Raw genomic sequence first — 72,089 nt, forward strand, 5'->3', positions numbered from 1 at the left:
TTCTATTGATTTGGCTGAAAAGTAATTCCCTCTTATGGTCCAATTGAGAAGTTCAAGCAATCTTCTATTACTGAAATGGGCATTTGGAAATTCTCCAATGTTCAGGTCACTTTGATGAATTACTAATGCTGGAAGATGGATGAGCACCAAGGAGCATACTGTACCCCAATTCTTAGGCAATTTATGTAGGCCCTTAGAGCCACATGCCCAATATCGATCCATAAGGACCGCTGCCCCTTCTCCTATCCTAGAAATGTCAACTGTAGTTCTGAATTCCTTGTTATCTCCCACATGTTTCTTTCTGTTTCTTCGGAAGCACAATGTTGCATTAGCCAATGGGATTTCAACCATTGGACCTGATTCATCTTCTACCCATGTCAGTAGTTTGGCATGTTTAGCCCACGACTTCAAACATCCATTGTTCACCCTTTGCACCTCCTGTACATATTCTGGCTTCAGTAGATGAGCTTCACAGTACATCATTCCTTCTTCCCATCCCTTCTTGGACTTCGCTCATCCATAGACCAAGAATTGAGTTCACTCCCAACATCCAGGTGATTCAGCTATTTCTGTCACATCAGGGCTGTTAATGTTCTTCATCTCTTCAATGATCGCCTCATCCTGTCCTGCTGCAAGATACACACACATCTTGCTGTTCCAGCCAGGTTCCTTTTCCATCTGTGTGTTCTTGATATAGTCATCCTGGTATGGAAATGACCATTTCGATCTCCATCGTAAAGTGGCCCAACTTCCCTGAAATTGTCCTCTAGTCATACATGCTGCAGGATGACTGAGGCACCTTGCATTGCGTTCTGGGAATTCTCTGACAATGAAAATGTGCACTGTATTCATGGCATAGGGGATGAGAGAGCAGATATAACAACTCTCCTTAGAGGTTTTCTCCCCCACTTTTCTCATGTTTCTTGTACAAAATGTTATACCCCAAGTGTTCTGCGTTATCTAGATAGGTATTTATCCCCACATCTCTCTTGTGTCATTTAGAGGCCATGTACCATTCATAAAGTATATCAAAAGAAGTTCCCATAGTAGGGAGAACCATGAGGACCTCTTCCACAGTGGGACTGCTAACATGATAAAAAATGTAAAAGATGAGGAGCAGAAAGGCAAAGATAACAATCATGCAAGCATATATTATGCATGAGAACATAGGTATCCATCTCTCGCACCATCCTGCTACTCGTTGCACTTGTTCTTCACCTAGAACCATGACATTTTCTTCTTTAATCATTTTTAATACAATCATCCAATTTCTTTATACTTGCAACTGTAAAATCTGCTGGATTATAACAAGAAGAAGCCTTCTTATCACTGGGGCATTTTTAGGATCCTGTAAGAAAGTGTGAATATCAATGTCTCTTCTCACAAGGGCAGGGTAAGTTTGAAGTATAAACACATAGACAGCAAGCACAAGTCGGTGAACATCACCATCGTTAAGTACCATATGTTTAACTGCTTAGAACAGGTATTCTCCAAAAAATGAATCTGGATACTGATCTTGTTTCCAATTTCTAATCATGAACTGACGTTTAAGCATAACTCTGATGTGTCAATGTATTTCTAAAAGTTCATTTAAAAAATCCTGGAATTCTCTGCAAGTCTTTGCACTCTCTGCTAAAATATGTATAAGGAGTGTCCACTGAATTCCAGTCCAATACAAAATCTGTATTAACAACCTGGTTGCTTTATCGTCCTTCTTCTTCGTCATTGATCGAGTCCGCATATTCTGAAATTCTTCTTCTTGTCTTGCTTATTGATAAGCAACGGTGGGAAGATGGGTCTCACCTTCATAGACCTTTACATCACTCAGGTGAAGCCAAGCTCGTCTCCCTTGGACCTTTACAGGTGAAGGGGTTATATTCTCAACACAAAAACGACCATTAAAACGTGGGTCACGCCAGCTTCTAGTAAAGTTCTTAATGAGAACTAGGTCTCCAACACATAACTTAGGTGCCAGTAATAATTCAACTGAGTTGGTTGTTGAATTGTCTTCTTCTGTGTTCTGGGACCAAACCCCTTGCACTTGAGTTGATCTGAAATGAAAGTAATGCTAGAGGTCATACATGTCAATTAGTCATGCATTTCATCACCTAAAGTTTTAGCTAAACTCTGGGCATCAATTCTACATCTAGATGGAGGTGTAAGGGGCATTCTCATTCGATGAGCCATCACTAGCTCATGTGGGGTGAAGTGGTGGTCTGTTTGTGGCTTATTCCAAAGGGCATATAATGCTAGGGGTAGGCAATATAGCCATCCCTTCTTCAAAGTTAATCTAATTTCGGCAATCCTTTCCTTAAGGAGGACCTTGAGTCTCTCACATATCCCCTTCGCTTGTGGGTGATAAACAGATGCAAATGTATGCTTAATATTCAATAGAAGCAGTATCTGTTCAAATAGCTCATTCACAAAATAGGGCCCATTATCGGATCTCAGCACTTCACACGCACCCCACCTCTGGAAACCTTTGCAAACTAAAAACATTGCTGCACAAGTTCAATCAGGGTGTGTACATGGACCAGCCTTGATCCACCTAGAGAAGGGACACCACTAATAGATACCTATAGCCATTATATACTTGCAGCATATCGACATGTAAATGCTGAAACAGACCATTTGGTTGAGGTATTACCCCTCTGATCATTCTTAGTGTATGTTCAGCAATAAACTGTTGACACACAATGCAGTTTACCATAAATAGTGCAACCTGCTCCAACAAATTAGGAATGAACCAGTCTTCCGCAATCGTAGTAGCAAGACTCTCCCTAGTTACATGCACGGGGTAATACAGCCGTTCAAGTGCAACCTTTAATAATGATACTGGAATCACTGGCTTTCCAGTGCTGTCTTGTTGCCATAATGCTTCTTTGGGGGATAAAGAACACCGCCTTCATTTCCAAAATTCCTGCTCTTCCTGTGGTGCACTCCCTTGTATCTCCATTAGTTGGGTTATCGACAATGTATTAAACCCTTCTTGCACTAACATGGTTGTGACTACTTTTTCTTTAATACTCTCAGTGTCAAAACTGAAAATGTCTGGGGAATATGCAACCCTTTTGGCTTCTTCGTCTGCTGCTTCGTTCCCGCAAGAAACAAAATCTGTTTGTTTAGTATGTGCTGCGCATTTAATGACCGCTATGGCCACTGGGAGTCGTAGTGCCTTAAGAATCCTATCCAGTAAGGATTCATGTTTCACTGGAGTGCCGTCTGCACAGGTGTGGCCCCTCCTCTTCCAACATGCTAACCCTGCATGTACGGTTGACGTCACGTAGGCGGAGTCAATGTACTCTGTCACTTCTTGTCCTTCATGTTTCTTGAGCGTCACAATGAGCGCTACTAATTCTGCCACTTGCACTGAAAAGTGAGACGGTAGCCTTGCACGTGATACAACTTCAAATTCTCCATTTAATATATGCTTCACTTCTGTGGCACCTAAATGCCTTTCCCACTAGCATGATACATTTTTGAAGAACTGCCGATAAAGATACTTTCCCCTCCTGCTAAAGTATTTTCCTTCAAACGGGGTATATCATCCTAAAATTCAACATAATTAACACAGTCATACACATGATCGCCTTTTTTCTATTGGCTCAGCTATGGATGTGGAATGATTCACTATTTTACATCTTACAATGTTAATCATTGGGTTAGAAATCATTATCTCATAAGCCAAAGCTCTTCGGCATGTCATTGTGTCCTTGGGTTTCTCTAAAATAGCAAATAGAGCATGTTCGACAAAGAGGGCCAGGGGGATTGATCGCAAGGGAAGTGTCCTCTCATAACTGGGTCTAAAATCCAACTGTAATACGCTAAAGGTTTGTACCCCAAGGCAGTTCTCTGTGTAAACCTTGCTCTCATGACTGTTCCATTTGTGTGCAAAAACAAATAAAATTCCTCAGCATAATTGGGAATTCCTAATACAGGGGCTGTGCAAATGGCTCTTTTCAGCACCTCAAACCCATTCTCCATCTCTTGAGTCTATTCTATTTTAATTTCCCCACCTGTGCTTGCTTTAAAACTTGCAGAAGTGGTCTTGTGTATGTACTATAATCGAACACCATGGCTCTAACATAGTTGCATAAAACCAACAACTGTTGCATCTGTTTCACTGTATTTGGTTTTGAGGTTTTCATAATCACCTCATCTCTTTCAGATGTCACTTTCTTTCCTTCATGTGAAATCAACTGACCTATGTATAACACCTCTTCTTGACAATATTGTAACTTCTTCTTGTCTACCTCATATTCCTTGTCTTCTAGAATGGTCACCAACTGAACAGAATCTTGTCTGCACTCATCTCCTGCAAATTAAAATTATGTCTACGTACTGCATCACCGCACTCTTGAGATTGCCTAAATCCATCTGTAAAACTCTATTAAATATTGATGGGGACTTACAGTACCCTTGGGGAAGCCTAGTATGTTTCAGTCGAGTTTGGCGGAACATAATAGAAGTCAAGTCTTGTGAGTCCTTGTGCAACGGGATCGAGAAAAATGATTCTTCAAATGGATCACTGTGAATTATCGAGCTTCTACGGGGATACTGCACAGTATTGTTCCCAGACTAGTAACTAAAGGAAACTCTGCATCTACAATCTGGTTAATCAGTCTCATATTGTGTATACATTTCCACGATCCTCCTTTAGATTTTTTAATAGGATACACTGTGGTATTACACAATGATTCTGATGGCAACAAAATCGCTTGTGTAGAGGAGGTCCCAAATAAAGCCTGCACTCCAATCGTCCATTTTGAAGTACCAGGAACGTTCACACCGAAATATGTGACGTATAATGAACAAATAAACGAACAGAGAGCCACAGTAGGGCTCTGTCTAGTACCTATCAGAGGAACTGCACCTATTGAAGTACCAATACCCAGAAAACCATGGACAGTAAATATCCATTAAGAAAACCCTATCAACAAATTAAACAAAATGAAGATCACCTAAGTACAGTCCCTGAAGAAACAAAAAAGGCCTTAATTGAAGTTGAATGGTGACGTCACGAGAGCCGTATTGACCCACACACACAGATAGAAGAAATAACGACCAAAGAATGACGCAAAGAGATGAAAACGACATGAACAATGATATCATGAACCTAGAGTGAAAGGACGATGTGAAATGCTAAAACTAAACCCATGAGTATAATAAAGATAGACGACCAGCTTACACTTGTAAATATGCTTGGAACCGCAAGAAAGCTAAGAAAACAGTGCGGCTTGCTATGCTTAGTAGAAAAATAGTGTGGCAAGCGCCACTATACATAATCTACCTCAAACGAAGCACCTTATTATAATTATATTTCTACCTTGCACAAGAAGCAGAATCAACCCAGGTTACTAAAGGCAACATAAGAAAAGATTAATATTTAGCAAAAACGAAGAGACAGCTGAAACGAAACTCAGCAGAGGCAACTCGTGCCAGGAGAGCCAAGGTCATACCAATAAAAGAAACAAACAGTAGCTACATCTAATTGAAAATAGGAACAGAATTTCCTGCCTCTGAAAGCTCGAGATCAGAAGACGAAGGCTGATGGCGGGTGAAACGAGAATCAAATACACAAATTGGTGGAAAAGAGACAAATTCACGGTCTCTGAACCACGTGACCAGCTGAGCCGGACTGAAGCGAGAGCTCATTGCACAAAGCCAGGCGAAGATATCAGAGCTTTTCCAGACAGAAGATGCAGTTTCGAGGCCAACCACAGTGAAATAATTGACACATGGCTACTAAAGTGATGATTGATCGTAATCATAATCGGAGGAAGGCCGGGTAACTAAGGGGCACCCCGCACCTGGCCGACCATTCTGCGTGCTGCTAAGCAAAGTAGAAAAGTATGCATGGGGTCCTATAGTTAGTGGAACCAATAGGACGTTGTACATTTAGTATAAATCTGCACCCCCATTCATCTCACGGGTGCTGCTATCTTGTCTTAAAGTGCTTCTGAGCAAACTCCGACTCTATGGGGCGGTCAGGGGTCTCGGGGCACACTTGTTTCATCAGTGCTGATATAGTCAGAAATATACCTTCATCAGCTTCTCGAGACAAGGGGTAGTTTTTTGCCGAGGTAAAATCGCTCCTGGCTTAAGCTTTATTTTAAGCTCCCCTATACCTTTTAATAAACCTATGTCATAAGGGCTGGTGGTCCAAAGGACGCTTGGCACCTTTACCAAGTCTTGCTGAAAAAATGCTGGACGTTGCCGCATTATCACCATTTGCTGTGGCACTTCCCTCTTTTCTATCCTTATCCAGTATGTGATGCTCATAAGAACACCACTTCATCATCTATTTGGTCTTCTCTGAACATGTCGTCATCAGTTATGTCAGTCAATTTTTGCCCTTCCTTGAGAGCTTTTACTGTTCTCAATGGTCTACCCTTGTCATCTACTGTTATGAGCATTGACATTTACCTTCGTACTATGGCTTCTTCCAATTCCATGGCGATAGTCTGTCCCCCCTCTCCGTCCATAGGTATTCGCGGTCTAAACAAAAACTCATCATGTGTCCTCACAATTTTTCACACCAAGCCAGGTAGTCATGTTAGTAAAATGCTCACTCCATATAGAAACATTTCTGGATCTTCTGGAACGCCTCGCAGAGCCACTTGCCCTGTGAACGCCTGTATAAACTCTCCCACATTTAAATAGTGTATTCCTGAAGTAGAGCACACTATTCCTTGATCAGTAAATGAAATTGTCATGCTTAGTTTTGTCATTAAATCTGTTCCCAAAATGTTAACCGGTGTCTTTCGTGAATATAACAAAGGAACAGACATGTCACATTCAACTATAGAGACTGGTAATTCATTGGTAAAAGGAACTCGACTCGTAGCTCCAGAGAACCCTTGAGTATTCATGGCAATTCCTGACATTGGATCTTTTCCTTCGCATATACATGAACGAGTTGCTCCAGTGTCTAGAAGAAAAAAAAAGATTTGCCTCCTTTAGTCACATCGATCCTTGGTTCCTCTTGGGGGTCTGGTGTGACAGATATTACTGAACAGATCAAGTCACACTGTGAACTGTCCATTTGTGGGTACAGGCTCATCCCCGTCCCGGTAAAAGGATTTCCTCCTACCACAGTGAAACCTCCTATTCTGGGTGTCAGTACTTGTCCTGTGTTTGCATACTGCTGTGTCTGCATAGGGGCTTGTTGCGATTACCCTTGTGGTGGATTCATTTGCACTTGTTCTTGTTGCTGTACCTGCTGCACTTGGAGCACTTGTGTCTGATAAAATGTGTGATCCTGGGTAAAGCCCTCTCTAGTCTGTGTGCTATATGGTGGAGGATAAGCTGTCCCCCTCTTGAAAACTGACCATTTTGTACATTCCCTTGGTTTCCACATACTCGTGCAATATACCCTATCATCCCACAAGTACAACATACTGGGGGTGCCCGTCTGACAAGCCCTCCTTGGTTATATCCTCTGTGAGTACTCTGGTTCTCATTCTACGTACCTTGAAACCCACCTTGATTATTTTGGAATCCACCTCCTCTTCCTCTATAGCATGTAACTCTGCCTTGTGGCACAAACCCATATCCACCTTTATCCATCAGGTGCAGATTACTCACCTGTGATGCACCCATTGCTTCCAGCATTCTCAATCCTTTTCCGGTTGTCAATATCGCCCCTTCTAAGGCAAATTTTGAAAGAAATTTTGGAACTAACTTGGCTTCCTCTATTTACCTATTCTATCTTCTTATGTTTCTCTTGTAATAACCGACAATGATGTACTATCGTCAGCTGTATTTCAGCCCATGGCTTTGCTTCTGTCCCTACTTCTTTTTCCATCTGCCTCTGTACTGGCTCAGGCAACCCCTCACATAAAATGTGGTAAAATAATGTCACTGTCTTTTCCCCAGACTCGCACGTTTTAAGCTGCTATTTCTCCTGAATATCCTTAATGTAAGCAATATGATGTTCATCTTCCTTCATCTTTCGTGTCACAATTGCACCCATATCTGATGTATCCGGGTACTGTTGTCCCGATTGGGGCGTTCTCGCCCCCCTTCCTCCCCGCTCTCCTCACCTGACGAGATGATCTCTAGGTCCTCCGGGACAAAGTTCCTCCAGGTGCAGTAATCTCTCTCCTTCTTTAGCGGTAAAGACCTGCCGCGAAGGGAAGCCACAGTGACCGCTAGATGTACATAGTAGTCCTGGGACCCCGCTTCCGCAGACAAGCGGTTAAGAAAGGGAAAAAGCCGGAAGGTGTAAAAAACCCTTTCGTCTGGATCGAAGCCTCGTAGAGGATGTTGTGGAGGTTCCGAGGGCAGGTGTGGTCCGGAGAAGAAAACTACCGACAGCCAGGCGGGCGGAGATTCCGAGAGGGGGGATGATAGAAGTCAATGCTGGGGATTCCACAAAGAGAAAGGGGCGAAGGAAGGGTAGGAATATGCTGGAGCAGGATCCCGGCCAGAGAGAGAGAGAGAAGAGACTACTCGGAAACGGTAGGCAGCGAAGGAAAAAGTACGAGAGAAAGAGCGAGGGAGCCAACCCAGCAGGGCGAGAAAAGAGTAGAGGCAGAGAGCGGCACAGAAAAAAGGCCGAAGAGGAAAAAAACGTAGCGTCTTACCCAAAGGAAAGCAAGGCAATCAAAGGGGGTTGCAACGCAACGGCACGCCGGAAGTACACGGCATATATACTTCCGGGTAGCCGTTGAAAGCAACAACTAGACCTGTAAGCGGAGCTAAAGCCGCATCCTACCATGGCGCAGACGCCAATGCGGAAGTAAGCCCCATCCGACGCGGCAGATGACAGTATGCCCCCCTCCAGTGCGAAGGCAACCAGGTTTACCAGGGTGAAGCCTATGAAAACGACTCACCAAGCGGGGTGCATGGACATGAAAGGCAGGTTCCCAAGAGTCCTCCGACTCGGAGTACCCTTTCCATGAAACCAAATACTCCAAACGTCCCCGGTAATACCGGGAATCTCGGATGTGTGAAAACTCATATTCGTCCTGTCTGCGAGTCTGAGTGGGGGATTGATTGGGAATCCTCCTTCGGAGGTCATCAGGGACATAAGGCTTGAGAAGAGAAGAGTGGAAGACCGAGTGAATGCGTTGGAGGTAAGGAGGAAGGTCAAGCCTGTAAGCAACAGGATTGATCTTAGAGCGAATGGTAAAAGGACCCAAGAAACGAGGTGACAGTTTAGAAGGATGAACCCATCTGGGCAGATATTTGGTAGAAAGCCACACTTTATCGCCTCGCCCCCAAATAGGACAGTCATTGCGGTGCCTGTCTGCTTGGTTCTTGTTTTGTCTTCTACTTTCCTCCAGGCATATTCTAGCAGAACGATGAGTCTCGCGAAGAGATTGAAGAATAGCTTCGGCTGTGGGAGAATTGGTAGGCCCAGGAAGAGAAGGAAGAAAATATCTGGGGTGAAACACGTAGGTACAAAAGAATGGAGAGTAACCTGTGGCAGAGTGCCTAGAATTGTTATAAGTGAATTCGGCAGTAGGTAGTAACGAGACCCAGTTGTCTTGGTATTTGTTGCTGTAGCATCGTAGATACTGTTCTAAAGTGGCGTTTAGCCATTCAGTCTGGCCGTTTGACTGAGGGTGAAACCCCGAGGATAGTGCTCTTTCGATACCTAACCGAAGACAAAGGGCTTTCCAAAATTTAGAGATGTATTGACTTCCTCTATCCGAGATGATCTTCTCAGGAAGACCGTGGAGTCGAAATATATCCTTGGCAAAGGTCTCAACCATCTCGGTAGCAGTGGGAAGTCCGGGTAAGGGGGAGAAATGAGCCATCTTGGTGAAAGTATCGACTGTAACCATGATACAGGTGCAACCATTGGACACCGGTAAATCGGCTATAAAGTCCGTCGATATGATGCTCCATGGACGAGTGGGTATCTCACTTTGGGTGAGTAGTCCTAATGGTTTACCTGAGGGGTATTTGGCAGTGGCACAAATTGGACAGGCTTTGAGATACTCCTTGACATCTTTTCTGAGACCAGGCCAAAAGAATGATCTAGAAACAAGATCAGTAGTGTTCTGTTCTCCTCTGTGTCCTGCAGTTGGCAGATCGTAACACCAACTGATAACCCTACGCCGCCATACTCTGGAGGGAATGTACAATCGAGCTCTGTGAAAAAACAGACCCTCCTTCTCGGTGTAGGCACCGTCTTTTTGCCTTAACAATCGAGGTCTTTCGATAGCGAGAGCAGTCCTTATTTCCTGAAAAAATGTTGCAGTAACCCCCAATATCCTGTTTCTTTGAAATATAGGCTCCCGATGGGAAGTCTCTTCTTCTTTAACCGTCATCTTTCTGGACAAAGCATTGGCAACTTTACTGTTAGCACCAGGGAGGTAGGTAATGAGAAAGTTGTATTGAGCGACGATGTACGCCCATCGTGCTTGTCTTGAGTTAACACACTCCATATTTTGTAGAACTCGTAAATTCTTATGATCAGTGCGTATGAGAAACTGGTGGCAGGCACCCAGAAGCAGATGTCTCCAGTCTTTGCATGCCTGTTTGATGGCAAGTAACTCTTTTTCTAACACTGAATAATTAAGTTGACGGGGTGACAGTGTTTTGGAAAGGTAAGCTACAGGATGTTCCAAACCATCGTTCTCTTGAAGCAAAACAGCTCCTATGGCTGAGGCAGATGCATCAGTCTCAACTATAAACTGTAGCTCCTGATCAGGATGTCGAAGAATGGGAGCCGAACAAAACATCTGTTTGAGCAAATTGAAACTGCATTCTGCCTCCGGTGACCAACAAAAGGCTTCTGCACTCTTCTTTAGAAGACTTGTGATGGGTAATACAATCTCAGAGAAATTTTGAATGAATCTCCTGTAGTAATTTGCTAATCCCAGAAACCTTTGAACCTCCTTTATGTTTGTGGGTGAGGCCCATTCTATGATTGCTGATACCTTGCCTGGATCCATGGAGATACCATCCTTGGAGAGGATGCAACCCAAATAGGGTACTGAAGACACAGCAAACCTGCATTTTTCAGGTTTGACAAGGAGCTGGTAGTGACGTAGACGTTCCAGGACTTGCTGAACATGGTGGGTGTGGTCCGCTATGTCAGATGAGAACACCAAAATGTCATCAAGGTATACGATAATGGAAACTGAAAGCAGATCCGAAAAAACCCGGTCCATGAACCGCTGAAAAACCGCTGGAGCGTTGACTAGCCCAAAGGGCATGACTCGATACTCGTACAACCCGAATGGGGTACGGAAAGCTGTCTTCCATTCATCGCCCTTGGCGATGCGTAGCAAGTGATAGGCGTTCCGGAGATCGAGCTTGGTGAACACCTGGGCGCCTTGCACCGCTCCGATAATTTCAGTAATCAAAGGCATGGGATAGCGGTCACGTATGGTGACCTTATTGAGGCCCCTATAGTCGATGCAGGGCCGTAGTTCATTGGAATCCCTTTATTTGATGAAAAATAAGGATGCACCTGCCGGGGATTTCGAAGGTCTGATGAGACCGTTATGTATGTTCCTTTCCAAGTAGTCTTTAAGAACCTGCTTCTCTGCTTGTGTTAATGAAAACATGCGCCCAAAGGGAACCAAAGCGTTTGGCTCTAAATCAATAGTGCAGTCTTCTGGCCTATGAGGAGGCAAAGTAGCAGGAATCTTCTCCAGGAACACTTCTTGATAGGGAGCGCAGAACTGCGGCAAGGCATGTATGCCTACAAGATCGCTGGGGATAGTCTCAATACTAAGGTTGTCTTCTTTAGCTGTGGCAGGGAAACAATGCAGTCTGCAGTAGGGAGAGCTGAAACTGAGCTGATTGTTCGTCCAGTCTATCTGAGGATTATGTCTTCTAAGCCAGGTGACTCCAAGGATGATGGGGAAATGTGCAGCTCGGATTATGTCGAACTTGATGGACTCTGAATGTTGGAAAATGGTGATCGTGAGTACTTCTGTAGTATGTGTGATGAGTCCCGACGAGAGGGGGGAGCCGTCCACTCCTTCCACCTTTTGGTTTTGATTGCGGGCCATTCGGTGAAGACCTATCTCCTCTACCCACAAAGTGTCCACAAAGTTTCCTGCTGCACCACAGTCCAGGAGGGCTAAGGATTCTATGGATCTAGCGGGTAGCTTGATGAGCACCGGAACAACCATCAATCTGGAGTCTTCTTTTGTGTTAGGAGCTGTAACTGAGAGTGAAACATGGGGACTAAGTGAGTCACAAGGTGTACCCCGGTACCAAGTCCCTACTGGTACCGAGGATGACTGTTTTCCTGCCGCTTAGTTGGGTCTTCCTGACAGTCCTTGATGAGATGCTGCTCCGATCCACAGTATGCGCACAGTCCCTTTTCCCTCCTTCGTCTCCTCTCAGCTGCCGACAATGGACCTCTGGCGGAACCGATTTGCATTGGTTCGTCGTTGGAGTGGGAAGAAGAGGGTGTTGACGTAGGTGCAGCCCTGGACTCGGGAACATTGGTAACGATACGGTGTCTGCGACGTTCCATACGCCGCTCTTGTAACCGGTATTCTATTTGTAGAACTGAGGAAAGCAAATCAGGGAAAGTGGGAGGTCTCGCAGATCTGGCAAGCTCGTCTTTAATCTCTTCCCGCAGACCTCTTCTGAATATGGCATATTGGGCCTGCTCTGGCCAGCCAGCGCCTGCAGCCAAAGTCTTGAAGTGTGTTATGTATGATAGAACGTCAGCAGCCTCTTGCCGTACATCCAGTAGATTTTCACAGGCGATAAACGTTAATTCTGGCCGCTCAAACGTTTGTTTCAACAATGTCTGAAACCCCGTGAAGTCAAGCACGATAGGATTACCATTGGTGACCAGAGGTGTAGCCCATGACAGCGCGTTACCTGTCATATTAGAAATCAAAAACCCCACCTTGGATTGGTCCGTGGCAAACGACCGGGGTCTAAAGGTAAAGTACACAATGCACGCTTCCAAAAACTCCTTAACTTTTTTGCGTGAACCAACGAATTTCCCAGAGGGAAGAGGCATAGCCGGTAATTCCGCCGGATGACCCTCTCGTGCAGTAGCCATCTGTTTAAGGATGGCGTTTTCGGCTTTGACAGTCTGTATTTCTTGTGATAGGCCTTGCACAGCCTTCCACAATTCTTGAATCTGTTCTTCTGCAGACATCTTGTATGGGCGTTGCAATCTGTCCCGATTGGAGCGTTCTCGCCCCCCTTCCTCCCCGCTCTCCTCACCTGACGAGATGATCTCTAGGTCCTCCGGGACAAAGTTCCTCCGGGTGCGGTAATCTCTCTCCTTCTTTAGCGGTAAAGACCTGCCGCGAAGGGAAGCCACAGTGACCGCTAGATGTACATAGCAGTCCTGGGACCCCGCTTTCGCAGACAAGCGGTTAAGAAAGGGAAAAAGCCAGAAGGCGTAAAAAACCCTTTCGTCTGCATCGAAGCCTCGTAGAGGATGTTGTGGAGGTTCCGAGGGCAGGTGTGGTCCGGAGAAGAAAACTTCCGACAGCCAGGCGGGCGGAGATTCCGAGAGGGAGGATGACAGAAGTCAATGCAGGGGATTCCACAAAGAGAAAGGGGCGAGGAAGGGTAGGAATATGTTGGAGCAGGATCCCGGCCAGAGAGAGAGAGAGAAGAGACTACTCGGAAACGGTAGGCAGCGAAGGAAAAAGTACGAGAGAAAGAGCGAGGCAGCCAACCCAGCAGGGCGAGAAAAGAGTAGAGGCAGAGAGCGGCACAGAAAAAAGGCCGAAGTGGAAAAAAACGTAGCGTCTTACCCAAAGGAAAGCAAGGCAATCAAAGGGGGTTGCAACGCAACGGCACGCCGGAAGTACGCGGCATATATACTTCCGGGTAGCCGTTGGAAGCAACAACTAGACCTGTAAGCGGAGCTAAAGCCGCATCCTACCATGGCGCAGACGCCAATGCGGAAGTAAACCCCATCCGACGCGGCGGATGACAACTGTACCCCGAGAGCCCTCCAATCCTCTGCTCTACAATTATTAAATGGTGCTCCATCATGTGCTGTATTCTGTGCTGTCACACTTGAATATCCCACTCTTCTCCATATGTCATCAGCCATTTCCCCAGGAATGGCTGCCTATGACCTTCTATGTCCCCTATGGCCAACGTGTTTCCTTCTGTCATTTTTTCTAATTCGTATATCCATTTCCAAGCGCCCGAAGTCAAACTCAGGAGCTTACACCTTAAATGATCCCTGTCCATCTGTGGCCATGGTGTATACTGTGGTATTGCTACCCTTTTTTCCAATAAAGGAAACTGAGTGAACCCCCTCCCAGAGTCAGATCCCATCATTGGTCTATCCTTGGCAGGGACAATCGTCCCTGTATGTCTCCTCATGTGTAATGACCTTATCTTGCTCACATATGGATGGCAGCGACTCTCCCTTCTCACTATACGATTGTTCCAGATCCTACCATCTGACTTCTTTATCCATTTGCAGACTTCCTTCAGGGGCGCAAACGCACCCTCTTTCTGCACCAAGACTGGACTCTCTTTCCTCATCCGACATGTCTATTCCCCAACTAGTATGACTATCATCCCCTTCACCCTTATCCAGATTCAGTCTAATTAAAGGCAATGCTCTACACCAATGACTAAACAGATTTTCTTTTTTGCTTTGTAATTGAAATGCTAGGGATTGATCACTCTTCCCTTGAATCCCATACTTGCTACTTTCCTTTAACTGTTGATAGACCTTGTAGATCCTTTCTCCCATGATTGCTGCATCAAATCTTTCTTCTTCCAATACTACTCTAGATGCCGCTGGTGTTGCTTCCTTTATCGGAAGGAACTCTTCTATTCTATCCCATCGCATGTCTGGGCTTGACCCTACTGGTTCCTTACGAATGAAACTGTTATTAAGACTTCATTTTCTCCCTTTTCATTCCATTTCGTCATCTGTTTCTCTTTGTTTTCTCGCATCCCATCTAATGTTTTCTTCCTCTTGCCTTCATTCTTCTCCTTTGCTTATTCCTTCCCTCCTTTCCTCTTCTACCCTCCGTCTCTGTAATCGTTTGTCCCTTAATCTTTGCGCCTCCTCCTCTACTCTCTTCCTTTCCCTTCTATCCCTATCTTCTATCGCTCTCTGACTATTGTCATACTTTCTTCTGCCTGTTCTTTTTCTTCTTTTGTTCCTCCTGATATATCTGTTCTCATCGCTCCCTGCTCTTCCTTTTATTCTCATCTTGTTTCAATCTCTTCTCTTGTTTCTTGTCTTTTCTTTCTTGTTCGTCCTTATCTTTTCTTTGCCTAACTTCCTCAATACTTTTCCAATATATTTTAAGTAATATCTGTCCTCCCATCCATTTGTTCTGCACGAGGGCTAGCTCATCAGCTTTATCATTCTCTCCTTTCCATCTCTTATTCTGCCTGTATATTTCTGTCGACAGATTCGACAGCTCACTCCTTTCTTCTTTGTCTTGTATGATCTTTTAGATCTCTTTTTTTCTCTTATTCTCCTCTGGGTTATCGTCACTACTCTAAGCAAGGGGTTTGTATATTGGATTACTATACCCCGTCGCCTATTTCAACTCCTTTAAAGGATATAAGCCTATTTCTTCCGTACTTGCACCTTTTGCTTCGGGTGAGGTAAGGGGAGCTAAGCATCCACTCTCCAGGTGGCAGGTCTTCTCTTTCTTCTTGGTACATCTTCCAGAGCTCTAAAATTTCTAATCTTTTCTCTAATTTCTTCCTTACATACGCAGCGTGCAAGTATGTGGTCATGTGTTGCAATGCCACTTTTGACAATGATCCCCCTTGTGGCCACAGCATGAATATTTTATCTGCTGTGCCTTTCACCCATTCCGCACTATATTTTTTGAGCTTGGGCATTTACTTTGGAAGTGTTTTGCATAAGTGCATCAGAGGAGTGTCTCCCATAATGACAAGTCTCACTTGACAATCAATACTTACCAGACTGTTAAATAACCTTTATACATTTGCTTAAATCACCACTTTTCAAAGTTTTAAAACAACAAATATGAGCACGCACCATCAATCGCTGCTCAAGCCTCTAATTTCAACAGTTTATTATTTGAAATATCTGTTTCCTTGATTGGCGCCAATCACTTTGCTACACTCAATCACTGTTGCTCCTCAACTTTTTCAATTTTTTCACAACTTCTTTCGCTGTTTGATATTTTAACGCAACAAACAACATTCAGACTAATCGACATTACACATTTACAAACACTGTGATCACCTTATCTCTCTCGCCTTTATTTTATACTTTATATAGGGTTTGAGACGTCACCTTACTTAATCCTGATTACGTGTTATATGTTTCTGCTCTACTCCATTGGGATTTCAGACATCTCCTTCTGAAACTCTTTTGAGTCAGGACTCCAGGGGCAACCTTTTCTCTTCACAATATTTCCTGTTACGGAAAAAATGATCACAATCCCGTCACCCTTTATTTGCCATTCCCCTTTGTCTACTCAACATTTGTTAATCGACTCAAGGCTTTAAGTATGGACTCCTCCTGCAATCGGACCACTTTGCCTTCCATCCGCAGAGCGCCCGTGGAACCCAGGCAGGGATTTTGTCAGAGAGGGACCTGCCCACCGTCTCGGTTCTTCTTGCAAGTTTATTTCTATTGGCCGCTCTCCACAAGAAACCTTGTGATCTTTAGGCTAATGGCAGAGGATGCCCGATCATCAAAAACACTGGAGACAATCTAGTTTGGACCTTTTTCAACCACCTGCACTGCTACCATGTGAGTTTATGTCCGTTTAGTAACGTGCATTCAATGGATGGGATCGCAGAGTAATTCTGCATCCAAATAATGGAACCAACTGAAGAAGATGGCAAAGATACTGTTTTATTAACAATTATCTAAAACAGGGAGGTTACAACAGACATCAACGAACGTTCGCTCAGGCTCTCAATGACTTTCTCATAAAAACATCCTTATATGAAAAAAGACATCAGACGTGACGTCATACTATGTGGTCAATAATAGAAAACCTATCAAGGGTTGGGATTGTCTAAATATACTTTCTTTAGGGACTAGGATTGTGTTGGCTGCCCACTGTCAGTTAGACAACTTGCGCCTACCTGTAAAACATTTAAGCTTTAATGCCATTAACTACACAGTTTATCATTGGTCTTCATACTATAAGGCCCTTTGTTATATGGCCCTCTACAATTGGTTGGCATGCTCGTGCCATGTCTGGAACCTTCAGTTCACTTAGCAGCACATAAACTCAGACCCAGGTGCCAGGAGGTGGATTTGAGTTTACCTCTCCACACAATTAGCCCAACATCTCTCATCACGCATGCCTTCTGCCATGAAGATTGTCTTTGGACTTGGCATTGCAAAGTATCCTTTTCTGTGGGAATATATGGGAGTGCAGGCTCTCACTATCGTTGTTCTAGGACTCCGAGCTCAACTCTATTTCCACTGTTGGCTCTCGAGACAGGAGACCATGATTTGGTCCATTTTGCAGCATTTAAATTTCTTAAATTAATAAAAAATTGCCACTCTTGGTGTTCTTTCTTTGCACCTTAACAAGGGATGATTCATCCTTTGCACGCTCACTGCTTTCAAGAAAAGATTTACCGACCTTGGCTGCTTCAGTTTTACTACCAGGCCAGACAGCCTCGCCAGGCGCTTCCACGATCTCAGCTTATTCTTGCTGCGACACAATTCTTGGCCTTTCCTCTCCATGGGTTCGGGCATACTACATTCATGACACCGATGTTCAGCTCCTATACAATGGTGGCTTCGCCTGCAGCCTGTTCACTACATATAACCAGCTTCTATGATGACTTAATCTACTTGCGTTTCAGCATCTGTACACTTATTGAACGATTGATTTTCTGCAGCACTTTGTACACATGAAATCTTATTTTCGCATATGAAAGTTTACTTGATTCTTAACTTTGTCATCAGTTTCTGTAAGATCCATGCATTCTCTTCAGACAGTATTCTTGGGGTGTCATGCATGTTTCTTGTGATGTCACTAGCTTCTCTCTTCGCTCCTTTTTTATATTCCTTCAGGGAGTTCCTCCCTCAGATTGCCATCTCTTCGGGAATACATTTGATAGGGTTTTCTCAGTAGGTACCTTCTTTCCAATATCCGCGGCTGTTTTTGCACAACTGCTGGTGTCAAACATGGTATGATGTCAGGCCTTCAACATATAGGAGGTAGGGGGGTGGGATTTCCTGCAGAGGCATGTAACTGCTCCTCTACACATGTATGCCTTTTGGAATTTCCCAGGGGGAACAAGTGGTGCCCCTCTTGGTACCACTGGTACAGTTCTTGCGGCTGCCGGCTCAGCGACCACATGGATAGTTCTGTGAAACAACAGAAAACTGGGTTCTGATGAGACGTTGGTTTACTTTTGGTAGCTCACACCCTTTGTCCCCTCTAGTCCCTCAGCAGACTCCTATTGATTTGTGAGGGAGGTCAAGTAGGTAGGAATTCCTCTTCCCATTAGATCAGTAGCACAGTGCTGAAATGGTGCTTGTGCAAAGTGGGGATGTCATAAAAGGCTGGAGAAGCATGGGTTCTTCAGTCCAGATGGCCAAGCTACACCCTGTCCTCAAAGACGGTAGACAAAAATATGGGGCATGTTGATGTAAGTTCAGGTCTGTTTGTTGGAGTGTGAACTGACCGGAAGTGGTGGGTGTGTGGGGTTAGGGGTGCAGAGAGTGCATGAACATGGAAGGCGGCAGAAATCATAAGGTAATGTTGCATATGAGGCATAAATTAGCATAAAATACAATTTCTGAACTATTTGATTCTGCTATTAGCATTTAATGGAAATGTGAGGCTGAACCCTATAAGTGCTTATTATAACACGCCTATGAATCGCTACTTGCATTGGATAGCATTACTGGGGCATTTGAAACTTCACATGTTATATGATAGCAGCTCTTCCACATGTGAGGCTGTTTTTTCTAGGAGATTTGTGGCTGCACTTGTCACATGATGGCAGCACAATATGGTGAGTCTACCAGCCAGGTGATGCATTTACTGGCATTGGATTGCATTTCTGGGACAACTGAGACTGCACTTGGCATACAATGAAAATGCCTGGGCATGTGAAGCTGCACCTTAGATATGTTATGTTTTTTTTATTTTATTATTTTATTTTAATTGTTCATTTATAACGCGCTTAATACCAGCTAGTGGTTGCTATGCACGGGATCGGGATTCGAACCTGCGTTGTCTTGCTTCCAAGACAAACGCGCTGCCCCAGAGCTATCCTTCAGATGTTGTTAGTCTTATCTGCTGAGCAAATGACCACCTTAGTGATATGCTATGATATGGCATTTATAACGCACCTATACACAAGTGGTGTTAAAGGGGGTGCTACTAACAAAATAACTGTATTGACATCTCTCCCGCTGATAGCTGGAGGGGGTCCCTGTAAAGAAGAGTCCGTTGGCAGTGGTGTCGGAGACAGAAATTGGCAGTGTGCAGAAAAAGGGACCCAAAAGGAGAGTTTGACAAAGGATCAGCCCTGCCCCAAGCTATACCAGATTGGACTCTGGTGTAGAAGAGAGAACAAGTGGTGCCATTGCATATAGTGAATTGCTAAATAAGCCACTGAAATGCAGTAAGAGGGAATACAATAATAGGTTTGGTTGTAAAATAATGCATGGCAGGCTAGCCAGGTCAATAGAGATATTCATATTGCAGAGACTACTCTAGGAGGGCAACATCCCATTATTAGGCCTGTATGAAGCAGCTGTTTGGCACCTTCTCCACAGACTCTGAGTTCTTCCTGCATTGCCTACATGTGTTTAAGTATCCCCCAATGGAGCAGGAGAATACAAGCACTTCTGCTTACTTATTTCCTAGGCCGCGAATAGCCATGAACTGTGGTGACAATATAAGGGATATGAGACATTAATTGGTATTAACTGGCATTTCTGAGTAGCTGGAAGATACAATTGGCACCTGCAGCTGTGCGTTTGCACCCTGCATACTGTGACTTTTATTCAGGCATATGAGGCATAATGGGAAAGTATTGGGGCACTTTTGGCAGTACTTGACGTTTGGTGGCAGCACCTGGTCGTGTGACACTGTACTTTACATATTGTGGCTATTCCAGGCATGTTAACCTATAACAGGCATAGGTAGGAGAGATATAGTCAAGTCAATATGGAGGCTATGCGCACAATAGCATTTTGAGTTACCACCTGCAAATGTGGGCCTGTATTTAGAATATAATTACTATCCCTGGGCTGTGAGGCTATACATGGATTAGCATGGCAGTAACTAGCCTTGCGGTGAAGTGGTCTACTGGCACGTGAAAACACTGATCCGGCCCTATGTCGTATTGTGCTGGCTGTACCCCAGCCATATCATGAACCCACTGATGGCATTTCTAGGCAGTGCCTTCATTAAAGTAAGGGTTGTAACTAAAATAGGCCGTTGCCTTCTTTGGTAACTGTTTACGTTATTAATCATTTGTTTATGTAAGTTTTCTTTTTATTATTTCAACGCGGGTGGTGGGGATCCAATGTTTATGTGATTACAATCTCTGTGATGTAATCTGGGTCAAAAGTCATTTGATGGCACTTCCTGTGTTGTCATTGGTCACGTGATGTAACTTCCTCTATCCCGGTGGCCTTTTGACGCATTGCCACCCCTTGCACCATCTTCATCATTTTTCATGCGTGAAATAGTTCTCTCAAAACCAATTCTGCATGGGCATGATGGAGGCTAGAAGTAGTACTTCTGAAGCCCTCCATTAGCCTGGCATTGCACACAGAGTGCACCGGGCTCCCACAACGTCCCATGTGACAAAGAACCTGCTAACAGTTCATAGCAGGTTTGGGGCATGGATGTGCCGGCAGGTTGCTTATGGGGTCTGCTGCTAGAGCAACTCGTGTTCAGATTCCCTGAGACGGTGTGCTGGGAAGCGCTGGGAAGCGCTGGGAATCGCTGGGAAGCGCTGGGAATCGCTGGGAAGCGCTGGGAATGTTGCTTTCTGGCATCTTTGTGGAAGTACAATATGTCTTTTCTGGTTTCGGTTACTCCTTTTTTTGATCTTGCCTCGTTCCTTTAATAGATCTGAGCCAGAAGGAAATGGCATCCAGATGTTCCGGAGGATGCACCTCTGGACCCATGCAGGGAGCCTGACACCCTTTCTGTTGCTGCCAACGCGGGCCAAGATAAATTCATGCATGCCTTCCTCATTACTGTGACCTCGCTCATGAATCGCTTCGGCCGCCCTATTCCTAGTATCGTTTATCTCCTTTTCTTCTTATTTTCTTATCTCGCTCCCTAATTTCTGGAAAACACATGCCTACGTGGACATCAAACTCCTTGGGTTTCATGCCAAACAGTTCAAACAACTCGGACATGTGTTGATTTAAGAGACAGTGAGACCCCTCTCTTATTTATGGATGGATCGAAGAAAAGCCGCTTTTTGTAGGATGATTTGTCCATCTACATTAGAGGGTCCATGTTTCATTTTTAGATTGTTTGGCTGCATTTATTGCTTAATAGTATTGTTTTAAAAGGTAAACCCCACTTTGGTTGCATAAGCAAAGGAGACCATCCCTGTGAATTGTGTGGGTGATAGACTGCCACGGTACACTAAGGTGGGCATAGGTTGGGATGATCACAGGCAGGACATATCACATTCCCTGCACTGGGGCACTGTAAGTAATGGATTTCGCATCCCAATATCTCTGGCCATTCCTCCCTTGCTACCACAGAGGAGTAGTGGGTTTACAATTTGAGAGTAATGGAATTTCTCACCTAGAGAAACTAAAGCAAGTTACAATGAACTACAGTTTGCATAGCAAACCTCTTAAATTAAACCTTTGATGAAAGACAAGAATTGCTAGTGTATCCCTATTGTGCATTCGATGAGGGTAAAGTAGGATTAAGCCTCTTTGGCTCTTTTCTGCGCTATGACCAGGTTTGTGGGACATTGGTATCGGCCTACCCTTTGCTATAACATAAGATATAACCCACCCTGCAAATGGGCTTAGGTTTTATGGAATTTCCACCACCGGAAGGCAGAAACGACCCTTAGCTGAATTAGGGGCCTCTGAATTATTGGAATGTTGCAGAGGCTGCAACGTAGTACATTAGGCTTGTTGGCCTTCCTTAATCTGCAATTGCAGAATGGCTTCCAATAGGCATTGCCCTGCTCCTTTGTGGCTCCGGTGCCGATGCAGCGATAGAACAGGAATACTTAAACTGAATGTCTTTACTATTCAATGAAGTCTATCTACTCCCCATAGCTATGGTAGGTCAGTGCTCATTTTATAGATCCTCATAATTTGATGACAGAGACCCAGTACGTTTGCACTCAGGTGTAGCCAGATGCCACATTTTCGTCAATGCACAGCAGAGTGCAAAGGGGGAGGGCAAAAGTCAGCGTTCAAGAGGGCACACTGCCTTCTGTCTCCCCCTTTTGCACTCTGCCGTGCAAAGAAAGTAAACACTGCCTGCCATGTTTGCATGGCAGGCTCCTTTTACAATGGATGCCTATGGGGTGCGCCTGCTTTTTGCTAGCACATAAATCCGGCGGACTACATAGGGATCCCCTGCATTTGTGCTGGCTTTCAAATGTGTGCCGCTGCAAATGCTGGAGCATTTGTATGGTGGAGAGGAAGGGAGGCGGAAGAAAAACACAAGTTCCATTTTGTCCCTACTCTCTGCCATACCAACGTATGAAAATGAGCCGTGGCGTAAATAACGTGTGTAAAATGCTTCCGCAAGGCTTTTGCACATTTTTCTTACATTACAGCTCATTGATAATGAGCCCCTATGGGTTTTGGGAATCACATTTCTTGACAGTAAGTGGTTGAGTAAAGGCACTTGCACGGGCCATACTCAGGGGTTGTGGGGAGAGGTTGGGAAGGGTTGAATGTCCCCTCACTAAAAATGAGAAAACAATAAATTCAAAAAATAATTCGAAGTAATGACAACACAATAAATTACCACAAAGTAATTTTATTCATTGTAATAACCTATAACCTTTCTATGAACCTGTAATATAAATGGAAGACATAAAGGCTTTTACGCCTTCCATTCACATCATAGCTAATTTTCCTTAATTTGTATTATGGCGAGGAGGGACGGAATGTAACTTACGTTTCGACTGCTCCCTTCCTCTCTGCCATACAAATCAAACTGCATTTATACCAGCAAACATTTTCATGCTGGCCCAAATGCTATGAATTCCTATGGAGCCTGACTTCTTTTTGCATGACCAAAAAGCCGCTGGTCACAGTAGGAATCCATTGTAAACGCTACCTGCCATGCATACATGGCCCGGGGCATTTATTTCATTTGCACAGCAGAGTTGCTGTTTCGCAGTCTACCATATAAATGAGGAAAATAAGGTGGCAGACCTGTGTACCTGAAAGCGTACACATAACAGGTCCCTGCTATTGCCTTTTCACAGGGACTTCAAAAAATTAGCACTAGGTTTTCTGAGTTAGCCTCTTTTTTAAATGTTCTCAACTGTTGCATTCTAAGGCGACACATGACACAAAAGGCTGCTTTATTGTAACACCGTTGGAAATTGTAGGTGCCACAGGAGAAGGGAAGATATGGGTGAAACAAAGGAAGTGGGACAGCTAAACAAGATGGTGCTATCCTATTTCCAGGAGAAGGAAGGGAGTTATATAGCTCTTCCGGTTCAGGGTGATGGTAATGATGGTGCGCCTGTGGCATACATTTACCCACCCAGCAGAATTCCCCTCCATCACCAATCTGCATTTCAGCAGTTACCAGCAAAATGGCTGCACTGGCACTGTTGAGCACCATCGCCTTGCTTAAAACTGCATTTGGCAGTCACCAAAATAATGGCTGTGCTGTCTTTGCTAAGCACATATGGGGTAAGACAACCAGGAGCACATGAAGAAAGGCTGCAAGTGTGTTTCCTGATGTGCACCAAAGAAGAGAGTTGAAAAGAAGCGCTGCTTTGCTGCTAGCTCAGAATTTCCCATTGAAAAAGGAAATATTTTACATTTAAAATGATGCCGCCCTGATTCCCTTTTTCATCAGTCCAACAATACACAGTCCTGATCCAGTGAGAGCCAGCTATGCCCAGCCATATTCAGGTTGTGCCCCAATGTGTCATTCTCACTGAATGACAGGCTGTGGCAGAACAAATCTGTGAAATCAAAAACAACTTTTCTCCCAGCCGTATGGAAAAATGCTTGACTTTTTTGCTACAAAATATCCCAGATAAACTCTTCAAAAGAAACCCTAGCTCTATGTGCATATGTCAGTTTTAAGGGATCTCCATGTTGACAGATGCTTGTGCATTGGAAACATGACTGGGGCTTTGGAAAGATTACGAAAACGGATGTAAGAAGGCCGCATTTGAAAGTGACATCCCAGCAGAATTAACCATGTGTAAAAATGGTTGATTTTTGCAACCAAGAAAAATGTCTGTTTAAAAGTGTAATGTTGAATAAGGCCTTGCCTTGAAATGTAAGGGGGGTGGTTGTTTGAAATTTAATATAATGTTTTATTCTAACAGCCTTGTTTCTGGCTGAGGAAAAAATTAATAACAAAATAAATAAATGCATTAGCTGTACTGGGGAACCAGTAAAACAGGTTTTGCACCAACTTTGCACTGAAAAAATACACTTTGCACAGTTCCATGAATCAGGGTTTGGGTCGGCAGTGCAAAGTCTCTTTTCAGCAGTTCAAAGTCACTTTGAACTGTTCCATGAATCAGCCCTATATGATATTGGTTGCTTTGTTTCCTTAGAGATGACAGCTCCTCCTGCATAAATTGCAGCTCTGGATGCGCTGTCTCTTCAGATGTTGTTTCATGTTGATATTGATGTGCCCATCATTTGGGCATCCACGCTGGATGAAGGCCTTTGGGCTTAAATATAGTCTTGCCGGTATCCTTGCAGTAAACCTTCCAGGATACCGGCAAAGACTGTTACCATTTCCAACATTGTGGGATGTATTGACCCACTCTGCTATACTATGTGGCCTCACTCTGCTATCTATGGTGCGAGAAACATCAAAGCCCTTGTGCGCTCCAAAACCTCAAAACCCGTGTTTTTCAACACACACAAAGATGGCTGCACAACCTGCCATCCATGGTGCATGTGTGGTGGAACAGAGCACACACTGCAGAAAAAGTGCCAGTGGGCCCCATGACAAGTAAACATAGAGTGCAGAGGGAGAATCAGCGCTTTGCAAGTGGAACTCCAAAATTTCCCTGTAAATGACATTTACTTTGCTGCTGAAACTTAAAAATGCCTGTACATAACAATTTCCAACACTCAAAATCTTGCTTGGTGCTAAAATTCATTTAATCTAATGAAGCACTGTGAATTTATAATGTCCTGAAATGTTAAAAGCAAAACACCTTCTCAGCAAAACTGGATTGCCTGTGAATGACAACGCCTGTCCAATGGGCTCTCCTGATTAAACTTTAAGGTTGTCTAAACTAAAGGTCTGCCGTATTAGCACATACAAAAGGACTGTTGCTGAAAGGAACACAGATCTCAGTTGTTGATCCCACAGGTTTAAACAAGAATGTAAATTATATATGTTATTTGATGCAAAAAGTTTGTTTTATGCTGGATTTCAGGTCAAGAAATTAAGAATTATCCTAGGCTGGCTGGGCCTGCAAGGGCTTGAAAAACAGGTTTCCACCCAAAGGGATGGCATTGCTCTCAGCAGATGCTCACTGACACATGATAATTGTGGGGTATGCCAGACTTGTGTCTGCTGCCAGGGTCTGAACAATGGCAGATTCTCCAGGCCAGGAAATGGACATGTGAAGAGGTCATAAACTAGGCTTGCAGAAGGAAATCCCAAAGGTAGGGGCTGCTCCTTGCCTCCAGAGACAGGCAAAAGGCTGACCATTTGCTGCTAAAGAATATGTAATGAACATTTTTTAGAGATTTATAACTCGCTATCAGAAGTGGTGAAAAATATAAAACAGGCAGATTTGTTAATCACATTTTTGGCCCTACATTTGAAAAGTTGGTGGAACTGTGTAGCATATTCTGAACAGGAATGGCAATATATGTGGTTTTATGGGAACTGTATTTATGCTAGAATTGTTAAACTTTGCACACACATTCCTATGGTAACGCGCATATTTGTAGAAATTTGGAGACATTTTGGAAAATGTTTTCATGGTGAAATGGACAAAATGCTGCAGAAAGGCAAAACAAGGTCTCACGGCTGTGGGATTTTGATGAACAGATACTCCATAACATATATAATCCTTGTATTTGTTAAAAAAAATTCCTTGTATGTGATTTTTGTAGAGGTTACAAATGTATAAATATGTATTTAGGACAAAATTTGATTGTGATACTAGTGGCTAGGGGAGGTTTCTAAGTATTTGTCATGATCTCTGCTTCCAAAAGGTCAGGGTTTTCCCAACTCCCTTGGAAGCAGATCCATAACCCAGGTTCCGAGTGCCAACCAGTCTCCCAATTGGGACCTTTTGGACCCAGTCCTGGTGCCAGTGGCACCAGGCTCATAAATATGCCCAGTCCCAGCGCTGGAAGCGCCGGGCTCATAATGCTTGGGTGGACTTACCTGCAGCAGACCATGCTGCTTACTTGCCTGCCAGTTGAGCCTCTGATCCTCTTCTGTTTGGAACTACTTTTCCTGTTGGGTGGGGCAGGAGCCACTCCCTAGATTCAGAACACTGGAACTCTTCTGGAAAGCAGGAACTCTTTTCTTACTTAGGCGTGGCTGTGGAAGGAGACACCTAAGCACTACTGGAGGCTATTTAAACCACACCCGATGGATGAATCTTGCTTTGCGTTATTCTGCATCCTCTGCAGCAGAACGCTCATCGTGTCTTCTGCATCTGATCCTGGGCCTAAGGAAAAAGGCTTACCATTCTGAATCCAGTCTTCAGCAACACCTATAAAGAGAGGAAAGAACAGGTTAGCATTACGGTCTTCAGTGACAGCTCTTCACTTACCTGGTCCATCGGCTGTCACCAACGCCTCGCGCTGCATTCCGGCATCTGAAAGACAAAGGCTTACCTACTCTTCGGCGCTGCATCCCGCATTTGAAAGACAAAACAAGGTGCGTTTAAAGACATTGGGGAACTTTAATACTCACGTGCCATTACTCCTTTCCACATCTAACCCAGTGGGTATTCCGGCACCCTGCAGCCGCTCCGAACTTGTACCTGCAAAATAAAAAGACAGTTAGAGCGCATCGTGAAGCAGGCAACAAGCGCTTACTTACGTGCTTCCAGGCGCTTCTATTCATCACACAGGCTCCATCTTCAACTCACTTCAGCCCGTCATCCGCCATCGCCGGAACCCTGCAAAACAAGAAACATCATTACTAAAGACTTTAAAGACATTAGAATTACTCGAAACTTACCGTTCGTGCAGTAAACGACGGACAGCAGTCCTCTGAAGTCAAGAGGCCTGCTCCCCTTATCCAGTGAAGAAACTGGTTACAGCACCCTGCCCCGAGGCAGATGGAGAGCACGGCGTTCACTTACCTAAGGTGAGAGCGTTAACCTTTGGGGTTCTACAGGAGAAGAGAAAGGGAAGAAGAGAGAGACATTCAATAACCCAGTTCCTTAATCCCATATTTTCTATCTGTAGACATTTTACCCTTCAAGTCAGACATACAGTGCACAGAGGTCCAGCCCAAAGAGCCAGCCGTGTGTTACACATCACCTTTGCAGATACGGTATACGCCCAGTCAAGACCGGCGCCTCTACGGGAATCAGGTGAGCGTTACAGAACGCAAAGCCTACCACAAAACTCCCGTCCAGGCGCTATGGAAACCTTGGATACCGACCAGCTAGCCCAGTTACTTGGGGAACTAAGGGCAGAAGTGCATGCAGCCCGTCAGGAAACGAACGCTCTAAGAAGGGAACTGATTATTTCCAAGGAGCGAACAGATGATCTCGCTAGACAATTGCTACAGTCACAAGCCGGACAGACCCCGTTACCCGCATCTGGGGGAAATCTTCCTTCTACATCCTCTATGAATCCAGTGCAGATCAACCTACCTGGGAATGTACCTCTGGCTCCGCCCGAACGATTTTCTGGTGACCCAAAGAGGTTTGCAGTATTTATCAATCAGTGCCGGTTGCATTTCTTATGCCGGCCAGCAGCCTTTCCAACTGATCAAGCTAAAGTAGCTTTCGTGCTTTCGTACCTTAGTGGCAATGCGGCAGACTGGTCGATCCCTCTAGTAAATCAAGATGATCTGGTCCTCCATGATTTTCAAGCTTTTCAGCTCAGTATGGAAAAACTGTTCGCAAGACATTCACAGGGGCAGGCCTTGGACAATGAGCTTCTTTCGTTGCTACAAGGTAATCAAGACCTTTTGGCTTATATTGCGTCTTTCAACAGACTGATAGTGGAAACTAAATGGCCTGAGGACAAAAGGATTACGCTGTTTTATAGAGGTCTACGTGGAGAGCTCAAAGATGTGTTAGCCCAAGTAGTGAATCCCCCACAAGATTGTTCGGACTATATAGACTTAGTCGTTCAAATAGATCACAGACTGCAGAACAGGAAGGCCGATCGTTCCAAGTTTGATGCTCGAGTATTTTTCCAAACCGCCAACTCCTTCCAAAGGAGTAGACTCCGGGGAACCCATGCAAATAGGGGGTCTGAAAGGTCCTCTAACACAAAAGGAGCGGGAAAGGAGAAAACAGTTGCAATTATGCCTCTATTGCGGAAACTCAGGGCACTTTCTTCGAGACTGTCCGGTGAAACCTGCCAAGAAGGCAGTAGGAGCTGCAGTTACCAAAGTTACAAACTCTGAGCAGGGAAACGACCTCGCCCGACAAGAATAGAGGTCCTCTTGCCGAGCGTGAAAACCAGTTCCGTGACCTCGCATTTCGTGATACCTATGGTCCTCATTAGCCCTGATAATCCGGATCGATTACATGCAATTGAAGCTTACGTCGACAGCGGTGCCATCGGCAATTATGTGGATCATGAAATGATTTTGAGGATGAATCTAACTCTTTGTCCCAAGGCTGTAAAGGACGTCATTACTACGGTGGATGGTACGGAGATAGCCTCCGGGCCAGTAACACATACCACTCAAGAGGTGACGCTAGTAAGTCAAGATGGACACCATGAGAAGATTGTGTTCGATGTGATCAAGGCCCCTCAGTTTCAGATTATTCTAGGAATACCTTGGTTAGAGAAACACAATCCTCTGATCGATTGGCGAGCAAGAACGGTCCAGTTTCCAGAATGTGTCTCTACTTGTCACCCTCCAACTGGTGTTGCACTGGCAGCAATTTCTTCAGAGACTCCCCAGTTACCTCCCGAATACCTAGAATACCAAGATGTTTTCCGGAAGGATCAGGCTAACTCTCTACCTCCTCATAGGTCTTATGACTGCCAGATAGACCTGATACCTGGATCTACTCCTCCTTGTAGTAGAATGTATGCCCTCACCGAGCCTGAGAACCTTCACCTTCGACAATACCTGGATCAATACCTGGCAAATGGGTTTATTCGTCCTTCCAAGTCCCCTGCTTCTTCAGCTTTGTTCTTCGTTCCAAAAAAGGAAGGAGACCTTAGAACTTGTATAGATTATCGCTCCCTGAACCAGATCACCGTTAAGAATAGATATCCGTTACCTTTGATCCTTGAACTCCTGGACCAAGTCAGAAAAGCATGCATATATACAAAGCTGGATCTTAGAGGAGCTTACCACTTGGTACGAGTAAAAGAGGGCGATGAATGGAAGACGGCCTTCCGCACCAAGTATGGACTATTTGAATATCAGGTCATGCCATTCGGACTTTGCAATGCCCCGGCCGCCTTTCAATATTTTATGAACGATGTCCTCAGAGAGCTCATAGATGTGTGTGTTGTTGTTTACATTGACGACATCCTCGTTTATTCTTCATCGGAATCTGAACATTGGAAACACGTGAAAATGGTCCTCGAAAGATTGCGTCAACACAAACTTTTCGCTAAGTTGGAAAAATGTGTTTTCAACGTGACTGAAGTTGAATTCTTGGGATTCATATAATCACCTGGCGGAGTGCGTATGGATTCAAAGAAGGTCGATGCAGTTCTCAAATGGCCATCACCATCCTCCGTAAAAGGTGTGCAAAGCATGTTAGGCTTCGCTAACTTTTACCGCAGGTTTATCCCCGAATTCTCTCGAATAGTCCAGCCCATCACTGTCTTGTTAAAGAAAAACAAACGTTTTGAATGGTCTACCGAGGCGGAACAAGCTTTCCAGGATTTGAAGACTAAATTTATCTCTGCACCAATCTTAAAACACCCTCGCCCCGAACTCCCCTACATCGTGGAAACTGATGCTTCAAGCCTTGCCATGGGGGCAGTTCTATCACAAAAGGACCCGGTAACCAATCAGTTGCATCCCGTGGCATTTTGGTCCCGCAAATTCTCGCCTCCTGAAATCAATTACACGATTACTGACAAGGAAGTTCTGGCTATCAAGTCTGCCTTTAAGGCTTGGCGGCATTATCTGCTGGGGGCCCGACACACCGTTACTGTGATTATGAATCACCGAAACCTGCAATATTTGAAAACCGCAAAAGCCCAATCCTCTAGACAACTCCGTTGGGCATTATTCTTTGCCGAGTTTGACTTCATAATTACCTATCGACCTGGTACAAAGAACGGTAAAGCTGATGCCCTTTCTCGGATGGGAGTGGAAGAACACTTGATCAACCCTAAACCTGTACCAATCATTCCCGAACAAAGAATTCTGGGTGTAATCGCCAAAAGTAATCTCTTGTTATCACGATTCTTTAATGGAAGGACATCCCGGTATGGCCAAGACCTCAGAAAAGATCAAGCGCTACTTCTGGTGGCCGTCTTGGAAAAAAGATATCAGAGACTTTATAATGTCCTGTGGAGTATGCGCCCAAAACAAGAGTCAAAAGGAAAGACCAGCAGGCCTCTTACGCCCTATTGACATCCCACCTCGCTCTTGGCATACACTTTCTATGGACTTCATCACCGATCTACCTCCATGCTCCGGATACAATACGATTCTAGTAATCGTGGTCTTATTCTCCAAGATGGCGCATTTCATTCCGCTCAAAGGCTTGCCAACAGCAGCAACTCTGGCCCGAGAATTTCTCGAAAACATCGTCCGACTGCACGGTTTTCCTTCGGTTCTAATTTCGGATCGAGGTAGTCAATTTATTTCTCATTTTTGGCGAAGTTGCTGTCGGTCGGCTCAAATTGATGTGAGACTATCAACCAGTCACCACCCTCAGACCGACGGACAAACCGAGAGGACCAATCAAACTCTGGAACAGTATTTACGCTGCATGCTGCAACAAACTGAAAAAACTTGGAAAGACATCCTTTGGATAGCCGAATATGCCTACAATAACTCTGTCCATTCGGGAACTGGGAAAACCCCGTTTTTTCTTTTATACGGCAGTCACCCTCGAACCTCGGAGTTGGATCCCCTCCAAGATCTTGAAACACCAGCAGTAGACTACCTGCATTCTACAATCACCCAAGCCTTTACGGAAGCTGTTTCTCACCTTCAAAGGGCTAAAGAACAATACAAGAAAGGAGCAGATCAACATCAGAAGGAAGCCCCTCAATATCAAGTAGGGGATCAAGTCTGGTTATCCACCAAATATCTACCTCTAAAAGGGCCACGCACATTCAACCCAAGATACCTTGGTCCCTATTCCATCACTACCATAGTAAACCCAGTAGCGGTCAAGTTGGACTTGCCCCCGCACATGAAGATACATCCGGTCTTCCACGTCTCTCTATTAAAACCCGTGCAACCTCAAACCCGACTAACTAAATCTCCAAAACCTATCCTAGTTGATGGAGAACTCAAGTTTGAAGTCAAAAGCATTCTGGACTCCAAGATCTCCAAATCTAAACTATTTTACCTAATTGACTGGAAAGGCTACGGCCCCCAAGAGAGATCCTGGGAACCTGCTGAATATGTCCACGCTCCTCGCCTAATCAAAAGATTTCACCGAACATTTCCTGACAAGCCAAAACCCCCAGAGAATCCCGGTTTGGGAGGGGCCTTGAGGGGGGGTACTGTCATGATCTCTGCTTCCAAAAGGTCAGGGTTTTTCCCAACTCCCTTGGAAGCAGATCCATAACCCAGGTTCCGAGTGCCAACCAGTCCCAATTGGGACCTTTTGGACCCAGTCCTGGCGCCAGTGGCACCAGGCTCATAAATATGCCCAGTCCCAGCACTGGAAGCGCCGGGCTCATAATGCTTGGGTGGACTTACCTGCAGCAGACCATGCTGCTTACTTGCCTGCCAGTTGAGCCTCTGATCCTCTTCTGTTTGGAACTACTTTTCCTGTTGGGTGGGGCAGGAGCCACTCCCTAGATTCAGAACACTGGAACTCTTCTGGAAAGCAGGAACTCTTTTCTTACCTAGGCGTGGCTGTGGAAGGAGACACCTAAGCACTACTGGAGGCTATTTAAACCACACCCGATGGATGAATCTTGCTTTGCGTTATTCTGCATCCTCTGCAGCAGAACGCTCATCGTGTCTTCTGCATCTGATCCTGGGCCTAAGGAAAAAGGCTTACCATTCTGAATCCAGTCTTCAGCAACACCTATAAAGACAGGAAAGAACAGGTTAGCATTACGGTCTTCAGTGACAGCTCTTCACTTACCTGGTCCATCGGCTGTCACCAACGCCTCGCGCTGCATTCCGGCATCTGAAAGACAAAGGCTTACCTACTCTTCGGCGCTGCATCCCGCATCTGAAAGACAAAATAAGGTGCGTTTAAAGACATTGGGGAACTTTAATACTCACGTGCCATTACTCCTTTCCACATCTAACCCAGTGGGTATTCCGGCACCCTGCAGCCGCTCCGAACTTGTACCTGCAAAATAAAAAGACAGTTAGAGCGCATCGTGAAGCAGGCAACAAGCGCTTACTTACGTGCTTCCAGGCGCTTCTATTCATCACACAGGCTCCATCTTCAACTCACTTCAGCCCGTCATCCGCCATCGCCGGAACCCTGCAAAACAAGAAACATCATTACTAAAGACTTTAAAGACATTAGAATTACTCGAAATTTACCGTTCGTGCAGTAAACGACGGACAGCAGTCCTCTGAAGTCAAGAGGCCTGCTCCCCTTATCCAGTGAAGAAACTGGTTACAGCACCCTGCCCCGAGGCAGATGGAGAGCACGGCGTTCACTTACCTAAGGTGAGAGCGTTAACCTATGGGGTTCTACAGGAGAAGAGAAAGGGAAGAAGAGAGAGACATTCAATAACCCAGTTCCTTAATCCCATATTTGCTATCTGCAGACATCTTACCCTTCAAGTCAGACATACAGTGCACAGAGGTCCAGCCCAAAGAGCCAGCCGTGTGTTACACATCACCTTTGCAGATACGGTATACGCCCAGTCAAGACCGGCGCCTCTACGGGAATCAGGTGAGCGTTACAGTATTGTAAAAATCAAACCATAAACCTGACATCATCTGTCTTTGATCCAATCATCCGGATGCAAGGCGGAGATGAGGTTCTGATCCAATCCCATTTCACAGGGGCAAGTTTAATTAAGCCGGCCCATACACCCATTTGGTGATGTCAGTTGACAGGATAAATAGGGACAGCTGACAACATATAGGACACACTGTCATGATGCCTACCTCCAAGGAGCCAGGTCCGACCCAGCAACCCCAGAGGCAGGCATCATTCCCCCCAGGGAAGTGCCAGCGGGCCCAAGCTGGGGCCCTTTGGACACAGTCCTGGCGCCTTAGGCGCCAGGCTCATGTTGGACCCCTGCCCTGGCGCCTAAGGCGCCAGGCTCATAAAGCTAGACATGTGTTCAAGTGTTTTAATGTGCACTTACCTGATGCATACCATGCTGCTACATCCAGGCCCTCTTGAGGCCTGAATGGAACTACTTTACCTGTGGGACTACTTTCCACCCGGGTGTGGTCGGGGAAGGATACATACCTGATCGGTGGAAGGATACATACCTGGAACTTCTTCCAAAGCTATTTAAACCACGCCCGATCAGCAACTCACGCTTCGCGTTGTTCTGCTCCTCGCAGCTGGATGCTCACCGTGTCAGCTCCTGCATCTGGACTTCAGCCACGCCTGTCAGCATCCTGGGTCACCTGCAAAGGGAGATAAGAGAGAATTGGAGAGAAAGAAGACCTTACCTGCTAAAGCTGCATCACGGAGACATCACACTGACGATCCTGAAAGGGAAGACATCATTTTTAAAAGCATTTGCTTCGATCGCTGCAGCGCTGCATTTCACTCACCTTTCCTGGGCACCTCCATCTTCAGCAGCGATCATCCGGATCCGCAGCCACTTCCCAGAGCCTAGAGAGAAAAAGACAAGAACACAAGGTGAGAGAAGGAAGGGAATAGGAAAAGCTCAGTTTCCTTCTAAGACTTACCTGTTGGGTCATTCCCATTTCATTTCGGGTCCTGCCGCTTCCTGGCATTCCGGACCCCGGCCCCTATGGGGAAAAAAGACAAAGACATTGAATGAGCGAATGCAAAGACATTACCCGAACGCTCATCCAGAACTTACCTGTCATTTACTGGAACTGCACGTTTCACTTCGGGTCGGCGCCATATCTCCCGCATTCCGAACCCCGGCCCCTAAGGGGAAAAAGACATAAGCGTTAGCGCTTGCTGCAATAAGACAATGAACATTATTATTAAGCTTGAACTTTTGAACTTGCTACAGAACTCTTACAGCGCCTTACCTGAATAGTCAAGCTTATTAGAACTCCCATCAAACCTCAATCCAGTGAAGTAACTGGGTTTCAACGCGCCCCTGCATCAGAAGCAGGATGGAGGACTCATCCTTCCAGACCCTAAGGTGAGACTTCACAGGGAATTGTGGAAGGGTATCGTGGAGGGTTTGAAGGGAGTGGGAGGCTTGAGCATTATTCCGTCAGTAGGTAATACTCCCTTTTCACGCACAGGGGAATATTCCTGCGAGCCAGAGAAGCCAGAGTAGAGGGGCCCTACCTGTCCATCCTCAGAGTCCTGCGCTTCACCATTGAAGAAGCATCAGCATTCGAAGCCAGACCTGCGCCTCCGTGGGAATCAGGTGAGCGTGACAGAACGCGAAGCCTACCCACAATTTCCCACCCGGGCGCTATGGAGACTTCCGAGACAGATCAGCTGGCCCAGCTTTTGGGGGAATTACGGGCAGAAGTGCACTCAGCCCGCCAGGAGACTAACGCTCTCAAAAGAGAACTGATCCTATCCAAGGAAAGAACAGATGACCTGGCCAAAAGGTTATTGCAGGCCCAGGCAGGGCACACTCCTTTATCTAATTCCGGAGGTACTTCCACATCAATGGGTTTGAATAACCCGGTACAAATCAATCTACCTGGACATATGCCTTTGGTCCCGCCTGAACGTTTTGCGGGGGATCCCAAGAAATATGCCGTCTTTATGAACCAATGTCGTTTACACTTTCTATGCAGACCCGGGGCCTTCCCTAACGACCAGGCCAAGGTAGCCTTTATACTATCTTACCTCAGTGGCAGTGCTGCCGATTGGTCTATTCCATTGGTAAATCAGGATGATCCCATTCTCCAGAATTTTCAGGGTTTCCAGGCCAGCATGGAAAGATTGTTCGCTCGACACTCTCAAGGACAGGCCCTTGAAAACGAACTGCTATCCTTACGACAAGGTAATCAGGATCTCCTGTCCTACGTTGCCACCTTTAATAGACTGGTTGTGGAAACTGGATGGCCAGAAAACAAAAGGATCACATTGTTTCATCGAGGCCTGCGCGGAGAGCTTAAGGATGTTCTAGCTCAGATAGTAGATCCACCCCAGGTCTGCGCAGACTACATAGACTTGGTGGTTCAACTTGATCACAGACTTCAAAATAGAAAAGCAGATCTGTTCAAGTACGAAACCCGAGTACCGATCAAAACCCACGCTAACTCCAAGAGTACCGACGTATCCGAACCTATGCAAATCGGCGGTGTTAAAGGACCATTAACGCAGAAGGAACGAGAGAGAAGGCGTCAAATGCAACTTTGTCTGTATTGCGGGACCTCCGGTCACTTTCTTCGAAATTGTCCGGTTAAACCACCTAAGAAGGTGGTTGGAGCCACTGATAACGATTTATTGACACCTGATTCGGGAAACGACCTAGCCCGACAAGCGTAGGGGTCCGCTTGCCGAGCTTGAAAACAAACTCTTTGACCTCGCATTTTGTCATGCCAATGGTGCTCGTGGACCCAAAACAGCCTCAGCAGTTGCATGCTATAAAAGCATACATCGACAGTGGAGCTATTGGAAATTACATAGACCGTGAATTGGCTTCCAGGATTAAGCTCCCTCTCGGCCCGAAAGTAACCAAAGATGTCATTACTACAGTAGATGGAACCGAAATAGCCTCAGTGCCTGTAACGCATTCCACTGTTGAAATGACACTGGTGGGTCAGGATGGACATCGGGAAGCAATCGTGTTTGATGTGATCAAGGCCCCACAATTTCAAGTAATTCTTGGAATTCCTTGGTTAGAAACACATAATCCCAGAATTGACTGGCGAGCAAAGAAGATAAGTTTTCCTGATTGTGAACCAACTTGTTATCCAAGAAATCCAGTTATGGGTCTAGCCTCAGCAACTTCCACCCCTGTACAGCTACCGTCAGAATACCAAGAATTCCAAGACGTTTTTCAGAAGGAACAGGCTAACACGTTACCTCCCCATCGGTCTTATGATTGCCAAATCGATCTGGTACCCAATGCTCAACTACCTTGTAGTAGGATTTATGCTCTTACGGAACCTGCATTTGCGTCAGTATTTAGATCAGTACCTAGCCAATGGTTTTATTCGCCCATCCAAGTCTCCTGTCTCCTCAGCTCTGTTCTTCGTGCCGAAAAAAGAGGGCGACCTTAGAACATGTATAGACTATTGCGCCCTAAATCAAATAACGATTAAGAATCGTTATCCTCTGCCCCTGATCCCTGAGCTTATCGACCAGGTGAAAGACGCTTGTGTGTACACCAAGTTAGATCTCCTAGGAGCTTATCACCTGGTGCGTATAAAAGAAGGCGACGAATGGAAGACTGCATTCCGCACCAAATTTGGGCACTTCGAATATCAGGTCATGCCCTTCGGTTTGTGCAATGCACCTGCCGCCTTTCAGTACTTTATGAATGATGTTCTTCGGGAACTTATCGATGTCTGCGTCATTGTTTATATTGACGACATCCTGGTGTACTCTTCTTCAGAATCCGATCACAGAAAACATGTTAGGGCAGTTCTTGAGAAATTGCGCCAGCATAGACTATTTGCAAAGCTCGAAAAATGCATTTTTCATACCACAGAAGTTGAGTTTCTCGGATTCATCCTGACACCTCAAGGAGTCCGAATGGACTCGCGAAAGGTGAACGCCATCCTCAAATGGCCATCTCCTAGCTTGGTGAAGGGAGTTCAGAGCATGCTCGGCTTCGCCAATTTCTATCGAAGATTCATCCCGGAATTTTCCCGAACAGTCCAACCCATCACAGCTCTCCTAAAGAAAAACAAACGCTTTGAATGGACTCTTGAGGCCGAACAAGCCTTTCAGGACCTGAAAACCAAATTCACCTCTGCACCTGTATTGAAGCACCCGCACCCAGATCTCCCTTACATTGTGGAAACCGACGCATCCAGTTCGGCCATGGGAGCTGTCCTGTCGCAAAGAGACCCAGAAACTAACCAACTACACCCTGTGGCCTTTTGGTCCAGGAAATTTTCTCCTCCTGAAATCAACTACACAATTACCGACAAAGAGTTACTGGCTATTAAATCTGCTTTCAAGGCTTGGCGTCACTACCTTCTCGGGGCAAGATACACCATCACCGTAATTACGGACCACAGAAATTTACAGTATTTAAAGACGGCCAAAGCTCAATCTTCATGACAACTCCGATGGGCTCTATTCTTTGCGGAATTTGATTTTGTAATTACCTATCGCCCTGGCTGCAAGAATGGTAAAGCGGACGCCTTATCCCGGATTGGCATGGAAGAACCCAATTCGAGTTTACACACCTGAACAAAGAATCTTAGGCCTAACTTCATTGCAAACTATTGAGGACATCCAAACGCAAGTAAAACAACTTCTAGACTCTTCAGTCTTACTGGAATGGAGTCAAAAGGGTCCTCATTACACCGTTAAGGATGATTTACCCTACTTCCAGGAGCGGTTGTTTCTGCCAAGTAAAGAATTGCAAGAACTTGTTATTGTCCATCATCATGAATCATTAATGGAAGGACACCCTGGTATCGCTAAAACGGAGGAAAAAATCAAACGCCACTTCTGGTGGCCTTCTTGAAGAAAAGACATAAAGTCTTTTGTATTGTCTTGCGGAATTTGTGCCCAAAACAAGGGTCAAAAGAAAAAGCCAGCCGGCCTACTTCAACCCTTGGATATTCCACCGGCACCATCGCACACCTTGTCAATGGACTTTATAACTGACCTGCCTCCTTGTGCTGGTTACAACACTATCCTTGTAATTGTGGATCTATTCTCCAAAATGGCCCACTTTATCCCTTTAAAAGGTTTACCTTCAGCTTCCACCTTGGCCAAGGAATTTCTGGAGAATATAGTTTGCATACATGGTTTCCCTTCCATATTAGTCTCGGATCGTGGAAGTCAATTTATCTCCCATTTTTGGAAGAAGTGTTGCCAACTAGCACAAATAGATGGCCGGTTATCCACCAGCCACCACTCCCAGACCGACGGACAAACCGAGAGAACCAATCAGACTCTCGAGCAATATCTTCGGTGCATGTTACACCAATCCGAGTTAAATTGGAAAGACATCCTTTGGATCGCAGAATATGCATACAACAATTCAGTGCATTCTGGAACCGGACAAACTCCTTTTTATACTTTGTATGGTCATCATCCTCGACCTCTGACCTAGATCCACCTCTGACCCTGGAAATGCCCGCAGTAAATAATCTGCATTCCACAATAACCCGAGCTTTCAAGGAAGCTGCAACTCATTTACAGCAAGCCAAGAAAAAGTATAAAGAAAACGCTGATTTACACCGAAGTAAAACTCCTCCTTACCAAGTAGGAGACCAGGTATGGCTAGCAACGAAACATTTACCCCTCAAGGGCCCGCGAACCTTCAATCCCAGATTCATAGGACCTTACCCCATCAAGGCTATAATCAATCCCGTGGCCTTTAAACTGGATTTACCGTCTAACATGCGTATTCATCCAGTTTTTCATGCATCACTTTTGAAGCCAGTACAACCAGGGACCCGACTGTCCAAGCCCCCAGACCCAGTTCAAATTGAAGGGGAATTAGAATTCGAAGTTAAAGACATTTTAGACTCCAAGGTGTTAAAGTCAAAACTCTTCTATCTTGTTGACTGGAAGGGATATGGACCTCAGGAGAGATCGTGGGAGCCTAATAACCATGTTCACGCACCTCGATTAATACAAAGGTTCCACCGGAGATTTCCGAACAAGCCAAAACCCCCGGAGGGAACAACCTTGGGAGGGGCCTTGAGGGGCGGTACTGTCATGATGCCTACCTCCAAGGAGCCAGGTCCGACCCAGCAACCCCAGAGGCAGGCATCATTCCCCCCAGGGAAGTGCCAGCGGGCCCAAGCTGGGGCCCTTTGGACACAGTCCTGGCGCTTTCGGCGCCAGGCTCATGTTGGACCCCTGTCCTGGCACCTTAGGCGCCAGGCTCATAAAGCTAGACATGTGTTCAAGTGTTTTAATGTGCACTTACCTGATGCAGACCATGCTGCTACATCCAGGCCCTCTTGAGGCCTGAATGGAACTACTTTACCTGTGGGACTACTTTCCACCCGGGTGTGGTCGGGGAAGGATACATACTTGATCGATGGAAGGATACATACCTGGAACTTCCAAAGCTATTTAAACCACGCCCGATCAGCAACTCACGCTTCGCGTTGTTCTGCTCCTCGCAGCTGGACGCTCACCGTGTCAGCTCCTGCATCTGGACTTCAGCCACGCCTGTCAGCATCCTGGGTCACCTGCAAAGGGAGATAAGAGAGAATTGGAGAGAAAGAAGACCTTCCCTGCAAAAGCTGCATCACGGAGACATCACACCGACGATCCTGAAAGGGAAGACATCATTTTTAAAAGCATTTCGCTTCGATCGCTGCAGCGCTGCATTTCACTCACCTTTCCTGGGCACCTCCATCTTCAGCAGCGATCATCCGGATCCGCAGCCACTTCCCAGAGCCTAGAGAGAAAAAGACAAGAACACAAGGTGAGGGAAGGAAGGGAATAGGAAAAGCTCAGTTTCCTTCTAAGACTTACCTGTTGGGTCAGTCCCATTTCATTTCGGGTCCTGCCGCTTCCTGGCATTCCGGACCCCGGCCCCTATGGGGAAAAAAGACAAAGACATTGAATGAGCGAATGCAAAGACATTACCCGAACGCTCATCCAGAACTTACCTGTCATTTACTGGAACTGCACGTTTCACTTCGGGTCGGCGCCATATCTCCGGCATTCCGAACCCCGGCCCCTAAAGGGAAAAAAGACATAAGCGTTAGCGCTTACTGCAATAAGACAATGAACATTATTATTAAGCTTGAACTTTTGAACTTGCTACAGAACTCTTACAGCGCCTTACCTGAATAGTCAAGCTTATTAGAACTCCCATCAAACCTCAATCCAGTGAAGTAACTGGGTTTCAACGCGCCCCTGCATCAGAAGCAGGATGGAGAACTCATCCTTCCAGACCCTAAGGTGAGACTTCACGGGGAATCGTGGAAGGGTATCATGGAGGGTTGGAAGGGAGTGGGAGGCTTGAGCATTATTCCGTCAGTAGGTAATACTCCCTTTTCACGCACAGGGGAATATTCCTGCGAGCCAGAGAAGCCAGAGTAGAGGGGCCCTACCTGTCCATCCTCAGAGTCCTGCGCTTCACCATTGAAGAAGCATCAGCACTCGAAGCCAGACCTGCGCCTCCGTGGGAATCAGGTGAGCGTGACACACACTCTCTCTTCTGATTCCAGTGAAGCACTTTGATCCAGTATTCAGCATCCAGCCTTCAACATCTTTCTAGATCCAGATGCCAACTACCAGGCCAAGCAGTAGTTGAACCATTTTCAGGTAGGCATCAAGCCTCAGCTAATCCTCACAACCCAGTGATGCGCTGTGGTGGGGGGAAGCATCCTGAAACTAGCTGGCTTGCTACCATAAATGCTTGCCTGCTGAACTCGCCATCCCACTGATCTGAAATTTCCAGACACAAGAAGGGCAGATCCCGTGCAGTTCCGGTGACTGGCCTAGCTGATGTGCTGTCCTTCCCTGATAGACACAATCCAATTGACCAGAACTTAGATGGTCCAAAAATCTTAAATCCCATTGGATTGTGAGTATCAACAGGACGCTAGAGAATTATCGTATACCTTGCCTTTCTTGTTCGACCCTAATCTTTGAACTATCCTTACTTTCATAACCAGTAACAGTGTCAAAATCTTTAGTGCTATCCTATCCTGTCTATTTGCTAAGGCATCATTTTCATAGTCATTTTTATTTTTGCAACTCTTATCCATAAATCCCACTTCGAGTGTTTGAACTGCTTCCGCCAAGGAAGGTGCTGGGATCTGTTACTGAAGTCATGAATCAGTCTCAGAGCTTACTTCGTCCCAACCTGGTTGTCTAGTTTGAATGCTCTAGTCTTGAGTAAAAGCATAATCTATATTTTCTGGTTTTAAACTGAAGTCCTTGTCCAAATTCCTGTCTTTATATTTGAAAAACACCTCTCACTAAAACCTCTGTAACTCCCTCAGTTTTAAAGATAGAAACACATTTCAACTCCCACTGATACCTAACATCCTTAGCTATCTCCACAATTAAGAGCCACATCGTAACCATGTATTTGACCCATTTTTCTTCAATATTGCATAGTAAATGTTTGCCACAAATTTGCAATTTCAGCCAAAGTACACATGTATTGTGCCCATTTCAAAGTGCTTTTTCCATCCCATCCTGATCTGAAGTGTATATTGTGGTTCGTATTATAGCCCATGCATGTTAGGACCTGATTAGTGTTGCTTTCTTTAGAATTTGTCTCCATTTTAGCATTTTGACCATTTTTGCATTATTTGACCAAGCCAATTTCACCAGTCATTTCAAAGTGAGTGTCATTTGCCAAAAAAAGGTTTTCTCTCTTGTGTGGGAGGGAGGTTTGCCTATAACTGTAGACATTGCATTTTCATTCCCGAAAACCTGCTGATTACTCACATTGGTGTAGGATTGTTCATTTGTATTTAAACAAAAACTTTGCAGGGGGAACATTAACCTAAATGCTATCTGTGTGCAAACAAGACTGTTCTTTTTCTCTGTGTTTTCTATTTTATAATTAAATTCAATTGCTTTGCTTATTTCTGAATTGTATTGTCACCCTTTGGGTGATCGCTGCCCCATATATATATATATATATATATATATATATATATATATATATATATATATATATATATATATATATATATATATATTTTAAACCTATGTGTGATTTGAATATTAAATAAATAAATACATCTTTACCTTTGCCAACTAGCCTGATTCCTGGTTCAGTGTGACCTGGGGAGGTATTTTGAGAAGGGTGTGATATGAGTGGTATATCATGCAGAATATTGAATTTATATTAAAAAATAAATAAGGATTTCATTTGTGTACTACATGCTAGGCAAGAATTGGGTGTATGCCTGACTTAAATCCCTTACAACACTCGGTCAAGCGGCACTGTTAATCCAATAAAATTGTGTTTTGGCTCACTCTGCCTTACCAAAGGAGAATCAATTATTTGGATATCAGTCTTGTCCATGGTGCTACTCTCATTCAGAGGAGAATGACCTTGTAGTGACCCTCTGTGTTCCCAGAAGAAAGATATCATGTGGAAAATGGTAGAAAGGGTAATCCAGAGAAGGATTTGTTTGCTCGGTGTGCATAGAGAGACCCAGTGATACCCTTCTGGAGAAGCCCTACTAGGTAAAGCAAAGTGTGTGGGGTTCCTAGTGGTACTATGTTTCGGAGGCAAATTTCCTTGCATTTTACTGCTCTACTGTCTTCATGGCCAGCATGAGACTGTTCTTTGTCCTGGTGAGGAGCCTATTGATTGTAGCCTCTCCTGCGTGGGCACCATCTTATAGAAGGTTAATTCTCAGTAGAGGGCCACACATGTTAATGGACAATATCAGAGTTGTGTGTTTTATTGGTAGATAATGTGTCAAAACACTTAAAACACCTATCTTGTTGAGCTGTTACTCCAGAACCTTTAGGATTACTAACTTGCCCTTTTGGAGTACTGCCCCAGACAAAGGGACGTCATTTAGGGGTCGCCAGAGGTCGCAACTGCGAACTCTAAGGTCTCCCTTGAGACCTCTGTGGTCTCCCTTGCGACCTCTGTCTTAAAAAAACGAAAAAAAGGTGTTCTTTTTTGGGGTTGTTTTGGTAATGCAAGCTCCTGGGCTGTGGCCAGCACCATGTGGCTCTTTACATCTAGAGTGGCTGGCTTTCTTGTTCAAGCCCCTTTAAAAAAATAAGAAAAATAAGAACAGGAGTGCCACAAGTCTAACACTTTCAGCACTGACCCTAAATAAGAAAGAATAGGAATACCAAATAATGTGTCTTTCAGGAATTCTATACAATAATTGCTAGACACATCAAAGGTTTATTTCAGGCACACTTCGGGGGGCGAGTCACTGATTTAGTCTGATATTAAATGCCTCAACTCAGTCCTTCATTCTTCTGAGGTCGATAAATGAGTACCAACACAGGTTGGGTGATATTTGGTGTAGATTTTTTCTATATAAAGCGCTTAAGCGGAAGTGCTAAATAATAACACATAAATATCATTTGGTCATGGACGTCTGCTTGCATTCCCAGTAATTTAGTAATATGGGCCTGCATACACTGATCTTAATGATACATAGGTGATCCATTCTTGTATGAAATGTACATCACATTATAGTGATATCGTAACCATATTTTTCGTAGTGTACAAAGCTATGTGATGCCACTTCCTGTTTTGTCAACAGGTGAAAGGTCGTGTTCCATTGCTTGCCGCGATATCACTTTGGGGCAGGGTCAAATGACATCACTTCCTGTGATGTCATCAAGGGGTGAAAGGTTGTGTGATGTCACTTCCGCTACCCCTGGCATTTTGGTGAAATGACGTCCCTGCCCAGGCACCCAAGTTTACCCTGTTGCAAAATTAATGTCTGCATTGTACCGTATACAATGCCATTATAATCCAAAAACCCAAAATGCCTTATCAGGCAAACATTTGTGCTGCAACTCCAGAACCATTTAGGTTTTCTGATCTGCTCTTCCACAATACTGTTACACATGCAACCAGTACCACATTACAGACAGCTAGCGTGTTCAATCTGCGTATGTCCGAAGAGTTTGACCTAGTCACCTAAAATCAGTTGAACACACAAAAGCGTTGAATGCTGAGGAGAAAGTGACTTGAGGGCGGTCTGTTGGGGGATCAAAGAGTAGCTCTTGGCTGAGCAGTGAAGTGTGGAAAGTCATAAGGTGTGGTGTGGAAGCTTTGCTAATGTTATCTTCTGAAGAGTTTGAGCCATTTCTACTCCATTGAAATTATGGATCATCCCTCAACAGTAAGTAGTTTATCTTTCCCCTCTTCATTTAGTGGAGCACACAAAGGGGATTGGGAAGAATGAAGGGGTTTCTTACCTCCGTGTCTGTTTGGAGGTGGGTTGGGACATTTCATTTATTAATCGGTCACTTATTAGGTGCTTATACAATTAGCAAAACTGTTTCAAAGCGCCCACAGGGCAAACAAGATGGGGACAGGGGAAGGTAGACAATGAATTACAGAAATGATAAAATAATTGCATTAATAGTACAAAGAAATATATTGAATCAAGGTAAGGGGAGACTAGTGTTCAGAAAGTGCATTGTGCAGGAGGGGTACATAACACAAGAGAAAGAGAACATTAAACATTCCATTACCCTTCTCTTCATAGAAGAATTACTATGCGTTATCATGAGGGAAATGACTCATGAGGCTGAAGGAGTCTTCAGAATTTGGAAGGACAGTCATCCAGTGAAACAATACCCTTGGTAGTAGCTGGATGAAATAGTGTTAGGAGCCTATTTTGATTTAAGGATCCTGTCGGCCACATTTCATACCAACCCCAAAGCTTTCTATGGAAGGTGGTGAAAATGCTTGGAAGGCAAACATTTCGGAGCCATGATGCGTCTCCAAAGATTCAAGAGCATCACAATGTCTCTGCACTTTGATGACGAAGAAAGCAGGAACGAGGACAAGCTGGAAGCCATCAGTGACACGTTGACTATGTTGCTGTGATAGATGTGATATTTACCAAGCAATCGGCGGCCTTCAAAGGCTGATTTTCCTTCAACAGTACATGAACTATACTCCAAACAAATAGGGCATCGAAATTGGGTGGTGTTGTGCCGCTGCAACTTCTTTTCACTGGTGTGGTAAGGTTTATTTGGGTAAGCTAGCTATAGTCCCAAGATACACGTATATATGGGCATGGCTTTGGTGCAGCACCTTGTGGAGAAATAGTAGAACGGAGGCAGACATGTGGTCGGGCACACTTGTTTCACCAGTGTAGGGATGGCTGTCCAAGACCTGACATGTGTGGGCACAGTCAGGCATGGCAAAGCTCATATGCCCCTGGAAATTATGCCACATTGAGGTATAGAACCAAAGTGCTTTTGGTTTGGACTTGAGGGACATTAAGCAGTTGACTCCTGTGCTCCAGCATTAAGGAAATCCTACGATGCTCCTATCAACAATGTAAAACAACTGAGTAGTTGATGGAGATCAGAAAAAGACAGACGTCACAGCGCACTGAGTTGCAATGAAGAGCGGTGTGAGCAACCTTGACCAACTCGTTTCCAAGTTTACCTGCAAAAGACAAAAGAGCAGATGGCTGTTCACCCTTTTCTCAGTCTTTTGGAGACTGTCACAATTGCCAGCTTTACCATATGGATGTCACATCATCTACAATGGAAGCCCCATCTTCTCAAAGTATGCAGGAGCGGGGAATACGCCAGTCTGCGGGAGCAGCGCATTGAAATGGGGATCAAACAACGAATAGCACATGTCCAGGTGAATCAGAAAATCAAGAGCGCATCGGAATGTACCGCTCCTGTCCATCAGCAAGTGTCCTGTCCATAGAGCAAAAAGTGAGCATTTCTACAAGCACCCAGGAAAGAAAACAAGAACACAACAGGCATGTCCCTAACTGGAGAGCCTGGCATGCAAAAACACAACCCAGCATTCCCAACTCTTGCACAACTTCGTTATGTTCTAAGACACCATAACAGCTTCTGGGACATTTTGGGCCTGATTCATGGAATTATTTGCGTGGAAACATGGGTTGCGGGGATTTCTGCGCACTTTTCCCTGGATCAGGCCCAAAATGTCCCACAATAGAGGATATGACAGTACTTGGAAAAACAGAGTATTTAGCGATTCTGTTTGTGCAAATGATGAATACATTCTGATATATGGGCCTCATCACGAGTTGGGCAAATTATAGTGATGTAAAAAGTTACAATATATGTTTGAATACAAGTTACATTTTCATTCCAAAACCACGTGAACTACTTCATGTGCATTCTGTTACCAGGGCATGGAGCTACACTCAGCCTCTCTGTATATGAATTTTTTGGGGGGCTTATTCCTTTGACATCTAAGTGTAAGGGGGCCGATACTAACATGGTATGAAAAGTGAATTGCACATTCACAGGCATGTCTTTCTTTTGCACCATTAACGTTCTGGGACACGGTGCGCCCCACAACACGTGATTCGCCTGTAATGTTATAACATACGGTGGCCCTCGTTACAACACCGGCGCTAAACCATGGTGCTATTAGCACCATAGTTGGTGCCGGTGTTGTAACGAGTCCGCCATGGTGAAATGGGGAAATACCGCCCCATTCCAAGGTTGGCGGGGCGGTATTACCCATTTCTCCATGGCCCTTCCCCATTCCCATTTTTGCCCCATAGGACTCAATGGGAATGGGGAAGGCGGCAATTACGGTACCGCAAATTGCGGTACCGTAATTGCCGGCGAGGTCCCTTTGCGGGTCCCTACTTTAACGGCTGGTCCAGACCAGCCGTTCAGGTCGGGTCCCACAAAGGGACCTCGTAGTAAGGCGCTAAGGGGTTAAAGGCGCCGCAGCCTTTTACGGTGCAGTTAACCACTTAGCGCCTGGGTCGTAAGGAGGCCCACGGTGTTAGCAACTCATGTGTACACAAGGTTTGGGAGTTCTATGATCTATGTGGATAAAAGCTATAGTTTTATTCACATTATATCTGTTTCTGCTGTCATGCTTAGCGTATGCTACATGCAGAATCTAGAGATCCGAGTTGCCTGTAGTGTATTCCTTTGGTATTTAAGTGTAATGGCCCTTGCTAACTTCCTACGAAATATGGACTGGAAATGCATAATAGATCAGGGACATAGAATGTTGCTCAAAAAAAGGATTGGTTGGACGATTGTTTGCACAAGGTTTTCCTTTTGTAGTTTCATCTTGATTTAAGTGACCAGGCACACCAATAGCGAGTCACCCTAAGTCTCTGTTTTCTGGAGTAGGCTGGTGGAGAAGGAGTGCACCAGTAATGGGATTCTGGATTCAGGGTGCAATTCCATGTGTATTGGGGTGTAGCCCCAGCTGGGGTGCAAGTTCATTGAAATTACAAAGCCTACGGGACGAGTTCAATGCGAGTTGTACATATCTGGCATGGAATAACTGCATGAGGGCGCCTGCTCTATTGCGGGTCAAGCATGTTGGACATGTGGCGAGGTAACTTACTGTCAAGCTGTCTGCCAGGACATGGCCACACAAAGACATGCTCCGCCTCCAAGGGATGCAAGATTGAATAGCGAGTAGGGAGGGATGCAAGAAATCAGCGGAGAGCCTTTCGCTTGCCTGTGCGGTCATGAAAAAGTAGCCTCTCATGGCCCCTTTCCATTGGCCTGTTGGCTGTAGGGAATGGTACATCCGCTTAGAAGGGCCCATCACTAAGTCCTTGGACGGCACCAGCACAGAAACACCTATGGTGCAGGGGTGGTGACTTTATTATAGTTCTGCAGGCAACCGGGAGGTGGAATAAGTGAACAACAAGGTAGAATCTCAAATAAACGTGAACGTTCAGGTTTAGTTCTTCCCCTTCTCCCCAACCCTTAAGTTCTTTCTCTAAGTAATGTCCCAGTTTATATACCTTTGAAGATCTAGAAAGTCTTTTAGTCATGAGCTCGAAGGGGTTCTCCTTCGCCTTTAGAAAGTAGGTCTGCACAGGACTCTTACCCATCCATCTTTCAAAGGGATTTAGTCACCTCCTCCGAACGACAATAGAGTCTCTAGGGCATATCTTCAGATCTGCCCCTCCCACCCGCCACTGTTTGGGTGGCCACAGAGGGACTCAGAGACAACTAAACTTCAAAAGTAGATAGGCTTGTCCCCTTTTCCACAGGTACAGCAATAGTCCCTGTCTGGGACCTGCTTTGTTATTGCTGGCACCCAATTCAGTCCATGTCCAGGTCTTTCACACATGCAGGATGGCTTCCCTGAATGTTGTCTTGTTTGGAGTGTGCTTTTCCTAGGAGGTTATTGCATGGATGTCTTCTCCAATGTTTCTCAGGTGCGTCCGGTGAAGGCGAATGTACATTTGCAGCAGGTCTGACAGCGTTCCCTGGAGGTGGGGCTAGTCTCTATGGTGTTAAGGTGCTAGACACTGATCTGTTTCACCTCCTTGCCTTGGGGACCTCGATCCTACAGGCCTGCTGCCCCATCTTACTCTCCTTCTTGCTGAGCCACTGCTAACTCATGACTGTGGACCTGTTACTAAGCCTCGTCTTTACTCCTTGAGCTGGTTGCCACGGAAATGCCTCAATGTCCAACCATGTGTGTATTTCTCCTCACTATTCTCCCAGACTACAGATAGGGCACACTCTCCTTGTCTACAGGGAAATTAACACTGTCATCGTCTCCCACCTCCTATTTCTTCACTCCTAAAATGCCTCTCCTTCTAACTTTTATTGATGTTTCTCTTCCAGGGTTTCTCTACTCTCCCCTTGCTTCACTCCCTCCAAGGTCTTCTGACACCTTCCGCGTCATGACCCTTTAATTCCTAAACTCTCCATTGTTGTCGACAATTCTCCTACTGTACCTCCCACAGCTCTTACACTTCAATCTGCTCCCTCCCCAACTTCTCCCGTCCCTTAAACTCCTCCTGCAGCTCCAATGCCTCCTGCACCTCTTACTCCTCCTGCACCTTCAACAGCTCCTGTACTTTCATCTCCTCATGCTTCCCCTACACTTCCGGTGCCTTCAACTCCTCCGTCACCTCCAACTATTCCTTCACCGCCAAATTGTCCAACTCTTCCTGCACCTTCAACTGCTCTCGAACTTGAACCACCTCTGCCCATCCACTCACTGATCCACTTCTCCAAACGCCCCCTACTTCTTTCCTAGCAAGGGATTTGCCCCTAGCAAGGGATTTGTCCCACGGCCTGAGCTCGCAGCAGGAACGGTATGCAGTGATAAAATCGTGGCAAAAATGTCACCAGTACAAAAAATCGCAGCAAAAATGCTGTGGTTTGACCCGTTAAAGGTGTACACCATTACACCATTTAAGGGGAGCAGGGATTGCAGGGGTGTCCCCAGCTCCTCTTAAATAGTATAATGGGTCCGGGGATTGCGGGTGTGTCTCCTGCATCCTTTACATAGATTGCAGCGGCAAAAGCACAGCTGATTTTAAAACATGGAACCGCAGGAACGTGCAGCTCAGCCCAATGAGTTGCTCTATTCAGAAATGTGTAGGCTTCCTGCCCTCAGCTGTGCCTACTTTAATTTTACTGGCTGCTTCTCCAAGGTGGGCTGTAGTGCCTCCAAGGGGCTGGTCTGCCTTCCTGCATTCAGTAGCATTGCACATGGACGGTGTGACAGACACACCACACGCTATGAGCGAAGCATGCAGGACTTGCATCTACTCTGAGGTGGCAGCACACACTCTGCGGAAGCCTAAAGTAGAAGATCGTGTGCACCAGGAGGTTCTGCGATGAAATATGCATGAGTTTAAAGCAGAATGACTTTCTATTATTGAATTTGAACTAGAGAATTGTTTCTGTTTCAAGACATTCTTTATTTTCACAGACTAGGGTAGAACAATACAGAAACTAAGGCAATTCACTGTTCTTGTATGGGAGTTAGGAAAATGCTTGTAATGGTATTTACATCCTCTGTCCATCATTGAATGGTCAACAATTTGAATATCTTTCAATTGGAGAAGTGAAGGGAGGATAGCACAGTGGCAACGCAAGACCACGTATCCGCGCTTAGAAACCGAATGCAGGTATTAAGCGCGTTATAAAAAAAAATTAAGAAAAATACCAGCAACACCTAATATGAGAACTCATTGGGTGCTGCCAGCCTTTTATGTAGGTGAGGAACATAGGCGATATCAGTCAGTATAAGCCTTTGTTCTGTTCTGGTCTCCCATTTACATCACCTACCTGCTGCTGTCTCACGCCCCGGCTCTGCATCCCGCCCAATAGTCGCTCCGCAATGGAAGTAGAAAAGGATCAATGTGCCTTTTCTGTTTACCCACAGGCTATTTTTGTTTGTAGTTTTTTATGGGAAATTAGCGTGTACAAGACACACAAAACTGGTTTCCTATTAAAAAAAATATAATGCACCATTGATGGCAGCCAGGGGTGCTAACTGGCTGAACTACCACTCTCTGGGTAAAGCTTCGACTGTAACACCCATGAGCCCTCACTGAGGCTCACACTTTGCTTAGTTCTACAAAGGCTCCAGTCGGCGGGCTGTTACCATCGAAGCCTGCCCCAGACCTTGGTAGTTAACGCGGCATTACGGTACTTTGAGGTAGTACTATTTCCTTATTCAGCACTATATAAAAGGTTGCATTATATTTAGTTAGTTAATGGTACCGGTGACTGTTAACACTTACCGCCTTACTACGAAGTCCCTTTGCGGGTAGGTACTTTAACGCCTGCTGTTTAGCAGGCATTAAAAACTAACCTGCAAAGGGACCAGGGTGCTAATTACGGTACCGCAATTTGCGGCACCGTAATTAGTGCCTTCCCCATTCCCACAGAGCCCTATGGGGCAAAAATGGGAATGGGGAAGGGCAATGGGGGAAGGGGGAATTACCGCCCCGCCATCCTTGGAATAGGGCGGTAATTCCCCTTTCCACCAAGGCGGTGCCGGCATTTTACCGGCATGGACCAAGGTGCTAATCGCACCTTGGTCCTCCGCCTACCGTGTAATGAGGCCCATAAAGTCTGTGCCATACCCTCCACTGCTCACCTAACCTGAGGCGGGCCGTTCTCCAGCATTGGATCTTTCATAGATTCCCATGCTGTATGAATATCCCCCGTCGTCAGACTGAAAATCCTCGGTAACATAGAGCAGTTTAAAAAAAAGTGTAACTGCAGTCACTTTGGTGCTCATATTTCCCCACCTCCAATACAAAGGGGTCCCTTAGCTCCACCCTTGGAGGCCATTTGGGGACAGGGCCGAAAGTGGCCAATCACATCGAGGTGTGGGCAGAGACAAAGTATGAGCGTAAATCCTGCTCAGATTGGCGTCATTTGATGTTGAAATGTGGGCGGAACGGCTGGGCAGTCTCAGAGAAAGGGGCGGGGCGTCCAATGACATCATCCTCTGGGTTTTTTTGATAGCAAATGTAGGCAGGTCTGCAAACAACATCTACAAACCTTGCATCCCTCCTCATATGCCATTTCTCCATAGGTGTACTGTAATGTAATAGACTAAAAACTCATGGCATTAGAGCCGAAGTGTCTGCAGCAGACGGAATGTCAGTGAATGTTACTGGAGTGCAGGGAACGCTGCCCGACTGGCTTGCACAGAAGGTCCATTGGGAAAGAGAGAGCTAAGGCCATGCTGTGTGGGCTCTGCGGATGTCTGACATAGGTGTCACTGGGCAGTAGTAAAGGATTCCCTTCCAGCATTGATGAGTCATTGCTGAAGGAATGGGAGTGGTCAAGCACTGGAGAGATGCAAACCAATGCCTGGGACTGGGCAAAGCTGCAGAAGGGAGTCCTGATCTGAGGACACATATCTGTGTGCAGATCAGGAGAGGGCGAGGAGGAGAGACTGACACTCAAAACTGGCACAGAAATGGGCAGCTGTAGACAGACACAGTGAGTGGGCTGACAAGGCAAAGACCCACATGTTGAGGTGAAACAACTGAGGTTAAACCCCAATGCTATGAGTCACAAGGTACGATGTTGTCACATCGCAAGGCTTTTTTCGCAGAGTTTTTTACTGTAAATATTCAGCTGAAAAAACTCACTGAAAAATATGGGCAGGGGGGAGGGGATGTAAGGGATATATATGACAGGTTATTTATGACGCGCTTAATAGCCAGAGGTTTCTAAGCGCGAACACGGGGATCAAACCTGTGGGGCTCAGTGTCGTCTTGCTTACAAGGCGAACACGTTGCCCCTGAGTTGGGGAATACGGCCTAGATAATAGAGAAGAGGGGTTTGTGGGAACCCCCCCCAAATAAAAATTAAAATATGTGATAAGTTTAGTTCGGGTGAAAATATTTGGCAAATAACTCAGTGAAAACAACCTTGCCATCCAAGAACATAGAACCGAGCCACAGTGAAGAGACGTGCAGCCTGCTGGACCTTACAGGATGAACTCCTAGAGTACGTTCAGAAGCCACGTTGATCAAATATGCAGCTTTCTGGAATTTAGCGAACTAATTATTAGAGTGGAGTGAGAAAGCCATATTGAAAAAAGACACTACATGTTAAAATGTTAAAACTTAGAATATGAGTTTCTAAAGCATATTGAGAAAGTCAGATTGAAATGAAATGCTGTATTTTGAAATCTGCAGGCCCAACTCCTGCTGCACGCCGAAAACACGCCGAAACCACTGTCTGCTAGAACTTCGGGGCATGCATGAGTTCCCAGATTGCACTGAACTTAGAGTACACGTTCCTAAGGTGTTTTCAGGGCCAGGAGCTGAGCTTGTTGTAAATCTCATATTCTAAGAGTTTACAAATGGAATCTTCGGTCACTTTTGATAGCACATATTCTGATGTTGGTGAGGTTGTTGCTGTAAGGTTTTGTTCATCATTGCCAGAGACGTCCTTTAGGGAGGGCAAAAAGGGCACTTGCCCTTGGTGGGGGGGCCCTCAAGGCTGCCTGATCTAAAGAAGTCAGTGTCCATTCTTCGAACATGAATGGCACGCTGTTGAGGCCTAACCGATTGCCTTACATTCTGCTATGATTAATTCATTCTGTAATGCCACGAAAACTAAAGATGTTTAAAAGACCCAAAATACCCAAGATCCCCAAAAGAGCTAAGTGACTCAAGAGATGCAAGAGACCATAGAGGATGATATCACTTTTTGAAAAATACTCTATTTGATGTAGAAGTCTACAGTGGCATCATTAGTCTTCCAATGAAAGAGGGAGAGTGCACCATGGAAGCATTGGAGGGGCACATACAGCTTCCTTTGGAAAGTACATTGTGGGTCCAGAAAAAACTGCTCTGACATTGACTTGTGGTAGAGTGCAAACATTTTAGTGAAGATGTGTCCCTACTGCAAGAAGGGGATGGCTTGTGTGCATCAATGAGTCCCTGATGAATTTGTGGAAGGTTTTCGAGTCTCACACAATGATACATTTGTCCAATAAGAAATAGAGGATCTTGTAATAAATAAGAGGTTTATTCATCAGGCTCATCTATCCAATCAGAGTTCTCTGGGTTGATTCGTCAAGTTATTTTGATTTCAGCCAATCAGAAGCCACAAATCTCCTAAAGGAAGTGTGCTCCCCATAAAAGGCCAGGTTTACTTCCTGTCCCTTACTGGATTTTGCTAGGCTGTGATTGGCAGTGTTTTACACTGTGGTGCTTACATTTGAAGGGCGTATGGTGCATTTTTGTGCATTTGAAAAGTCATTTGTGGAGTTTGGAGGAGTGCTATCTGTTTGTTGTTAGTTCTTTGAGTAGTTCCTTACTGTTTATTGTATTTTTTAAGCCCTTTTTTATTTCCCTTTATCTAAGAATTTGTTCAGTGTTTGTTTAGCGCGTGATAGTGTCCTGTGATAGCTTCTCCTTATGAAAATGAGAGAAAACCTTTTCCATTTCCTCTTGTACTTTTCTCCTTTTGTCTCCCTTTACAAAAGTATATAAAAGCTCAAATAGGTTTCCCACACCAATTTGTATCTCCATATAAATATGAAAAAGTACACATTCCCCTCTGTGTCAAGCATGGTTCCCAGCATTGCCCTGTGTGGATATTTGGCAAACCTGTGACACTAGGATGGGAAGGAGAAGAAGGCTGGGAGGGTAAGAGGAGGTGCATTCACCCTTGCACGAGGAGAAGGAGTCACCCTGATTGATGATTAGGGATGAAACCTTATGCTCTTGTTGGGTAGCGGATTATGGGTACAGGCCATAGAACACCTTCAAGTTGGTGGTGGGGTTGATGCATGTGGGGTGGCCTCAGCAGTGGGAAGAGGAGGCCCGGCCATCAATGGAGCCACCGTTGGTGACAAGCACAAGCATCAGAGAGAGATGCTCATTTGGAAGCTCTTGCAGAGGCATTAGGGCATGTCTCTCATTTGGGAAGGGGTGGAGGTGGCTGCAGAAATCACTGTGGAGGAAGAGTTTGGCATGGCTTAAGTCTGAGTGGGGGCGTAAATAAGAAGGTGGTCTCCATGCAGCAAGGTGAGGATGCTGTTGCAGATGAGAGGGAGGACTGCCAGGAGGGGAATAAGGGGTAGGAGCAGCCTTCATCGTGGCACCGCAGTAACTGGACCTAACAGAGAGGGAATAAAAGATCCGGTACAGGAAGAGCTGGTGGTGACAGCAGACACACCGTGACCAAACCCTGCATCTAATAAGCCTGCTCAATCAGCATCATTATCACCATCAACTGTATAAAGAAACAGGTTCCTTTTGCTGATGCAGCCCCCGCAAGCAGTTGGGGGGTGCTGTGCCACTGACAGAACATTTCTGAAGCCAGGATCCCTTGTACTACAGTATAGAGCATTTAATTTCAGATGGTCAATTAGCTGCAGGGAGATGGCTCTTGTAGTGGTGATGGGCAACTTGAGATGTCAAATGACGCTCCAAAACTCTTCCCTCCTGGAAGCTGAGGTGCAGGAGGTAGACAGTCATGGGGGAGGAACCGGCCTCACAGGGGACCTCTCCCAGCCTCGAGAGTGGCAGCAGTTTATGGGAGAGCTAGAGAACCTCAATGAAATGCTCTGTGGGGTAGCTTGATAAGAACTTGAGTAGATTGGCGTGCCCTATGATAAAAACAGAGAACCTTATGGGGTGGCTGAGCTCTATGAATAATCCTTAGAACCTTAGTGGGTGGATATACCCAATGCAAAAGCCTTACAAACTTAGTGGGTAACTAGTCCTTATTAAATAAACCTGTAAAAAAACACAAGACACTTTTTGGCTACTTAGGCCCTGTGAAAACACCTGACAATTTTAAGGGGTGGCTGAACTCTGCAAAAAAGCCTGTGAACCATAAGAGGCGGTTCATCCTATGAAAAAAATAGAACTTTAATGGGTAGCTATTCCTTGTGAAAAGACCTGAGAATGTTAAAGGCTGTCAGCACCTTGTAAAAAGAAACAGAGAACCTTAGTCGGTGTCTATGCCCTGTAACCTTACTGGCTGACGATAGGCCCTATGCAAAAAACAGAGAACCTTAAGGGGTGGTTGAACCCATTAAAAAAAAAAACAGGATAACTTTAATGGGTTGCTATGTGTTTTGAAACAAATGACAACCTTTACGAGGTGACTTTGCCATGTGAAAAAACCTAAGTACCTTAGAGCCTGCAGCGCCATGTTAGAAAACCTGAGAAACTTAGTGCGTTGCTATGCCCTCTATAGAACATGTGACAACCTTAATGGGTAGCTGCACCCTATGAAAATACCAAAGAACCTTAAGGGGTGGCTGCCCCCGTCAAAAAGCACATGAAGCTAGTGGATGGTAATGTCATGTAAAAAAAGCGTTTATCCTTTAGGGGGATTGTGTGCTTTGAAAAAACCCAAGAACCTTACTGAGGGGATATGCCCTGTGAAACAAACCTGACAATGTTAGTGGGTATCTTTGCCCCATTATAAATCTTGAGACCCTTAAGGATTGGATGCACCCTATGAAAAAACACGAGAGTCTTAGTAAGTGGTTAAGCCCTGTGTAAAAACCGGACAACCTTAAGGAGTGGCTGCACCCTTTGAAAAAGACTTGAGAATCTTAAGAGGCAGCTGGGCCCTGTGAGAAAAAACTGGGAACCTTAGTGGATGGCTATATCCTGTGTAAAATCCTGAGAACCCTATGGGCTGGCTGTGGCTTATGAAAATAAACAGGTAACCTTGTGGTGGGCTATGCCCTGTCAAGTAACCTTAGAATTTTAGCGGGTGTCAATGCCCTAAGGAAACATTCTTAGCACCTTAAGCCCTGTGAAAAAACCCAAACAAACTTAAGAGGCACCTGCAGCCAGTGAACACAACTGAGAACCATAAGGCTTGTCTGCACCCTGTGAAAAAAAGCCTTGGTAGGTGGTGATGTCCTGTGGGGAAAAATGTAGGGTGTCCTGACCCACGTTTAAGCTACCCTGCTACAACATTTGGTGCTGTGGGCTTAGGAAATTCAAGATGGCGGAAAACCCACATGTGCGCCGAAATCCAGGAAAGCTGCGCAGTTGTGCGCACACCAAAATGGTTACCTAACTTGCCACCCACCAGGGTAAAGAAAGGTCTTTGTTAACAAAATCCACTTTTACTGATGTCAAAAAGTTGCTGAAATCGTGACTCATTGGACCACTTTAAAGATTCAACCCTTTTTGTGGGGTTCCACATAACCATCTTACTGTAAGGAGCCCCATCAAAACAATGTTAAGCAAGGATTTACTACCATGTAAGAACCATTCCTGTTTAGAATGCATTAATCCAAGAAAATCCCAAAAATGGGTGCAGTACCAGTACTCACCACTATCCAAAAGCCGGCGTTTTAAAACCCACTGTGTGTTTTTCTGAAGGCAAGCAAAATGCCTATTTCAAACCTTGCAACATGTGCAAAATATTCACTGAACACCAGCAGACATTTGGCAGAATGGAGTTTTGTGTGCCTACAAAATCTGGGAAATGAAGAGCCCAAAAACAATGCTTATAACAAAAATGCTATGGAGTCAGCAGCTTAAGCCTAACTGCAACTGGATTTAAAACCACCAAAATCGAAAATGTTAAATTAAATGAGTGACCTATGTTTGGTGTCACATGCCTTTGTAACTGTTGAAATGTCATAGTTTTGCACTTAGAATCAGCATTCTAGCTGCATGTGTAAAATTACAAGTTATTTTAAAAGCAACAAAAAGTTAGCTGAAGGTCTGGCTTAAGGAACTTGATTTTGCCTAGCAACGGATCCCATCAGGAGTGAAACTTGAGTCACAACTATGTTCCCAGGCCAATGTTCCTTTTGCTGCCCACACTAAGGATATGCCATATATCTGATAATTGAATTTCCTGTGCTCTGCCAGAGAGTGAACAAAGTCCTCTCCACTCAGGCAAAGGTTTTTATTACAGACGTCGTAAAAAGTGGCTTCCTCCTGGAGAAGCTGGGAGGGGCACTGCCTGTGAGAAGCAAGCTGGCTTGGCAGAAACTGGAAAGACTGGTTTCTGTACCATGTGACCTGAAAAGACACACCCCTGCAGCAAGGATATGGTTTTATAAAAAGGGGGATAATTCATAGTGCGGACATGTGAAAATTTTATAAATGATACCATAATTCTTGTGATTTTTCTGCCCACAGTTTAAGACGTGGTAGGAACCGGTGGTATGTTCAGGGGGGTTTTAGCGGAAAAGTGGATATTACTCTAAATGTGTGCATGTTAAAAATCTGAAACTTCATCAGTTAATGTCCCTACCCCCTGCACACATGTATGTAAAGTTGGGTCCATGTCGGAAATTGAAAAAGCAGTTAAAAAGTCAATTATGTACACTCTTTGAATGCAAGCTCCGAGAATGAGCAGATTTGGACATAGACATGGCTAAATTCAGCCACACCATGTATATGTAATTTCAAACAACTGTGTAACTCTGAAGTATGGATTTTGATCATATATATATTTGGGTGCACAGATGATAAGGGAGGTTGTTTCAAGAGATCATAAAATGACATCAATCTGACTCACAGTTCAGTTTGCCAATCAAGCGGAGGAATGGAAGCCTGACCAATGACGAATGAGAGGGGCAAGTCTAGTGATGCAACACACACACCCATTCTCAAGAAACAGATAAAAGCAGAGAGTCAGGACACATAGAGAGATTCAATTTCATCTGCCGCTGGAAGCCCTGCCGGAAAAATCCATACTTACCTCCATCAAACTCCAGAAAGCCAAACTAGAGACTTCAATCTATCCAGAGCAGAGACCAGACCAGAGAGAAAGCAGTGCTGTGCCTAGCAGAGACCAGACCAGAGAGAAAGCAGTGCTGTGCCTAGCCGAGACCAGACCAGGCGCTGTGAGCAGAATCCGGAAAGACCTGACCAGACTGAAGATCGTGACCAAGTCGCTTTCCTGTTCAAAATCTCTTGTGAGTACTTAGCAAAACTCAGAACACATCTCTTAGTTTAAATTCATCTAATTCAATCTATTTAACCTAAGTAGAACTGCCTCCTATCTGTCACCTGTCATTTCTAGTAAAATTTGTCATTTTGAAAAAGTGTGCGTTTAAAATTTACAAAACCAAAAACGACCTTTACTAAATTACTCATATCTCCGCAACCGTTTGGGCTAGAGACTTGCAATAACTTTCATTTGGAAGCTGAGATCCCAGGCTTTCCTAGGACCCCAAAACGGTAGAGATAGTCCTTGCGGTTCCTTTGTAATAGCGCTCGGCGCATCCGCGAATTTTGCCGCGATTTGCAATTTCTTCACATGTAAAAAAACTGCTGCTGCCTGATTTCATTTGCCAGAAATTCGTTTAACCTGCTAACTATCCCTGCATCATTGCTAGTGTGAGCCTGGACTAATATTAACTAGATACCACTCATCATGAACCTCTAAAAGGGAATTAAGAGCGTTTCCAGCATATTTCTCATTCATTGCTAGCACCTATCAAAGCATTTGCCTGTGTTTTCAAACTTCTGTTTAAGCTTGCTGGATTGAACTGAATTACAGTTGATTGCATTTCTGAGAACTGTGTGTTTTCCTTCCATTTCCTTGCCTTGCATCAAGGGGGGGAGGGGAGTAGCCAGAGAAAAGTGATTACATTGTTTGGTTGAAATCATATTGCGTATTTTCTGTACTGCATTCATTGAATATTGCATCCACCTGAGTCTACATAAAGCATCCTCTACCACATTATACTTTTGTTCCTATTTACCAGTGTGCTACCTTATCCATTTCATGTCAACTCATTAGTGATTAAAGAAGTGTGCTAGTGCCAGATTCTCCGTTGTTAATATTTACCATATCAGATTAAGTGTGATATTCAATTATTAATTTATTAAAAAGTGTGATATATATTTTAATTTATCAAATAAACCTTTTAAACTTGCAAAACAGAATTACTTCTTGGCTCAGTGGGGTCAGGGGGATTCCAAGAGAGGGGTGTTATACAAGGGTAGTCATCCAGAACGCATGAACTGGACCTAAAGATATATCAATAAGGGTTTTCATTCAGTATTCTAGACTAGGCGTTAACTTGGCTGTAGTGCTGAATTGAATCCTCTTACAAAGTGGGGGCTCGAGCCGAGACGTTGGGTTAGATTTACCAGTTGTGCAGCTTAATACAGTGTGCTAACTGACGGGATACATACACCCGGTCGGATCACCACGCTGCATTACGCTGTGAAGCATTCCTCAAAAGGGACACTCCAAGAAAAGTTCTGTTCTGCAAAAATAAAATACTAACTTCTGTAAGTCAGGACAGAGACCAATCTCTAGAATGACGACCTTAGTAGACATGAAAATAGCCAGAGAGCACCTCTTGCATAAGCTATTTGTGAGAGGTGAATGGACCGAACAGGGCCAGGATGTGTGGTTGCAGGCCATCACACAACAGGTCACTGAAACAGGGTCAGATATATATAGAGATCAGGGTCCCTTACATGTGGCCCTGAGTGAACTATATATGGCTCCTAAAGCCAAAGAGGAACACAATAAGATCGCCAGGATAGCAGCATACCTGTACCTATATATGGGAGACATGCAGGATAGATGTGCTGAAAGCCAAAATCTGGCAAATAGGCAACAGATGGCATTACAGAAGGTCCAATCTGATCTGGACTCTTCTGAGCAGAGGCTGCAGAGGAGCCAGGAGTCAGAAAATGACAGCAGACTGTACATTACTAAAATAAAGGAGGATATGGATGTGCTGCAAAAGGAAAAGTCAGAACAGGATACTAGATTTCTGGCCCTGCAGAAGGAGCACCAAGACAGTTTGGACTCCTTACTGCAGAGCCAGAAAAAGCTGGAGCAACAGATCAATTTCAACAGGGCATGCACAGAGCAGGTAGCCACCCTGCAAATCCAACTAGACAGAGAGAAAGAGGAGAGCAATAAACTGATCCTGAAAGACCTGGATACCCAGGCAGAGTTTGATCAGGAGCGCCAGAAAGCTGGTGCCTTCCAAAGGCAAAGGGACGACCTGGCGGCACAAATGCAGGCTCTTAGTCAGGAAAGAGACGCCTTAGGCCAGGAAGTCTGCCATTTAAAAAGGAAAATGGAAGAAAATCACCTGGCCCACCAGGGACTGGGTGACCTCCAAAAAGAAAACCAGAACTTGCTAGAGCACACCAGGAGGGTGGAGGATGCTCTAGCAAGAAAGGAGCAGGCCAATAGGGACACAGCTCAGGAGGTAACCCTCCTGCAGCAAAGACTGGCCCAGTTCTCCAGGACCAACCAGGAAGCACAGAGGGAAAATGAGGCCCTCTGTCAACACAATGATAGGCTCCAACAGCAGGTAGCGATGCAGGAGAGACTGATAGAGTCGAGTAAGGCCTTAACTGAGGAACTGAAGGCACAAATGCAGGCTCTTGCATTGCAACAGGGAGCAGGGGCGGATAGAGATGAGGTTCGCTGGGAAATGGAAACTCCGGAGCATAACCTCAGGAGCCCTAGTACCAGAGGCCCTCATACCTCTCAGTCCCTGGACTCTGCCACCCCCATGTCCCCTGGCGCACATGAGCACAGGGCCACAGGGATGGCAGATTACTATCCAGCCAGAAGCATGGGGCTCATAGGCCAGTACCATCCAGGAATGGAGGGGTGGGCATCCGGGTATGGGCACCCAAGTACAATACAGTTCAGTGGGGAACCCCAGGAGAGTAGGCCCATTAAGGGCATCCTGAAAACCTCTGCCCAGTTAGGTCAGTGGAGGGGGTACCCATCAAATCCTGACAGCAAGGAGGAATCTGAAGACTCCTCTGAACTGCGCAGGACACAGGAGACCAGGTCCCCACATTCTGCCAGCCATTCCCAGGCTCGCAGAATCCGGGAAAACCTGGAAGAACAGACGGGAACCTCTGGGAGCAGTGCCTCTGAGTCCGACGAAGAATGGACAAGGGTTACCTGAACCAAAAAGGCCAATAAGGCAAAAAGGGCCTTGCTCAAGGACCCCTTAAAGCAGATTAAGGCGATCAGGAGCGTCATCACGCCTTACCATAAGAACGCTAAGTATTCTGTTTGGGAGCACTTAGAGTTGTTTGAACAAATGATGGAGACTTTCCATTTGAAGGACAGCTAAAGCTGCATTCAATATGTAAAGTGGACCTTCTCCCCGGAATACTCCAGTTTATTTGCGGGGCTGGAGGACCAAAATCATTTAAGATGGTCCACCTATAAGGCGGCCATCCTGAAACATTTTTCTGTTCACAGAAATCCTCAAGAGGCTCGCAAGGCAGCCTACAATTTGCAATGTGGGGAGGATCAGGCCCCACAAGAATTTGTGCAGGAGTTAAAGCGGGCTTTTGCACAGACCACAAGAAGGGTGCGCACGGATAGCCGTGAATTTATAAACACGTTTTTCCATGCCTTGCCCAAATATATCATGACCCAGCTCGTGAGGGATTTTCACGAGAAAAGATCTTTAGACTGGGTCATTGAACAGGCTACCCGCATCTATGAGGTGCAGAAGCCCATAGAAAATAAAAGCAATGCCCAGAAAAACCCCAAAGCCAACAGCACCCCTGCTGCTGCCAAGGTGGCAGAGGTAAAGGTCACCCCCGTTTTGGATTTGGAGATGGGGGGGCCTAAAAACCTACCTGCACCTAATAATGCTAGGCCCAGAAGGTCCTCGGGCCAATCGGCAAACAGGGAGCCAGGGAGGCAGCCCCACAAATGGGGTCCCTCGCTCTCCTGACTATGTAAGTCCTCGCTACAAAGGTAACAGACCCATCCTGGGTTATGTGTGGACTCCTCCAGCCCAAGGGGGGGGATCCAGCCAAGCACCTAACCCAGGGAACTTCCCTCCAAACTTCCCACAGGAGGGCAGAAATTTACCAAACCCTGGGCAGAACTTTTTCCCCAGATATCCACCCGACTTCCAACCCCAAAATCATCCATCCTTCTTTCCTCAATTCCCTGAGCCCAGACCACTGAATCCGGGAGAGGGGAGGCCAAGGGTGGAGGGGTACCAAAATCTTCCCAACCAGGGGTACTACCAGAGGAGGGACAGCTACCCTTCCCGGGATCAGCCCAGGGGAGAAAACAGGGCCCCGTATCAGCCTGAGCGGGTTTCCCAGTTAGAGCGCCAGGTTCAAAACATGGCGCGGGATATGGGTCATATACTGAGGGCACAGCAGAACCCTCAGATCAGCATGCCGGCGCAGAACGCACCCAACTCTGGACCTGGTGCTCCAGAACAATGACGGGGGCAGCACCCCGATAAATCACCGGTTCCCAGGGAGGAGGCACAAAGGGAAGGGGGGTGTAAAGCCTTGGAGGAAGCTTCCTTCCTCACTTGTAAACAGCCCCTGGAAACCCGGGAACCGGAAACAAAATCTCTTGCCCCTGAAAGTCTGCCTCCTAAGGAGCAGAGGGGGGGTAGGAGAAACAAAAGACCCAAACAGACTCAGTTTGAGGAAGAGGTACAGATCTTCCAATTTGAGGGAGAGGGATCCTCAGAGGATCCTGGGAAAAGGATCTTCTCCTTCAGAGAGGGGGGAACTCCTCCCAAAGAAAAATGGGTCCCTAGGGATGCAAATCCAGACTGGGGAGATGGGGAGACTGAGCTACCGCCGCCCACCATCTCATCCCAGAACCAACAGCAAGAAAATCCCCTGGTTCAAACCCATCCTGGCGACTGCCTCCAAAAAGGGGGGGGCGGCCCAGAAACGGAGCCAGGGGAACCCACAATGGCTCTGATCTCCAGTTGCAAATTTTTTCTTTCAGATTCCCAAGACTCTCCACAGAATTCTGCCCAAATCTCCTCGCTAGCGATGTCCAAAACCAGAAAATTAGCCCACCAGTTGTCCAAAAATGTACATTATCTGTGCCCCCTTGAGGAGAAGGAGGGAAGATATTATGCCCCGGTACAAGTACAGGGGCAGGGTACAATCTCAGCACTGGTGGACACTGGATCTCAAGCTACCCTTCTGTCCAGAAGGGCCTTTGACGAACTGAATGCAGGAAGGGGAGAGAATTACCAAATTCCTCTCACCTCTCTTCCTGGACAACTGCAGAACTTTGACGGGAAGGAAATTCCCGTCGAGGGGACGGCAGACTTGGACATTAAGATCGGGCGACATAAGTTGAAACACCCGGTCATAGTTGTGACCCCAGAGGGCACCCCTTGTTTACTAGGGAATGACCTCCTGAGAAGGTTGTCACCCCTAATAGATTGCGTAAACAAGGTCCTCTGGACTCAGACTAGCCGACCCATAAAATTAAAACAGAGTGTCAACCATGTTAGTTTAAACGGCACATGCCACATGGTTGAACAAAAATCTGACCAAGTAGAATTTCACTTCCAGAACAACCAAATTCCAGACGTGACGGTAATAGCAGTAGGACAACAGACTGGTGATGGGGGGTCCTCTCTATTTCTGAAAATCAACCTTCCTTCCAGTCTAAAGTGGTATTCCACGCTGGAAGGAAACACTCTGAAATTCTATACTAATCCACAATCAGAAACCCCCACTCCTATAGTCCAGAAAGATGTGAAATCAGCTCAAAGCCTGGCTGATATTCAGCAAATTGGAGAGCAGTTGTTCATCCCTGTTCAGTTAAATGATGGGAAGGACTCTGTTCTCGCTCGAGTGTGTGTGAACAACGGTAAGAGCTTCATCAGCGAAGCCATGTTCCGCCAACTCCCAAAAGATCCAGCCATTCCCACCTTCAAACTGATAGACAAATGGGAAATGGACCTGGAAGCACCTGACTCCAAACATCTCCTGCCAAGCAGGTGTATGCTCAAAATCTCCATTGGCAACAAGAGCATAGTCCATAATTGTTGGGTCGTGCGAGACGTCACTGCCGCCTTTTACTTAGGCAGTGACATTCTCAATCGCTTTGCCATTAGTTTGGACCTAATAAACTTCAAAGCTTGGTCCCGATTAGCGGATAATCCCATGGGCTTTGATGATCCAGAAAAAGCATTTAGGTCAGCTCAATTGCTACCTTATGCAGTTGAAATTCAGGTTAAAGAGGAAGTCACCATCCCAGAAAGGACCCGACAATTCTCCCTGGAAGTGAAAGTTAAAAGGGGACAAGAGTTGAAAAACCCTGATGCTTACATACATCTAAATGCTTCTCTCCAACAGCAAGGGTTGGGGGTAAACCCGACTCCATTAGTCAACATAGAACATGACCCCATTCTAATAGAGGTGGATAACAGCGACTTAAAGAGTATTACTCTAGCCGCAGGCACCATTATTGGAATGGCGGTTGATGACCGACATTTCTCCATTGATCTTGTAAATGAACTGTTAGGACCCATCCCCAAGGACTGTTTTGACAGTGACAGTGATGACAATGCAACACCAGACAGGATTTTTACCCGGCATGGGGGGAACTTCCTGGTGTACACTTCCTGCCCTTATGGTAAGGAAGATGTGACGTGTGACTTCAGGAGGGATGAGGTGATTTTCCAAGTCCATGAGGGCTGCCTTTCCCACCTGAAGCCTCCGGTCCAAATCAGCACTCTGACCAGGGACTTCTCCACCCAGCTGGAGGAGGCCGCGGAGATAGCCAAACCAGAAGTCTTTCCAGGCTTCAGGCAGATGGTGGAAGAGAGAGAACCTAGCTGATGCCTGTGTGACTCTGGAACAAAAGCAAAAGTTGAAACAAGTTTTCTTGGATTTCCAAGATCTCTTTGCGGTAGACTCATATGACTGTGGTCGCACTGACATCCACACAACAACAATCCCCACGGACCCTGGCATGACTCCTGTGTTTGTGAAGCAATATCGCTTGCCTCTCGCATCAATGGAGTCCCTTACTGAAATAATTAAGAACCTTGAGTCCCGGGGAATAATCCGTCCAGTCCACAGCACCTTCAATAATCCGGTGCTGGGAATATTGAAGCCAAACGGCCAGTGGAGACTCTGCGCCGACCTCAGGGAGCTCAACAAACGGGTCCATACTTCCCGATGGCCTCTGCCCTACATTGACCAAGGTCTGGCCCAGATTCAGGGGTCACAGGTATTCACTGCAATAGACCTGACCAATGGATACTGGACCGTGCCTGTCAGTAGGGAGGACCAATACAAGCTGGCTTTTACCTTTGGGGGCCAGCAGTACACATGGACCCGGACTCCCTTCGGATACCTTAACTCCGGTAATGAGTTCAATATTTTCCTACATAAGGCCATGCCCGACCTGGGTACGAGGGGTAACCTGGCTTATGTAGATGATGTCCTCATCAAAAGTTCATCTGTGGAGGAACACATAGCAGAGATCCGTTATGTTCTGACACAGTTGAGGGCCGCCGGAGCAAAACTTTCCTTTCAGAAAGCACAGTGGTGTAGAACCCGTGTTAATTTCTTGGGGCATGAGATTACTCCTCAGGGTCTCTGTCCCCAGGAAAAGAAAGTGGAAGCACTTCAGAAACTGAAAGACCCCACAACTCTGCGGGAACTAAGGAGCCTCCTTGGACTGACTAATTACAGCAGAAAGTTCATTGAGGGCTACACAGAGATCACCAGACCCCTGATTCATCTCCTGAAGGGGGGGGTCAAGTGGGAATGGGGTCCAGAACAAGCTGAGGCAGTAAAACAACTCAAAAGAAGCCTCTCACAAGCGCCTTGCCTAGCTTACCCTGTCAGAAACAAGGAGTTCTTCCTGGAGACGGGGTTCTCTAATACGTGCTTGACGGCAGTATTATATCAAAAGCATGACAAGGTCAATAAAGTAATCTCCTATGCGAGCAAAACTTTATCCTCTGTGGAGGAAAAATTCAACGATTGTGAGAAGGCACTCCTGGCAACGGTGTGGGCATTGAAGAATTACCGCCCGTTTATCCAGGGGGAACACATCATAGTGGAGACTCCACACCAGCCTCTGCAATATCTCCAAAGTGACAGAATCCGGGCCGGAAATGTGAGTAATTCCCGAATTACTTCCTGGATTCTGTCAATGCAAGGCTTTCCTGTGGAGGTCAGATATGGCCAAAACAAGAAGAGTCCCCTCGCGCAAGGTCTGGCTGACTTGCATGATTGTGCCAGAGAAAACTGTCTCGAGGACGAAAGTCTAAAAATAAAGGACAACATGGAGGCATACCTTAATTCCCCCCACAAAGTCTTTGAAGAAGACAAGTGTGAGGGAATGCCCACTGTGTATGTGGATGGATGCTCTTACCATGTCGACAACAACGGGGAGAAAGAACTGGTGGCCGGCGTAGGGAATGCATGGGTGAATGAGTCCCCAGAACCCTCCGCTGGATACAAAATTGGTCCCCGAAGTAGTCAGGTGGCAGAATTGATGGCTGTGCATCAGGCCATCCTCACTGCTGTCCAGCATCAACTCCACGAACTGGTCATAATCACAGATTCGGATTATGTACGGAACGGGTTCGTGGAGCACCTGGTTAATTGGAAGACCAGAGGCATGGTATGTGCTAACAACAAACCCTTGAAACATGGGAAGTTGATCCAAAACATTGATGATCTGGTCACCTCGAATGGGATGACCATCTATTGGAAGAAGATCAAGGGTCATTCCAAAGTAGAGGGACCAGACAAAACTGGAAATGACTTAGCTGATCAGCTGGCCAAAACCGGGGCCATCCAAGGGGATCTAATTGAGATTGAGTCCCTGTTGGGGGAAATCCAGGTCACTGCCATCACTAGGTCCCAGACAAATGCTCACAACGACCTCTCAATTGCACAATGGAGTAAGGAGACCCCTGATGCTGATTTGATTACTGCTCAGAAGGGGGATCCAATAATTGGTAAATTTTACCAGCACCTTGAGGACCCTGAGAACTTTCCCCTGACGGATACCGATTACATTGGGAAAGAGGACCTAAGAGTGTTGATGAAATGTCCCAAAATGTTCCGGATCCAAGACGGTTTGTTGGTAAGGAAATCCAAAGCTGGCCACGATCAGTGGGTGGTTCCTACCTCATTCCGAAGCCTGATGTTAAGTCACGCCCATGATGCGGCCACTGCCGGTCATAGGGGGTTTCACACAACATTGGAAATCTTAAGAGAGGTTGCATACTGGCCACACATGGGGCAGGACCTCGACCAGTACCTGAAGGGTTGCCTTGTGTGTGCACAATTTCAGCCATCATCCCTCACACACCGGGCGCCTTTACAAAAGAGGGGAATGACACTGCCATGGTCAGATTTACAAATCGACTTTGTAGGCCCTGTGATTCGCTCGGCTAGGGGGAATAAGTACATGTTGACCGTGACATGCTTGTTTACCAAGTGGGTGGAATGTCTCCCAGCCCCAAATTGCAAGGCAGAAACTGCAGCGGCCTTGATGATTAACCACATCTTTTCCCGTTTTGGTCTACCTCAAAGGATTGAGTCAGACAGAGGTAGCCACTTCACCAGTGAAGTAATGACAAAGATGTGGGAGATACTGGGGGTCAAGAGAAAGCTGCATATTGCTTATAGACCAGCTTCTTCTGGGGCAGTAGAGAGATATAACCGGACAATTGTGAGCATATTAAAGAAGTTTGTGGCAGATTCTGGGCCAAGTTGGGATATCCGATTACCTCTGGTCCTAATGGCCATCAGATCTACCCCTTCATCTGCAACCAAAATGTCACCATTTGAGTTGATGACTGGGCGCAAGATGGTGCTTCCGCAGCATTTGCTCTACAGGACCCAAGAGCAGACACTGATAAATGCCTCCACTACTCACGAGTATGTAGAGAATTTAAGGAAACACCTCCAACATGCTTTTGCTTATGCTCAGCGGAATCTAGAAAGATCGACTGATAGCATGAAGACCCATTATGACCTGAAAACTTCCAGGAAGGAATATCAGGTGGGAGACCGGGTCTATCTATACAACTTCCAAAGGAACCAGGCCAAGCAGCGCAAATTTTTGCCTACATGGAAGGGACCCTTTGAGATCGTCGATAAGATCTCCCCTGTGGCCTACAAGATCCGCATCCCCAAAGGTGGTTCGGCAGAGGGGGAAGACAAGTGGGTCCACATAAACCAGTTGAAATGTTGCCATCCCAGGCACACTCTGCAACAACTGGAGGAATCCTCTGGAATCCTAGCGGGTACTGTATCAGACTAATTCAGTTCCAATCATAAAACCTACCACATCTTGTCTCTAAAATATTGTGATTTACATGAAACTGTCTCTAGTGATGCTGTTTTTTTTTTTCAAAATAAGAATGTAATATTTCGTTACGATGAAATGCATATGCTGCCCCACTATCTCAACAGTGGTGGAAAAAAAAAAAATCGTCTATGAGTAGATATTGCCGCTCTTCCTTTATCATCCTAGGAGAGATGAAACCATGAAGGATGACCAAGAAGGACGATCCGGAGACCGGGAGCAAAGACACAACGGGCCCGGGGTACCGCCCAATCTTCCCATCAGGACCGGCGAGGAGAACTGATCGATCTGACCGGATGGAGAAGAAGATGCTGAACTGTGCCATCTACAGAAGAGGAAGAAGATTATGCGGACAGACCGGTGCGTGGGTCAAAACCCTTGGGCACGCGACTCCCCATCGACCCAAACTCAAAGTGCAGTCACGTGGGGGGGCTTGTAGGGTGTCCTGACCCACGTTTAAGCTACCCTGCTACAACATTTGGTGCTGTGGGCTTAGGAAATTCAAGATGGCGGAAAACCCACATGTGCGCCGAAATCCAGGAAAGCTGCGCAGTTGTGCGCACACCAAAATGGTTACCTAACTTGCCACCCACCAGGGTAAAGAAAGGTCTTTGTTAACAAAATCCACTTTTACTGATGTCAAAAAGTTGCTGAAATCGTGACTCATTGGACCACTTTAAAGATTCAACCCTTTTTGTGGGGTTCCACATAACCATCTTACTGTAAGGAGCCCCATCAAAACAATGTTAAGCAAGGATTTACTACCATGTAAGAACCATTCCTGTTTAGAATGCATTAATCCAAGAAAATCCCAAAAATGGGTGCAGTACCAGTACTCACCACTATCCAAAAGCCGGCGTTTTAAAACCCACTGTGTGTTTTTCTGAAGGCAAGCAAAATGCCTATTTCAAACCTTGCAACATGTGCAAAATATTCACTGAACACCAGCAGACATTTGGCAGAATGGAGTTTTGTGTGCCTACAAAATCTGGGAAATGAAGAGCCCAAAAACAATGCTTATAACAAAAATGCTATGGAGTCAGCAGCTTAAGCCTAACTGCAACTGGATTTAAAACCACCAAAATCGAAAATGTTAAATTAAATGAGTGACCTATGTTTGGTGTCACATGCCTTTGTAACTGTTGAAATGTCATAGTTTTGCACTTAGAATCAGCATTCTAGCTGCATGTGTAAAATTACAAGTTATTTTAAAAGCAACAAAAAGTTAGCTGAAGGTCTGGCTTAAGGAACTTGATTTTGCCTAGCAACGGATCCCATCAGGAGTGAAACTTGAGTCACAACTATGTTCCCAGGCCAATGTTCCTTTTGCTGCCCACACTAAGGATATGCCATATATCTGATAATTGAATTTCCTGTGCTCTGCCAGAGAGTGAACAAAGTCCTCTCCACTCAGGCAAAGGTTTTTATTACAGACGTCGTAAAAAGTGGCTTCCTCCTGGAGAAGCTGGAAGGGGCACTGCCTGTGAGAAGCAAGCTGGCTTGGCAGAAACTGGAAAGACTGGTTTCTGTACCATGTGACCTGAAAAGACACACCCCTGCAGCAAGGATATGGTTTTATAAAAAGGGGGATAATTCATAGTGCGGACATGTGAAAATTTTATAAATGATACCATAATTCTTGTGATTTTTCTGCCCACAGTTTAAGACGTGGTAGGAACCGGTGGTATGTTCAGGGGGGTTTTAGCGGAAAAGTGGATATTACTCTAAATGTGTGCATGTTAAAAATCTGAAACTTCATCAGTTAATGTCCCTACCCCCTGCACACATGTATGTAAAGTTGGGTCCATGTCGGAAATTGAAAAAGCAGTTAAAAAGTCAATTATGTACACTCTTTGAATGCAAGCTCCGAGAATGAGCAGATTTGGACATAGACATGGCTAAATTCAGCCACACCATGTATATGTAATTTCAAACAACTGTGTAACTCTGAAGTATGGATTTTGATCATATATATATTTGGGTGCACAGATGATAAGGGAGGTTGTTTCAAGAGATCATAAAATGACATCAATCTGACTCACAGTTCAGTTTGCCAATCAAGCGGAGGAATGGAAGCCTGACCAATGACGAATGAGAGGGGCAAGTCTAGTGATGCAACACACACACCCATTCTCAAGAAACAGATAAAAGCAGAGAGTCAGGACACATAGAGAGATTCAATTTCATCTGCCGCTGGAAGCCCTGCCGGAAAAATCCATACTTACCTCCATCAAACTCCAGAAAGCCAAACTAGAGACTTCAATCTATCCAGAGCAGAGACCAGACCAGAGAGAAAGCAGTGCTGTGCCTAGCAGAGACCAGACCAGAGAGAAAGCAGTGCTGTGCCTAGCCGAGACCAGACCAGGCGCTGTGAGCAGAATCCGGAAAGACCTGACCAGACTGAAGATCGTGACCAAGTCGCTTTCCTGTTCAAAATCTCTTGTGAGTACTTAGCAAAACTCAGAACACATCTCTTAGTTTAAATTCATCTAATTCAATCTATTTAACCTAAGTAGAACTGCCTCCTATCTGTCACCTGTCATTTCTAGTAAAATTTGTCATTTTGAAAAAGTGTGCGTTTAAAATTTACAAAACCAAAAACGACCTTTACTAAATTACTCATATCTCCGCAACCGTTTGGGCTAGAGACTTGCAATAACTTTCATTTGGAAGCTGAGATCCCAGGCTTTCCTAGGACCCCAAAACGGTAGAGATAGTCCTTGCGGTTCCTTTGTAATAGCGCTCGGCGCATCCGCGAATTTTGCCGCGATTTGCAATTTCTTCACATGTAAAAAAACTGCTGCTGCCTGATTTCATTTGCCAGAAATTCGTTTAACCTGCTAACTATCCCTGCATCATTGCTAGTGTGAGCCTGGACTAATATTAACTAGATACCACTCATCATGAACCTCTAAAAGGGAATTAAGAGCGTTTCCAGCATATTTCTCATTCATTGCTAGCACCTATCAAAGCATTTGCCTGTGTTTTCAAACTTCTGTTTAAGCTTGCTGGATTGAACTGAATTACAGTTGATTGCATTTCTGAGAACTGTGTGTTTTCCTTCCATTTCCTTGCCTTGCATCAAGGGGGGGAGGGGAGTAGCCAGAGAAAAGTGATTACATTGTTTGGTTGAAATCATATTGCGTATTTTCTGTACTGCATTCATTGAATATTGCATCCACCTGAGTCTACATAAAGCATCCTCTACCACATTATACTTTTGTTCCTATTTACCAGTGTGCTACCTTATCCATTTCATGTCAACTCATTAGTGATTAAAGAAGTGTGCTAGTGCCAGATTCTCCGTTGTTAATATTTACCATATCAGATTAAGTGTGATATTCAATTATTAATTTATTAAAAAGTGTGATATATATTTTAATTTATCAAATAAACCTTTTAAACTTGCAAAACAGAATTACTTCTTGGCTCAGTGGGGTCAGGGGGATTCCAAGAGAGGG

Source organism: Ambystoma mexicanum, chromosome 2q (assembly GCF_040938575.1).
Source record: "Ambystoma mexicanum isolate Mex_15411 chromosome 2q, UKY_AmexF1_1, whole genome shotgun sequence".
Classification (NCBI taxonomy): domain Eukaryota; kingdom Metazoa; phylum Chordata; class Amphibia; order Caudata; family Ambystomatidae; genus Ambystoma; species Ambystoma mexicanum.